Here is a 64,649-nt window from a genome sequence, read left to right on the forward strand (position 1 = left end):
TTCTGTCAACCATCCTCTTTAATTGCTTCATAAGTCCAAGCAGCATTGTTATGCGACACCATGATGCAGATGATGTCATTTCAGATTAGAAAGCACTGAGATCCACTGATGCAGGCTGACCGATTGACTCTCCGTGGCTTTTACACCCCATGGCTTTTGGAAACTTTACCTCTGAAATGGTCATTATTATTTACCATGCTTATGTTGCACTCTGAAACTTCATATTAGTCACGGTAATGTCCTTGGTAGGAAAATTAGAAAGTGTTGATTACATCATATATCACTACACTTGACCCGGACAAAACAATTTGACAGACTTCATCTGGTAAATCCCTACCTCACAATTACAAGATGTTGCATATTACAGTAAACAATTGTAAAATGGAATGGAGGTCACTCATATGGAATTGTTGTAATTTTTATTATAAATATAGAATTGATTTATTATGATTAAGTTCTGTTTGAACAAAAAGGCCCATGATAATGTAGTTATTACACTATGATAATGATGGAAGACTCTTATAGGAAATTGCTACACCATCACGTTTTAAGAGTATGACAAAACTTTGTTATGGGTAGGGTTGAAATACATTCCCTGGTTTTCCGGATGATTCCTGAAATTAAGAGGGAATAAGCAGGAAATGGAATCCGCCTTCCTGGATTTCTAGAAAACCTGGACATTTCTAGAAAGTTACAAGAATTTTGCAGCCCTAGTCTCGGGTAATTGCACTTCTCAATATGTCTACCGAATCACATTGCATTCATGCCATTAACAAAATAGACCTATGGGGTAACATTCCAGAAGAGAATACGTTTGAACATTGATATAGGCCTAAACCCGAATGGCTGGAGCAGTGAGAGTTCCAACAGACTCTGACACCTTCTTATGGGCTGAAGGGAATGTGGAGGATTCTCTCTGAGTACTTCAGCTCACTGTCATAAACATCTAGTTCAATCATGCTGAATTTATGAGGCCCACCACAATGCTAGCTGGTACAGTAGATAGAAATGTGGCGGTGCTGGGGCTGTGGGGGGACAAGCTCTTAACCTAACAGAGTTATGGAGCCCTGTGCTCATGACGGAGTATTGAGAGGCAGGCCTTGGTGCATCAATCAGTTTGTCAGAGTTTCCATCACATTTACCTTACTGTCAAAGATAATTTGGGTGCGTGCTTATGAACTAATTTACACTCAGCTTGCCATTATATAAAACCATATAGAAATGAATAGCTTGTGTGAAAATGATTTATCTTCCATGTACTTTAATAAATATTGGCCCCCTCCAGGTCTCCCTTGTGAAAGAGATCTTTCAACCTCAATTGGTCAACCTGGTTTTTCAAGTTTACACTGCTCCCCATACAGAAATGTAAAAAGCAGATGATGTCCTTTACCCCTCTGATGTTCTCCTAAAACTCAAGGAGAATTTGTTTGGTTGGCATCATATGCTCCTGCCCTTAGTTGATATAGATGTGTTTTGACATTATTTGGCCTGGTAGGTTGCCCTACAAGCAAACCCTTCGAGGCTTAGTTCCAAAATAGAGGTACCACTTTGTTTCAAAAGTTGGGGAAGTTTCCAAAATGATAACATGAAGAGCAGAGAAGGGCAACATTAAAACATTTAGAGAACATTTGACATATTTTACAGCTTGATTCTGCTGTATGTGAGTAAGATTGTACAATTCCTTCACACAATAGTAACATGTCTGTGTTTCCTGACACCAGTTCCAGCCAGGACGTTGTATGCACTGGCATGGCCATTTTCTGCCTGGTTACCGTTGACAAGATCAGGAATCTGGTAAACAAAAGCAAAACATAGTTTACAGTGTATACTCTTCCCTAAATGTGTCCCAAATGATACATGTGGTTTACAGTTTATGTTTAACTTCTCCCATTTAGGTAATGAAAGAGCATAGTAACACTTTACAGCTCTCTCGCACTCTCTCTTTTAGGGTTGTTGGTTCAATTCCCACGCGGGACCAGTACGAAAAAGTACATATGCACTCACTATTGTAAATCGCTTTGGATAAGACTGTCTGCTAAATTACTAAAATGTAAAATAACTAATAATCTTCAGCTGAAAATGCAATCACCCTGAAATTCTTAGGTTATGACTTATTACAGTTGACTTTAATATTATATTACTGTAATGAAAACTAATCAATTACACTGTAAATAAATCATACAGAATAAATTGGCATCTGAACAAATTAAGAAATCCACATCTAAATCTAGAGGCCACCTTATGTCTCAATGTATTATTACGTACCTCAAAATGTTTTGTATAGCTAGTCTGGATGTAACCACTGTCGTTGAATTCACTGTGGGTGACACCTGCTGTAAGAAAGATACATCTCAGTATTTTACCATTGGAGTGTTTTCAGGGATAGAAGAATGTGTGAACACGTGACAGCGTGGCTGTGAACACGTGACAGCGTGGCTGTGAACACGTGACAGCGTGTCTGTGAACACGTGACAGCGTGTCTGTGAACACGTGACAGCGTGGCTGTGAACACGTGACAGCGTGGCTGTGAACACGTGACAGCGTGGCTGTGAACACGTGACAGCAAGAGGCTGATATAAACATACCACGGCATAACTTAAAGAATTTTGTTAACATTAAAAATGTGTTCTGTTAATCGAAAATGTCATTCTAATCTGTGTGTAGGCATAAGTGCCTATGCGGGCGCATGTGTGTGTGTTGGTGTGTGTGTGTAAAGACAGAAATGATAGCTCCTACTTGTTTGGCCGTCTATCACGTATGCAGGGTTTTCCTTGCCCTGTCTCTGTCCCACTGCACCACCACTCATCTCGATCTGGGACCTCGTTCTCCTGGGATACATCAAACACTTCACTGCAACAATCACACTATAAACCTCACATAATGATCAAGGTAACTGATCTGGTAATTGGGGACAAAATGGTAGCAGAACTCTTACCCCATTTCCTTCTGGTAGCTGGATTCTGAAAGGAACCCCGAGAGAAAATAATAATGAATCAGGTATAGACGTGTTGCTTTTGGTGATGGTAATTATGCCATGATGAATGTAGTAGGCCAAACTTTATTTGGATAGTCCATCTGTAGATGCTATCTACAGAATATCAGTAACATTTCAACTAACTATCTACTAACCCTAACACTAGCTCTAACCCTAACCTTAACCTTACCCTAACCCTTATTCTAAACCTAACCCTAACCTTAGCAAGCACTTGCTTATCAACAGATAGTTTGTTGATAGTATGACCATCAGTAGAGCATCTACAGATGGAAAATCCGTAATTTCTAAATCAAGTGTGACCGAATGAATTCTCCAACATTTGTCTCTAGACATATAGGCCTATAGGTGTTATATACCTATAGTCAGAGTTTTGATATTAGACCTCATGTGTACCCTTTCAGACAGTGAGTAATCTACATCCACAAATGATCATAAACCTTTATACTCATTAGAAGATTTACTGCAAGTCAACCTCTTTGTTAGCATCTCCTTGAAGTCTGTTGCTTGTTGAGCTTTCCTGTATGCATCGGACATATGAGAGGCAAGCAGCGGGAGCCAAACAGTCCTAAAGTTACTATGTTTTCTGACTGGTGTGTCCTGTATTTAGATGAAGGCCTCTGCATATATCTCACCCTGGCATTGTCCTAATAGAGGACCTCAGTGAGACCTGTCCTGACTCAGTCTACTTGTTTTCTACTTTCTTCAGTGAAACAGAGCAAGAGGCTCGATTTGGGCATGACTCCTGCTCCTTGGACTACAGGAGGTTTGACCTTGATACAAGCTAAAGAAAGGCTTCTTACTTGCTTCTTTTCTGCGTTTGCAGCAGAAGACGATTCCAAGGATGAGCAGCACCAGCAGAGCGAAGCCACCGATGGAACAAACGACAGCGATGAGCACAGTCCAGTCTTGGGGCTCTGGTGAAACAGTGGTCTCGAGATAAGTAAGAGTTAGTGAGTTAGTATGTATGGTTAGTAAATATCACAATGTAGACTGACATCTTAGCCTTCAACTCAGTTGGCTATTGAGACAGTAGGTTCTATTGTAAGTCCAACCTGCCACTAGTTGTTAATGTACTAAACTAATCAAATGTGTGACGGAGCTACAGAAAATGATACATGGCAATGTATGGGAGTTTTTCATATACATATAATATGGAGCCTCTGTGCTCTTGGAAGAAATGCACAACTTGTATCATGTAAGTATCTACCTGCATAAACAATGAATTCATTCACTTATTTATTAATGTAATAAGTAATTATGGAAAAATAATCACAGTCCCACAGAACAGTACAAAGGCATATGTTAAGGGAGGTAGCTCTTATCCTTTCAGAGGATTTTCTCATATTTTTTATTGCTCTAAAAATTGCAAGTCCAGCCAGGATCATCAACTTTTAATTGTGATTTTTGGCAGCACCTCAACTTGGCCAGGAACCCATAAAATCCCTTTCCTGACTCAGCAAGGGTTCCCATTTCTAACAGTGTAAGCAGACCTCACTAAATCCTATCCATGGCCGGCACTATAGGCTGGCCATAGGGGGAATGGCCCGCCCTACCTTACCTCGTTGCCTGTCCAAACATTTCAACATTGATAATTTATTTGATCGAGAAGCAAACAGAAAGACTGATTAATCTAAGATAGGTTACCTTTGCACGTATCTCACCAGAGAAAGAATCAGAGCGATCAAAACGTATCTGATGCTGCCTGGCCAAAAAGAGTATTGCATATCATACTCTTTTTGGCCAGACAGCATCAGATACATGGGCTACACACAGTAAGACAGAAAAACACTATTTCGCACGCTCGGATGCTTTCTCTGGTGAGATAGTTTCAGTCACTTGCGAATTGAAGGAAAGTTGGCGGGTGCACAGTGTACTGTTTGGATCCTGGAATTATTTTGGACAAACATGCGAAGGTAACCTACTTTTGAAGTGATTTGTTTGACAATCAGATTAAAACATTAGACTGGTTGTGTTCATGCACATTAAAATGTAAGATCATCAAGAACAACAACCACCCGAGCCACTGCCTGTTCACCCCAATACCATCCAGAAGGCGAGGTCAATACAGGTGCATCAAAGCTGGGACCGAGAGACTGAAAAACAACTTATATCTCAAGGCCATCAGACTGTTAAACAGCCATCACCAACACAGAGAGGCTGCTTCCTACATACAGACTCGAATCCTTGGCCACTTTAATAAATGGATTACTATTCACTTTAAATAATGCCACATTAATAATGTTTACATTACTCATCTCATATGTATATACAGTTGAAATCAGAAGTTTTCATACATTTAGGTTGGAGTCATTACAAATCGTTTTTCAGCCACTCCACAAATTTCTTCTTAACAAACTATAGTTTTGGCATGTCGGTTAGGACATCTACTTTGTTTATGACCCAAGTCATTTTTCCAACAATTGTTTACAGACAGAATATTTCACTTCTAATTCAATGTATCACAATTCCAGTGGGTCAGAAGTTTACATACACTAAATTGACTGTGCCTTGAACAGCTTGGAAAATTCCTGAAAATGATGTCATGGGTTTAGAAGCTTCTGATAGGCTAATTGACATAATTTGAGTCAATTGGAGATGTACCTGTGGATGTATTTCAAAGCCTACCTTCAAACTACCCCTTTGCTTGACATCATGGGAAAATCAAAAGAAATCAGCCAAGACCTCAGAAAACAAATTGTAGACCACCACACATCTGGTTCCTCCTTGGGAGCAATTTCCAAACACCTGAAGGTACCACGTTCATCTGTACAAACAATAGTATGCAAGCATAAACACCATGGGACCACGCAGCCATCATACCGCTCAGGAAGGAGATGCGTTCTGTCTCCTAGAGATGAACGTACTTTGGTGAGAAATGTGCAAATCAATCCCAGAACAAGACCCTGTGAAGATGCTGGAGGAAACAGGTACAAAAGTATCTATATCCACAGTAAAACGAGTTCTATAACGACATAACCTGTAAGTCCGCTCAGCAAGGAAGTAGCCACTGCTCCAAAACCGCCATAAAAAAGCCAGACTACGGTTTTCAACTGCACATGGGGACAAAGATCGTACTTTTTGGAGAAATGTCCTTTGGTCTGATGAAACAAAACTATTTTTTTTATGGCCAAATAGTTCTAACTATAGAACTATTTGGCAATAACGACCATTGTTATGTTTGGAGGAAAAAGGGGGAGGCTTGCAAGCCGAAGAACACCATCCCAACCGTAAAGCACGGGGGTGGCAGCATCATGTTGTGGGGGTGCTTTGCTGCAGGAGGGACTGGTGCACTTAGATGATGGAACCATTAGGAAGTAAAATTATGTGGACATATTGAAGCAACATCTCAAGACATCAGTCAGGAAGTTAAAGCTTGGTCGCAAATGGGTCTTCCAAATGGACAATGACCTAAAGCATACTTCCAAAGTTGTGGCAAAATGGCTTAAGGACAACAAAGTCAAGGTATTGGAGTGGCCATCACAAAGCCCAAAGACCTCAATCCTATAGAAAATGTGTTGGCATAACTGAAAAAGCGTGTGCGAGCAAGGAGGCCTACAAACCTGACTCATTTACACCAGCTTTGTCAGGAGGAATGGGACAAAATTAACCCAACTTATTGTGGGAAGCTTGTGGAAGGCTACCCCGAAACGTTTGACCCAAGTTAAACAATTTAAAGGCAATGCTCCCAAATACTAACTGAGTGTATGCAAACTCCTGACCCACTGGGAATGTGATGAAATAAATAAAAGCTGAAATAAATCACTCTCTGCTATTATTCTGACGTTTTACATTCTTAAAATAAAGTGGTGATCCTAACAGACCTAAGACAGGGAATTTTTACTAGGTTTAAAGGTCAGGAATTGTGAAAAACTGAGTTTAAATGTATTTGGCTAAGGTGTATGAAAACTTCCGACTTCAACTGTACTGTATTTTATACCACGTATTGCATCTTGCCTATGCTGCTCGGTCATCCATATATTCATCCATATATTTATATGGACATATTTTTTTATTCCACCCCGTTAGATTTGTATGTATTAGGTAGTTGTTGTGGAATTGTTCAATTATTTATTGGATATAACTGCACTGTCGGAACTAGAAGCACAAGCATTTCTCTACACTTGCATTAACGTCTGCTAACCATGTGTATGTGACCAATAACATTTGATTTGATACATTTCTACAGTTATATTACATGTATTTCCTATAAAAACGCATTTTAAAATGTGTGCATGCCCTTGTCCCGTGAACAAAACGTGCCCCCCTATGGAAATCAAATGCCTGTCTAACTCAAGAGTCAGAAGAGTTCTTACCAACCACCAGGTAGATGGAGCTGGACAGTGGGGTGGTCAGGGCAGATACGCTGGCCAGGCACTTCACTTGGACACTGTTGACCCCCCGGACAGTGAGGAAGCTGATGGAGTTATACAGACTGTCCAGGGCCTCACTGCTACTGTTGTAGCTGTTCTGGTCCACCATGACCCCATCCACCACCCAGCTCACTGTGGGCTTAGGGAACCAACCAGAGGCCTCACATTGGACGATGGCCTGGTGGCCCTGGGCCACTGTTATGTTACCTCCCACAATCCTCACTGTGCCGCTCTCTGTGGAGACAGAAGAGAACAGTCAGCAACCGTGAGGGATGACATCTTATATGAAACACAATGAATATACTGTAGTGTTATTGTTGGACCACCTACAGAGTGGATAATTCTATAGATGCTGGAACTTAATTTGAGCCAGTTTGCTTCAGCAGGAAAATAATCCTGCAACTATGTTCTAGTATGGTAAATGCTTCCTGAATGTCCTGACTTAACAATGGTCCCAGCTGAGGGTTGGCCACAATGTAAACAATCAATGTAATATCAACATCCATTCAGTTGGATATTACTACTGCCTGCCTAGGAGTATTGATACATGGAGGGGAATATGTTTGTAATCAGGTAGGTCCAAATCAGGGGAATGAGAAGTCCATCCATGCACCATACTCTATATCAGGTGTGAAGGTACAACCCAGATGCAGACCACGTCGAATAAACAATAGTTTAATATTCCAACGGGGGCAGACAATGGACAGGTCATGGCAGGCAGGGCTCAGTAAACCAGAGGTGGGGCAACGGTACCGGGCAGCAGACAGGCTAAGGGAGACAAAGGGCTGTGAGACATGGGTTTGACTCTGGAGACATGAAAGGTGGGATGAATACGAAGGGTAAGGGGCAACAGAAGATGAACAGCAGAGGGGCTAATGATCTTGGAGATGGGTAACTGGTCGATAAACCGGGGGGAGAGATTGCGGGATTCCACCCGGAAGGGCAGATCCCGGGTAGATAGCCATACCTTCTGCCCGAGACGAAACCGGGGAGCCGGGGTCCGATGGCGATCCACTTGTTGTCGATACCTGGAGGTGGTCTTGAGGAGTGCTCTCTTCCAGGTACGACGACAGTGGTAGACAAACATCTGGGCAGAAGGTATGCCGACCTCCTCTTCCTGCTCAGGGAAGAGTGGGGGATGATACCCGAGGGAACATTCAAATGGTGATAGGCCTGTGGCAGATCAGGGAAGGGTGTTGCGGGCGTAATCTACCCACACCAGCTGCTGGCTCCAGGTGGTGGGGTTGGCGGTGACCTGGCAGCGCAGGGTGGTCTCGAGGTCATGGTTGGCTCGCTCCGACTGGCCATTAGACTGGGGGTGGAACCCAGAGGACAGGCTGGCTGACGACCCAATGAGGGTGCAGAACACCTTCCAGAACCGGGATGAGAACTGAGGGCTGTGGTCAGAAGCCATGTCCACGGGCAGTCCATGGATCCGGAAGACGTACTGCACCATGAGCTGGGCCGTCTCCTTGGCAGAGGATAACTTGGGGAGAGGAATGAAGTGGGCGGCCTTGGAAAAGTGATCCACCACGGTCAGGATGGCGGTGTTGCCATCAGACGGGGGAGACCCGTGATGAAGTCCAGGGAGATTGGTCCCACTCCAGGACCACGGAGTGGACAGCGTCAGGCACGAACATCCGGTTATCTGGGACCCCCTAGGGTTCGGCTGGGACCGCTGTGCCTCCCGAACCTGTTTCCTGACCGATACCCCAGCTGAGTGCCGTCGCCAGGCACGAGATGGGAAGGAGCTCCGGGGTCGGGCTCCGGGGTGGTAGCTGAGTGGTTATAGCGGTGAGACAGGGCATCCGGCTTGACATTCTTGGAACCCGGCCTGGTAGGAGAGGGAAAAGTTTAACCGGGTAAACAGCAGGGCCCATCTCACCTGCCTGGAGTTGAGGCTCTTGGTGGTGCGGAGATACTCCAGGTTTTTGTCGTCGGTCCACACAATGAACGGATGTTCCGCCCCTTCGAGCCAGTGCCTCCATTCCTCCAATGCCATCATCACCGCGAGAAGCTCCCGATTCCCCACATCGTAATTCCTCTCCGTGGAGGTGAGGTGGTGGGAGAAGAAGGCGCAGGGATGTAGCTTAAAACGTCTTTGGGATAGGTGGGAAGGTAGCGTCCCACCTGGCCAACATCCGGTGAAATGGCGGAGCGCCAAATTCAAATTAAATAACTATAAATATTAAACTTTCATGAAATCACAAGGGCAATACATCAAAATAAATCTTAACTTGTTGTTAATCCAGCCAACGTGTCAGATTTCAAAAAGGCTTTAAGGCGAAAACAAACCATGCGATTATCTGAGGACAGCATCCAGCACACAAATGCATAAAAAATCATTTTCAACCAGGGAGTTGCGACACGAAAGTCAGAAATAGCGATAGTGATCTTCTTCTGTTGGCACTCCAAAAGGTTTCAGTTACATTACAAATGGTCCTTTTGTTCGATAGATTTCTTCTTTATATCCATAAAATCTCAGTTTAGCTGGTGCGCTTCAGTCAATAATTCACTCGGTTTCTATCAGTCAAAATGCAAACAAAATTAATCCTAAACGTTACCAATAAACTTATCCAAACAAGTCAATCAACGTTTATAATCAAGCCTTAGGTACCCTAAAATGCAAACAAACAATAAAATTTAAGACGGAGAATCGTTATTGTCTTTACCGGAGATAAACAAAAATAATGCGCTCTCGGCCATGCGCATGGAAACACTACAGACAAAATGGGAGCCCTTAGAAAAACTACTTCTTCTCCCACATTTTTCCAAAAATGTAACGGCTTTCTAATGGTGAAGGAGAGTCGGACCAAACTGCAGCGTGTCTATTGTGATTCATCTTTAATAAACAAACGTAACACACAACAAAACACTAACACTACAAAACGAAAACCGAAAACAGCCTATACAAGTGTCTACTAACCTCTAACCAGGACATCAAGACACACAGGACAATCACCCACAATACAACCAAAGAATATGGCTGCCTAAATATGGTTCCCAATCAGAGACAACGGTAAACACCTGCCTCTGATTGAGAACCACTTCAGACAGCCATAGACTCTCCTAGAACACCCCACTAAGCTACAATCCCACTATACACACATTCCAAAATCCCAAGACAAAACACACCACAATACAAAAACTCTATGCCACACCCTGGCCTGACCCAATACATGAAGAAAACACAAAATACTTAGACCAGGGCGTGACAGAACCTCCCCCCCTAAGGTGCGGACTCCCGAACGCACCTCAAAACAAATAGGGAGGGTCCGGGTGGGCGTCTGTCCATGGTGGCGGTTCCGGCGCGGGACGTGGACCCCACTCAATTAATGTCTTAGTCCCCTCTCCTCGCGTCCCTGGATAGTCCACCCTCGCCGCCGACCATGGCCTAGTAGTCCTCACCCAGAAACCCACTGGATTGAGGAGCAGATCGGGACTGAGGGGCAGCTCGGGACTGAGGCAGCTCGGGACTGAGGGGAAGCTCAGGAGTGAGAGGAAGCTCGGGAGTGAGAGAAAGCTCGGGAGTGAGAGAAAGCTCGGGAGTGAGAGGAAGCTCAGGAGTGAGAGGAAGCTCAGGAGTGAGAGGAATCTCAGGCAGGTTAATGGATCTACCAGATCCTGGCTGGCTGGTGGTTCCGACAGATCCTGGCTGACTGGCAGATCCTGGCTGACTGGCGGATCCTGGCTGACTGGCGGATCCTGGCTGACTAGCGGATCTGGCAGATCCTGGCTGACTGGCGGATCTGGCAGATCCTGGCTGACTGGCGGATCCTGGCTGACTGGCGGATCCTGGCTGACTAGCGGATCTGGCAGATCCTGGCTGACTGGCAGATCCTGGCTGACTGACGTATCCTGGCTGACAAGCGGATCTGGCAGATCCTGGCTGACTGGCGGATCCTGGCTGACTAGCGGTTCTGGCAGATCCTGGCCGACTGGCGGATCCTGGCTGACTAGCGGATCTGGCAGATCCTGGCTGACTGGCGGATCCTGGCTGACTAGCGGATCTGGCAGATCCTGGCTGACTGGCACTTCTGGCGGATCCTGGCAGACTGGCGGATCCTTGCTGACTGGCGGATCCTGGCACACTGGCGGATCCTGGCTGAATGGCGGATCTAACTGATCCTGGCAGACTGGCGGCACTGGTGGCGCTGGGCAGACTGGCGGCGCTGGGCAGACTGGTAGCTCAGGCGGCGCTGGGCAGACTGGCGGCACAGACGGCGCTGGGCAGACTGGCGGCGCTGGGCAGACTGGCGACGCTGGGCAGACTGGCGGCGCTGGGCAGACTGGCGGCGCTGGGCAGACTGGGAGCACTGGCGGCGCTGGGCAGACTGGCGATGCTGGGCAGACTGGCGGTGCTGGGCAGACTGGTAGCTCAGGCGGCGCTGGGCAGACTGGCGGCACTGGCGGCGCTGGGCAGACTGGCGGCGCTGGGCAGACTGGTAGCTCAGGCGGCGCTGGGCAGACTGGCGGCACTGGCGGCGCTGGGCAGACGGGTGGCTCAGACGGCGCTGGGCAGACGGGTAGCTCAGACGGCGCTGGGCAGACGGGTAGCTCAGACGGCGCTGGGCAGACTAACAGCTCTGGATGCTTCATGCAGGCTGACAGCTCTGGCTGCGCTGAACAGAGGAGTACTGGTGCCTCTGGAATGAGGGGCTCTGGCGCCTCTGGCATGAGGGGCGGTAGCTCTGACAGCGCCGGACAGGCGGGAAGCTCCGGCAGCGGCGCCGGACAGGCGGGACGCTCCGGCAGCGGCGCCGGACAGGCGGGACGCTCCGGCAGCGGCGCCGGACAGGCGGGAGGCTCCGGCAGCGGCGCCGGACAGGCGGGACGCTCCGGCAGCGGCGCGGACAGGCGGGACGCTCCGGCAGCGCGCCGGACAGGCGGGAGGCTCCGGCAGCGGCGCCGGACAGGCGGGACGCTCCGGCAGCGGCGCCGGACGGGCGGGAGGCTCCGGCAGCGGCGCCGGACGGGCGGGACGCTCCGGCAGCGGCGCCGGACAGGCGGGAGGCTCCGGCAGCGGCGCCGGACAGGCGGGACGCTCCGGCAGCGGCGCCGGACAGGCGGGACGCTCCGGCAGCGACGCCGGACAGGCGGGAGGCTCCGGCAGCGACGCCGGACAGGCGGGAGGCTCCGGCAGCGGCGCCGGACAGGCGAGCTCCGGCAGCGGCGCCGGACAGGCGGGACGCTCCGGCAGCGCTGGACAGGCAGGACACACTGTAGGCCTGATGCGTGGTGCTGGCACTGGTGGTAATGAACCGAGGACACGCACAGGAAGCCTGGTGCGGGGAGCTGCTACCGGAGGGCTGGGGTGTGGAGGTGGTACTGGATAGACCGGACCGTGCAGGCGCACTGGAGCTCTTGAGCACCGAGCCTGCCCAACCTTACCTGGCTCGATGCCCACTCTAGCCCGGCCGATACGAGGAGCTGGAATATACCGCACCGGGCTATGCACCCGCACTGGGGACACCGTGCGCACCACTGCATAACAAGGTGCCTGCCCGGTCTCTCTAGCCCCCCGGTAACCACAGGAAGTTAGCGTAGGTCTCCTACCTAGCGTAGCCATACTCCCTGTGAGCCTCCCCCCAAGAAATTTTTGGGTCTGACTCTCAGGCTTCCATCCGCTCTGCCGTGCTAGCTCCTCATAATGCCGCCTCTCTGCTTTTGCTGCCTCCAGCTCGGTTTTGGGGCGACAATAATCTCCAGGCTGATCCCAGGGTCCTTTACCGTCCAGTACCTCCTCCCATGTCCATTTCTCCAGGTAGTGCAATCTCTCCCACTGTAGATGCTGCTCTGGCATGAGGGGCGGTAGCTCTGACAGCGCCGGACAGGCGGGAAGCTCCGGCAGCGGCGCCGGACAGGCGGGACGCTCCGGCAGCGGCGCCGGACAGGCGGGACGCTCCGGCAGCGGCGCCGGACAGGCGGGAGGCTCCGGCAGCGGCGCCGGACAGGCGGGACGCTCCGGCAGCGGCGCCGGACAGGCGGGAGGCTCCGGCAGCGGCGCCGGACAGGCGGGAGGCTCCGGCAGCGGCGCCGGACAGGCGGGACGCTCCGGCAGCGGCGCCGGACAGGCGGGAGGCTCCGGCAGCGGCGCCGGACAGGCGGGAGGCTCCGGCAGCGCTGGACAGGCGGGACGCACTGTAGGCCTAATGCGTGGTGCTGGCACTGGTATGCCGTGCATACTATGCCACGCCAACAGCTTTCTTTCTACTCTGTCCACTACATCCTCCACACTCTCAGACTCAGCACTCTGCTTCGCCGACAGCTCCAATTCCATCCATGGCTCTGCCCAGGGTCCTTTTCCGTCAAGGATCTCCTCCCAAGTCCATTTATCCAAAGAGTGCAGCCTCTCCCACTGCTGCTGCTGCCTCTGTTGCTTCTCCTGCTGCTGCCTTTGCTGCTGCTGCTGTTGCTCCTGCTGCACCTGTCGCTTCTCCTGTGGCTCCTGCCTGTTGACACGCTGCTTGGTCCTGTGGTGGGTGATTCTGTAACGGCTTTCTAATGGTGAAGGAGAGTCGGACCAAACTGCAGCGTGTCTATTGTGATTCATCTTTAATAAACAAACGTAACACACAACAAAACACTAACACTACAAAACGAAAACCGAAAACAGCCTATACAAGTGTCTACTAACCTCTAACCAGGACATCAAGACACACAGGACAATCACCCACAATACAACCAAAGAATATGGCTGCCTAAATATGGTTCCCAATCAGAGACAACGGTAAACACCTGCCTCTGATTGAGAACCACTTCAGACAGCCATAGACTCTCCTAGAACACCCCACTAAGCTACAATCCCACTATACACACATTCCAAAATCCCAAGACAAAACACACCACAATACAAAAACTCTATGCCACACCCTGGCCTGACCCAATACATGAAGAAAACACAAAATACTTAGACCAGGGCGTGACACAAAAACCAGCCTGAAACTCTTTCTAAAGACTGTTGACATCTAGTGGAAGCCCTAGGAACTGCAATCGGGCATGATTTCACCCTATTATAAAAGTGCCAGCCATTGAAATCAGTGGTAGGATGAAAAAACATTTCTTGGGATGGTTTGTCCTCGTGGTTTCATCTGCCATTTCAGTTCTGTTATACTCACAGACATTCTTTTAACAGTTGTAGAAACTTTGGAGTATTTTCTACCCAATTCTACCAATTATATGCATATCCTACCTTCTGGGCCTGAGTAGCAGGCAGTTTACTTTGGGCACGCTTTTCACCGGAAGTCAAAATACCGCCCCCTATCCCAAAGTGTTAAGGTCCAGGGCATTGGCCACCACAAACTGGAGGTGAACTCCAGTAAGCGTTGCAGCTGCACCCTGGATGTAAGCTGAAGTCAATCCACCACCGCTTTCACCTTCTTGGGATCCATCTTGACGCTCCCAGCAGAGATGATGTAGCTCAGAAAGGGCATGGTGGAGCGATGGAACTCACACTTTTCCGCCTTAACAAACAACTGATCCTCCAGAAGGAGCTGGAGAACCTGCCGGACATGGAGCACGTGTTCTTGGGGGCAGCGGGAGAAGATGAGGATGTCATCAATGTAGACGAAGACGAACTGGTTCAGCATATCGCGGAGAACGTCATTCACCGGAGCTTGGAACACGGCAGGGGCGTAGGTGAGGCCAAAGAGCATGACCAGATATTCATAGTGGCCGCTGGCTGTGTTGAAGGCGGTCTTCCACTCGTCCCCCTCTCGTATCCGCAACAGGTGGTAGGCATTACTTAGATCCAGCTTGGAGTACACAGTGGCCCCCTGGAGCGGCTCGAAGGCTGCGGAAATGAGTGGAGTGGATGACTGTTCTTTACAGTGATGTCATTGAGTCCCTGGTAGTCAATGCACGGGCGCAGGATCTTGTCCATCTTCTCCACGAAGAAGAACCCTGCGCCAGTGGAAGAGGAAGAGGGACAGATAAATCCAGTATCTAGGGAGTCCCCAATGTAGTCCTCCATAGCCTTGGTTTCCGGTCCCGACGGCGAGTACAGACTCCCCCGGCGAAGCGTGGTGCTAGGGAAAAGGTCAATCTCGCAGTCATAGGGACGGTGTGGTGTAAGGGAAGTTGCCCAGGACTTGCTGTGACACCTCCCGGAGATCCTGGTATTCAGCGGGAATGGTGGAGAGATCCGGAACCACCTCCAAGGACCCAGGAAGACATCCCGGGGCAGGTTATGCCGACTTCAGACAATGGGTGTGACAGAACAAATTCAAGCCCATGATGGCACCCGTAGACCAGTTGATGAGTGGATTGTGTCGCTGGAGCCAGGAGAATCCCAAAAACACGAGGATCTGGGGGGACTTGATGAGCAGGAACTGAACGGTCTTGCTGTGATTCCCTGACACACGTATGTTGATAGGAGTGGTATTATAGCTGACCCGACCAATAGAGCGCCCATCCAATGCTCTAACATCCATGGGAATGGAGAGAGGCTGAGTGGGGATATTCAGCTCAGAAGCCAGTGTGCCATCCAAAAAGCTCTCAGCGGCCCCAGAGTCAAGGAGGACCCAAAGAGATTTGGACTGGTTTCCCCACAGCAGAATGACATATAAAGGGTTGTGAGTAAGGAAAGGAGAAAAGTCCCCCTAATAGCCCAGAGTACTCGCTCCTACCGGTGAGCCTGCACTTTTACCGAGCACGAGGACACAAAATGACCCGCAATACAGACAGCTCCTTGTGCTGACACTGTGTTGCCATTCCGCTGGCGACAGCCCAGCCCTGACTAGCTGCATGGGCTTGGGAAACAGTGCCTTGGCCCTCCTCGGTGACTCTTGAGAAATGTAGGGAAATCTCGGGTGCTCCCGGCCACGGGACCGTCGGGGACTTCTGGGAGGACTCAGAGGCAAGGTGGAGTCCCTGGACGTGCGAGTGAAATCGAATTTCCTCTCGATCTGTCATTCCCGCAATCGCCCATCGATGTGGATGGTCAAAGCGATGAGGGGGTCAAACTCTGTGGGTAACTCCCGAGCCGCAAGCTCCTCCTTAACCTCCTCCGAGTTGCTGTGCAGGAACATGTCGAACAGTGGTTCCGGGTTCCACGCACTCTTAGCTGTCAACGTACGGAATTCCACTGCATAGTCGGCCACAGTGCGGGCATCCTGTCGGAGCTGGATTAGCTTCCGGGCAGCTTCTCTCCAGGAGAAAGGGGCATCAAGGACCTTCCTCACCTCTCCCACGAACCCCTCCAGGCTCTCGCATATGGCCGGCTGCTGTTCCCATACAGCGGTAGCCCAGGTGAGAGCCCTTCCAGACATCAGCGTGATGAGGTAGGCTATTTTGGAGCAATCCGAGGGGAAGGAGGAGGGCTGAAGCTCGAAAATGAGGGCACACTGAGCTAGAAACACCTGACAGGTGCTCGGCTCTCCATTAAAGCGTTGCGCAGGAGGTAAACGGGGGAGGTGGAGTGGCCGGTGGGGCGGCATTGCTAACCGCCGAATTGCTGAGGCTCGGTGGGGTTACCAGCAGCATGTCCAACGCCCGGTCATGGTGCTCAGCCAACGTTTGGACCCCCTCCATCAGCCCATGAAGCAATTCCTCATGCCTACCCATGGAGGCTCCTTGGGAGGAGATGGCGTTGCGCAGCTGGCCCGGGTCTGCTGGGTCAGTCATGGCCTGTTTGTACAATCAGGTGTGAAGGTACGACCCAGATGCAGACCACGTAGAATAAACAATAGTTTAATATTCCAACAGGGGCAGGCAATAGACAGGTCAAGGCAGGCAGGGTCAGTAAACTAGAGGTGTTAAACCAGAGGTATAATTACACAGGGGATAATGGAGAAGATGGGCGACACCTGGACGGACGGGGGTGGAGACAATCACAAAGACAGGTGAAACAGATCAGGGTGTGACACCATAGAAACAAGACCAAATCAATATCCAACAAAGGTAATCAAATAGAGCCAGCAGGAGCCGCAATAAGATGAACAGTAAATTGTAACCGTGAATGTGTAAATGGCATACCATCACCCAAGCCACTAGAGCAAGGAGTACAAAACAGAGTCAACCAAGGACGACCACACTCGCATGATGAGTGCCCTTGCCTGAGATTTGAAGACTTGCATTAGCTCCCTAAGCTAATGCATAGGCTTTAGCTCAGCAGGCTAGCAGGATAGTAGTCTTAGGACAAGAGACCAGGGTTCAAATTCTAGGTCAATCACACATTTTGCTGAAGTGCTAATAAAAACAGATGTCAGCTCTATAAAACAAAAAATGTCAAAAGAGTGTTCAGTAAAGATCAACTGAATTGAGAATATTCATTCCCGTTGCGATTTATAATCAAATACCAAAATGTTTTTCAACATCTTGTCTCCAGGCTGGAATCTTTGTCTCAGAACATCTGATGCCAAACTTTATTCCTCTCTTTTTTGTGTGAACTCTACCATGTGGAAATAGGCAAATTTTGCAAATAATGAGCCTCCCCCTATGCATGGTGCAACTCTTCAAAATAGTCCATAAATGCTGAGCCCTACAAGGCATTTGCATATCCACAGTGTGTTTCCCCTATGCTTGGTTGGTTTTTCTATCATTTTGGGGATAGAAAAGTCATCATAAGGATAGTAAAAAACAGGAAAATTCTCCCTCATGGGGACATTTCCAGCATGCCCATGAGGACAACGGCTATTCTAAGCTCAGAGGTTTGGTTTAGGGTTAGGGTTACAATGAGGATTAGGGTCAGAATTTGGGTTAGGGCAAGGGGTTAGTGGTTAGGTTTAGATTTAGGGTTAAGGTTAGGAATTAGGTTTAGGTTAGGGTTACGGGTTAGGTTAAGGGATTACGGAACATATTCATTGTAGTTCCACACGAGGATAGAAGAACATCACGTGTGTGTGTGTGTGTGTGTGTGTGTGGGATGCAAGAGAAACTCGCTGCTCTGAACTAAGCTGACCACTCTGTCTCCCATTCCATGTACCAAAATGCTGCCGTTGGTGAGGACATTCTCACCTTCACTGTTAAGGCGAGGTTGAAAGTTCTACCAACAAAATATTATCTGCCACTCTGGTACCCTGCAAATCATGACCAAATCAGTATTCTACATGAGTCAAATATAATGGAGTCTATTGTCCATGTTGTTAATGCACACAAGCATAAACATTCTTGTGTAAGGGGAAGCTGGTTTGATGTTGATGCCTTTGCTGAGAAGCTGCTTAAGTACCAGCCCATCGGGGAGATGCTTGGACAGCCTTCGGGTGTAGGTGCAAGATGGTGGTGCTGATATTTGTCAGTCTCGGCCACTTACACAGGATTGCAGTGCATGGCCTCCAGATTGCTGGCCTGACAAAAACAAGAGCAAAGCAGTTGGCTAGGTACTGCTCTCTTTTCGCTGTCATGTAAAAATCTTCCCAGCGTGAAATAGTTCCCAATCATTCTGATTGTGACATCATGTTGTAACTTTCCCAGTCAATAATTGCACACGCGGCTGAGCTCCTTTAGATGTTTCTCTCACACCCCCTCGCCCTTGATTTAGCTAGCTAGCTAACTAAGTAACAAATATATGCAGTGTCAATTGAAAAAGTAGCGCCCAAGTCTTTGCAAACGCAAAAAATCTCTCCTCATGTCAATCCTCAGCACTTTGACGAGAGAGTCCGGGTATTTATATGCAGACCTCACGCCTCAACAAGCGTCTGATTGGTCCCTGGCCACCATTGATTTGCAGACATGTGAAGCAAATTTTTATGCTGGGAGAGATATTACAGAATGACGTCACAATCAGAACACAATAAGAATGATCAGAACTATTGAGAACTATTTCAAGCTGGGAAGATTTTTAAATGACAGTGGACAGAAGGAGGTGCTTTCTGTACCCTTGAGTGCCATTCCTACAGGGACCTTTGAAATGTTTGGATACTTTTTTAATGTAAACTTGATAGGTGAATTCAAATAAAGTATATAAAGTGTGTGTGTGTGTGTGTGTGTGTGTGTGTGTGTGTGAGCACTTGTGTGCGTGACTTGAGGAGATTGCGCTTCAAAGAAATGCTTACCATCAAAGTAAGCAGTAGAGTACAATTAGCCTTAATGCAAATCCTACAGCTCCCATCCACATTGTGTTTTATCTTACCCTTGTCTAGGAGCCAAAGCATACTTGCTGATTGGAAACAACGGATGCAAGGGTGGTGTACAAAGTATTGTGGTGTACAATGTTTCTCTGAGATCCATAGACCAGCACTGTATTTTCTCTGCACAATTGCTAATGTATAGATCAGACCAGTAAGAATTTTGGCTACAGCAAAAATACTTACTTTACATGAACTTGGTTCATTGGTTATTTATTACACTAATCACTTTTGGCAACTGTGGCAAATTAGCTAGACAGAGAAAACTTGCCTTACCCACTGGGCACAGACGTCAGTTCAACATCTGGTTTTGATTTACATTTGGTTGTGCTGACAATTAACGTGAACTCAATGTGAAATCCACCAAAAATGTCACCCTGCCCCAGTTACTCTGCAGTTTATTAATTCATTTAATTTAATCTCCTCAACAATGGTACTCTATCATTTCAGTAAAGGGGATTATTTAAATGAACTCCATATTCTAACCTTGGATTATATAGAAGCTCATCAAAAGTATTTTAAATAGTTATTTCTGTCTGAATCAGACTGTTCCATCTGCCTAATACATGGATCCTTATTCCTGTGTTGATGATTAACCAGGACCTGCTGAGAGAACAGATTATTATCCCTTTCTATGCTCAGAGTTTAAAGTGTGCTACCACTTCTCTACTCTCTGATCTTACAGTGTATACTACTGCTCTCCAGAGCATAGGTCGGTCATTACACTACTGTCATCTATAGTGATACTGTATGTGCACAGCCTATACAGTGCAGGATGAGATGGGGAAAAATACATTATTTTACTACTCTGCACATTTTGATTCCAGTAAAGAGGCCAGTCTTCACTTCTAAGGATGAAATATTGAGGAATAGTTCCCAACCTTGGACAAAGAGCTGAGCGGTCTGGGTCGGCTTTTCCTGGACGCCACAGCTGACGGTACCAGAGTCGTTCCTCCAGACGTCCCGGATGATGAACTCCCAGCAGTATATGTCGGCGCTGGAGTAGTTTTTAACGGAGAAACGACGGTTGTGCTCAGACTCACCGGTGCCACTGTTGATGGTGAGGACCAAAACACTTTTAAGCATCCATGACATGGAGTACCAGGCCTCAGACAGGCTGATGTTAAACCGAGCCTCTGAGCCCCGTAGCACAGTCACATTCAGGGGCTCCAGCTGAGGGACTCCTGAGACTCCTGGAGAGGAGAGGAGAGGAGAGCATCATGGTGTGGTTAGGGTGTGGTTGGGGGTGAGAGGAGATAATGATTATCTATTTGTCATTTGTTATATTTGAGATCATTAAGTTTGCTGACGACACAACAGTTGTAGGCCTGATCACCGACAACAATGAGACGGCCTATAAGGAAGAAGTCAGAGAACTGTCCGTGTGGTGCCAGGACAACAACCTCTCCCTCAATGTGAGCAAGACAAAGGAGCTGATCGTGGACTACAGGAAAAGGCCGGCCGAACAGGCCCCCATTAACATCAACAGGGCTGTAGTGGAGCGGGTCGAAAGTTTCAAGTTTCTTGGTTCCCACATCACCAACTAACTATCACGGTCCAACCATACTAAGACGGTCGTGGGGAGGGTACGACAAAACCTTTTCACCCCCAGGAGATTGAAAAGATTTGGCATTGGTCCCCAGATCCTCAAAAGGTTCTACAGCTACACCATCCTGACAGGTTGCATCCCAGCCTGGTATGGCAACTGCTCGGCATCGGACCGTAAGGCACTACAGAGGGTAGTGAGAACGGCCCAATACATCACTGGGGCCAAGCTTCCTGCCATCCAGGACCTATATAATAGGCGGTGTCAGAGGAAAGCTTATAAAATTGTCAGAGACTCCAGTCACCCAAGTGTTTATAGACTGTTTTCTCTGCTACTGCACGGCAAGCGGTACTGGAGCGCCAAGTATAGCACCAAAAGGCTCCTCAACAGCTTCCACCCACAAGCCATAAGACTGCTGAACAATTCATAAAAACACCACCGGACAATTTACATTGACCTCTCCTCCCTTTTGTACACTCACTGTTTGTTTGTTATCTATGCATGTACAGATTACCTCAACTAGCTTGTACCCCTGCACACTGACTCGGTACCGGTGCCCCCTGTATATAGCCTCGTTATTGTTATTCTTATTGTGTTACTTTTATTATTACTTTTTATTTTAGTCTACTTGGTAAACATTTTGTTAATGGTTAATGTCTTGTAAGTAATCATTTCACGGTAAAGTCTACACTTGTTGTATTCGGTGCATATGACAAATAAATTTGATTTATTTTTTATTTAATTTGATATATTTGTGAGTTGTTAGGTACAGTTTGCAAGATAAGCACAGATATGATAAGCTTTTGTTGAAGAACATTCACTACAGAGTGAAGTTGAAATAGCTATGAAAGGGCCAGCATGACGATTGTTGTTTATGGCCCTATGTGGGGGGGAATGGACTTAGAAACAATAAACTCATTCTGTTCACAAGTTTGATCCTTGTTGTTGAGTGTAGCCAACTTGGCTGGTCTCCTTGGAGATTCCCCTGAACTTATACATTTGTAATGATTCTGAGCCACTGCACCGCTCAAAAGGAGAGCTCAGAGCCACTTCCACTATTGCTACTACTGGGGTTGGACTGCTGCCGCTACGACTTCTGCCGCTGCTACTTCCTGGTCCAAGAGGGTGGAGTGGAGCTGAACCGAACCGATGGTGCTCCAATGCCCAGATGACTGATGCAACGCATGCTATTTCCCAGAAATGGACTTTCCTAACCCTTGTGAGTGATTTGAGTGACTTGAGTGAGTGATTTGCCTTGGGGCCTTAGTACCTGTATTCTTGTCTTTGCTGCAAGTGCCACACCTTTAGAACAGTAAACCTCGAGAACCCTCTTGACTCATTATTCTGTCGATAGAACAAGTTCCTAAAACAGTCTCAGGTGTTTGGAATGTAGGGCCTGTTTACACTCTGAGGTGCTCATTCATTACATAATAATAGATGCATTTTACAAAGCTCTTTTCATACAGAAAAAATGCATCTAAAAAAAATGCATCTAAGGAGCCCCATGGAGCTCCAATGAGACATGGATAGGCTTTCAGCAAAGTGACTTTCACTTTTACTTGAGTCATTTTCTATTAAGGTATCTTTACTTTTACTCAAGTATGACTATTGGGTACTTTTTCCACAATTGCTTGTAATGACAGAGTTGTGGGTTTGATTCCAACGAGGGACCAATGTGAATGAAAATGTATGCACTCACTACTGTAAGTCACTCGATAAGAGCATCTGCTAAATGACAAAAAAATTGATGAGGCTACTTGTGGCTACTTTGAAGAATCTAAAATGTAAGATATATTTTGATTTATTGCACACTTTTTTGGTTACTACATGATTCCATATGTGTTATTTCATAGTTTTGATGTCTTCACTATTATTCTACAACGTACAAAATAGTAAAATAAAGAAACACCATTGAATGAGTGGGTGCGTCCAACCTAGAAATGTCCTCTCACTGTCAGCTGTGTTTATGTTCAGCACAATTAACATGTGTAAATATTTGTATGAACACAATATTCAACAACTGAGACATAAACTGAACAAGTTCCACAGACATGTGACTAACAGAAATGGAATAATGTGTCCCTGAACATAGGAGGGGTCAAAATCAAAAGTAACAGTCAGTATCTGGTGTGGCCACCAGCTGCATAAAGTACTACAGAGCATCTCCTCCTCATGGACTGCACGAGATTTGCAGATTTCCAGATTTGCAGATTTCCTCATGGACTGCCAGTTCTTGCTGTGAGATGTTACCCCACTCTTTCACCAAGGCACCTGCAAGTTCCCTGACATTTCTGGGGGTAATGGCTCTACTCCTCACCCTCCGATCCAACAGGTCCCAGACGTGCTCAATGGGATTGAGATCCGGGCTCTTCGCTGGCCATGGCATAACACTTCCTGCTGATTGCAGGAAATCATGCACAGAACGAGCAGTATGGCTGGTGGCATTTTCAAGCTGGAGGGTCATGTCAGGATGAGCCTGCAGAAAGGGTACCACATGAGGGAGGAGAATGTCTTCTTTGTAACGCACAGCGTTGAGATTGCCTGCAATGACAACAAGCTCAGTCCGATGATGCTGTGACACACCGACCCAGACCATGACCAACCCTAAACCTCAAAATCGATCCCGCTCCAGAGTACAGGCCTCGGTGTAAAGCTAATTCTTTCGACTATAAACGTGAATCTGACCTTCACCCCTGGTGAAACAAAACCGCAACTCGTCAGTGAAGAGCACTTTTTGTTTTGCCAGTCCTGTATGGTCCAGTGACGGTGGGTTTGTGCCCATAGGCGATGTGGTTGCCGGTGATGTCTGGTGAGGGCCTGCCTTACAACAGGTCTACAAACCCTCAGTCCAGCCTCTCTCAGCCAATTGCGGACAGTCTGAGCACTGATGGAGGGATTGTGCATTCCTGGTGTAACTTGGGCAGGTGTTGTTACCATCCTGTACATGTCCCTCAGGTGTGATGTTCAGATGTATCAATCCTGTGCAGGTGTTGTTACACGTGATCTGCCACTGCGAGGATGATCAGCTGTCCGTCCTGTCTCCCTGTAGCACTGTCTTAGGCATCTCACAGTACGGACATTGCAATTTATTGCCCTGGCCACATATGCATTCCTCATGCCTCCTTGCAGCATGCCTAAGGCACATTCACGCAGATGAGCAGGGACCCTGGGCATTGTTCTTTGGTGTTTTTCAAAGTCAGTAGAAAGGCCTCTTTAGTATCCTACATTTTCATAACTGTGACCTTAATTGCCTGCCGTCTGTAAACTGTTAGTGTCTTAACGACCGTTCCACAGGTGCATGTTCATTAATTATTAATGGTTCATTGAACAAGCATAAGAAACAATGGTTAAACCCTTTACAATGAAGATCTGTGAAGTTATTTGGATTTTTACGAATTATCTTTGAAAGACAGGGTCCTGAAAAAGGGACGTTTCTTTTTTTGCTGAGTTTATATTTAAATATTTCCAATTTCATAAAATGTTGTTACATGTAGTCTTTTGGTTCAACCATAATGCATAATAAACATGATCAACAGAGGGAACATATTGGGTGTACTCTGATAAGGTGAAGAAAGAATACATTAATTTACAAGACCTGTTCACAGAAAATATAATTGGTCATAAGATGGGCTTGAGATCAAAGTCAATATTCAGACCACTAGGGGTAAATGTGTTTAAAATAGGACATCCAGTAGGCCTCCCTCTAGTAGTTGGATCTCCATGTTACCTCCTCTCCTTGGTAGAGCAACATGCTCAATGCCTGTGTATTTGAGGGAGGAGATGGGATGGTTAGCTTCAACAAAGTAAGCTGCTATTGGATTGTTAGTGTTCTTACACCTGATAGAGCTGCGGTGTTCAGCTATGCATTATTTTAATTGTCTTTTTGTTTGTCCTACCTGGCTTTCCCACATGTACAGGTGATGAGATAGATTACCCCCGTTGTCTTGCATGAGATGATCCCCCTAACAGGAATTTTTCAACCTCTATGTGGGAGTCTGAAGAAGGATGTTGTTCTAGTGCTATTGCGCTGTGCACATGAGCCACATTTGTAGTTCCCATTTGGAATGGGTGTCAAGAGTGTCTGAGTGAGCTCAAGGGGCAGGTCAGATCTCACAAAGTTATCTACATTATTGTGACCATGCTTATAGACCACCAGTGGAGGCTCCTTAAAGAGGTGTGCAATTTTTTGGTCTGATTGCAAAATATGCCAGTGCTTTTTCAGGATTGCTTTCATTTTCTCAGAACACTTGGTGTACTTAGTGCAAAACACCATTGTTTTTTGTCTTTGATTTAGTTGTTAGCAATTCCTCTCTTGGTTTTTGAGATATTTTCATCATTGCAGCATTAAGAGTTTTGTCCTTGTAGCCTCTCATTTTGAATGTATCTGTCATTGTCTTGACACCAGGCCATCCTCCAAAAATCTTAGCTTCACTGTGCGTGCAGATGCATTCACACCTGCCTGCTGCCATTCCTGAGCAAGCTCTGTACTGGTGGTGCCCCGACCCCACAGCTGAATCAACCTTAGGAGACGGCCCTGGCGCTTGCTGGACTTTCTTGGGCACACTGAAGCCTTCTTCACAACATTTGAACCGCTCTCCTTGAAGTTCTTGATGATCCGATAAATGTTTTTTAGGTGCAATCTTACTGGCAGAAATATCCTTGCCTGTGAAGCCCTTTTTGTGCAAAGCAATGATGGCGGCACATGATGTCAGTTGGTCCTTTTGTGGCAGGGCTGAAATGCAGTGGAAATGTTTTTGGGGGATTCAGTTCATTTGCATGGCAAAGAGGGACTTTGCAATTGATTGCAATTAATCTGATAACTCTTCATAACATTCTGGAGTATTTGCAAATTGCCATCATACAAACTGAGGCAGCAGACTGTGAAAATTCATGTTTGTGTCATTCTCAAAACTTTTGGCCACGACTGTACATAACCTGGTTCAAGCATTTATGACATTACCCTGAAGAAGGCACAGTGATGCCGAAACGTTGGTGGGTTTTTTTAAATACTGGGAGGTTATACATATGGAGTGTGCGACTCTCTTTGTTATTATAGTAAAGTACTTAAGTAGAAATACTTTAAAGTACTACTTAAGTGTTTTTTGATGTATCTTTACTTCACTTTACTATTTATATTTTTGACTACTTTTACTTCACTACATTACTTAAGAAAATAATGCACCTTTTACTCCATACATTTTCCCTGACACCCAAAAGTATTCGTCACATTTTAAACGCTTAGCCGAACAGGAAAATGGTCCAATTTACGTACTTACCAACAGAAAATCATTGATCATCCATACTGCCTCTGATCTGACGGACTCATTAAACACACATGCTTAGTTTGTAAATTATGTCCAAATGTTGGTGTGCCCCTGGCTATCCGTAAAAATAAAAAAATAAAAACTGGTGCCGTCTGATTTGCATAAAATAAGTCATTTTGATACTTAAATATATTTTATTAATTACATTTACTTTTGTTACTTAAGTATATTTAAAACCAAATCATTTTAGACTTTTACTCAAGTAGTTTTTACTGGGTGACACACTTTTACTATATATTTTTTATTTTTCTATTTTTTCCTTTATTTAACTAGGCAAGTCAGTTAAGAACAAATTCTTATTTTCAATGACGGCCTAAGAACAGTGGGTTAACTGTTCAGGAGCAGAACGACAGATTTGTACCTTGTCAGCTCGGGGATTTGAACTTGCAACCTTCCGGTTACTAGTCCAACGCTCTAACCACTAGGCTACCCTGCCGCCTATTAAGGTACATTTTGTTACATTACAGCCTTTTTCTAAAATGTATTAAATAGTTTTTTTCCCTCATCAATCTACACACAATACCCCATAATGACAAAGAAATGTAAATATCACATTTACATACTGTAAGTATTCAGACCCTTTACTCAGTACTTTGTTGAAGCACCTTTGGCAGCGAATACAGCCTCGAGTCTTCTTGAGTATGACACTACAAGCTCGTCACACATGTACTTGGGGAGTTTCCCCCATTCTTCTCTGTAGATACTCTTCAAGCTCTGTCAGGTTGGAAGGGGAGCGTAGTTGCAAAGCTATTTTCAGGTCTCTCCAGACATGTTCGATCGGGTTCAAGTCCGGGCTCTGGCTGGGCACTCAAGGACATTCAGAGATTTGTCCTGAAGCCACTCATGCGTTGTCTTGGCTGTGTACTTAGGGTTGTGAACTTTCGCACCAGGCTGAGGTCCAGAGCGCTCTGGAGCAGGTTTTCATCAAGGATCTCTCTCTGTACTTTGATCTGTTCATCTTTCCCTCGATCCGGACTAGTCTCCCAGTCCCTGCCGCTAAAAAATATCCCTACAGCATGATGCTGCCACCACCATGCTTCACCGTAGGAATGGTGCCAGGTTTCCTCCAGAAGTGACACTTGGCATTCAGGTCAAATAGTCTTGGTTTCATCAGACCAGAGAATCTTGTTTCTCGTGGTCGGAGACCTTAAGGTGCCCCATGCACAGTATCATCAGCATACAGCGAGTGTATCAATGAAATTCAGATAATGAGTGGAATATATTTGCATATATAACCAAAGTATTTCAGCAGTGAATTGTACACTGCACTCCAAATGGTAGCACACAAGAGTGAAGCACACTGGCTGATGGAGAATGATGTACAATATTTACAACCACATCCATATATGATTTGGTTTTACCTTCTAACATAAATTGATGTCAAATTGATACATTTATGAGGTACAAATATATAAATGTACTCAATCAATCAAACATGTGCTTCGAGTTTTGAAACATGAGCCATTTTGATGATCTGTTTAGATTTCTGTGCTTAGAGTTGTGAAAATGTACCACATACTTGGGGAAATTGCACCAAAGTGATTGGAGAAAAAAACTGCACTATCCTGATGAGACCTGACTCATAAAGTTTCCTTAAGAAGGAAGCAATATTATAGCCTGGTGTAGTCAACGTAAAGCCGTATCCATTAGGCATGTTAAATCAGAGACCTGTATTTCTCTGCATGGCTGTGATAAACACGAGAAGGCCTCCATGTGAAATTAACAGTTTTAATCACTCCCAAACGAGACCAGTCTAACTAGGGCAAGATGAAGCCAGGGATAAATGATATGCTGAGCTGGGTTCTAATGCTCGTTCAGTGAAATAGAGTTTGATGTTTATTCACTATTATCTATTCTCATGAACAGGGAAATGTTTGGGTAATCCCAATTGCGACGTCAACTATGGATTTTGTCCCCATCCTATCATATTCAGTAGATTTGTTTCAATTGTGAGTATATGCGATGTAGTGTGTCAAATGTGTATATGTGTGCATCAAATATTGAGGTCTGCTCACCTGTTGCATAGAGTAAAAGCAACGTGAAGAAAACACTGGCCATGTTGCCCAGGTAACAGTCATGCTAATATTCCCTGCCTGTAATATAAATACAAAAAAGACAATGGCATGGAAACAACACAGTGGGCAGCAAAATAGTGTACACATTCAAATAGACCTGAGCTCTGAACGCTAAATTTTTCACCAAGGAATGTTGTGCGAGGAACTCCCCTGTTCACAAAAACACATACATTCTCTGACTGATCGCTGATCAAAGACTCACTACAGCCCAACCACAGAAACATTATATCTTAATAACTTATCTTCTCGAACAAACATTAATCAAACAAAATATATTATTGAAACAAAATATATTTCAATAATTGCAGTCTCATAGATCCGTCCATTCAGAGTACCGACAGAATCATACTTCCTCCCTAAGTCTTTCCCTCAACAACAACAAACAAGATCATTCTGAAATTGCATTTTTATTTAGGAAATATTCCTACTAAGATCCAATGTACATCGACATACATCATTCTAATAACTTACTTGTTGAAGACTCTTAGAGCGATGACTAAAATGGATCCAAGGTTAATTTCCTGTTGAATCAGACCTAGTAAATAGAGGGACTCCACCTTCAGGTGAAAACAAATGTAGCTTCACTCCCCCATATACATCTACCTCTACAGAGAGCAAGGTCCACCCATGTAACAGTTCCCTTATCAGTCACACTTGCATGAGTGAGTGCTTAAGCGTTTGTTTGAGTGTGTGTCACAGTTTCACCTTCTTGCATAGTGATTATTGGCATAGTTAAGCTTGCTGGTAGAGCAGAAGGTTACCAGAGAGTCAACTGAGGTAGGTTGTCTACCCAACAGATTACCTTAGGGGGCTTTGATCCCTACATGACACATCTGGGATGTCGTCTGGGGTGAATAATACCACAGAGCGGTTGTGACACAAAGAAACAACAGCCTTTAAGCAGACACACCCATGTGTTGCATTTGCTGCCATGTTTTAGTGTAAGTACAGCAATTTCAATCTGAGGTTTTTCAACATGGGGCCACATAATTCTGACCCAGATACAGTGTCTTTGGAAAGTATTCACACCCCTTGACTTTTTCCACATTTAGTTACCTTACATCCTTATTCTAAAATTGATTAAATAAATACAAATCCTCAGCAATCTACACAAAATACTGCATAATGACAAAGCAAAAAAAAGGTTGTTAGCTATTTCTGCAAAACACATTTAAAACAAAAATTGAGCTCAGGTATATCCTGTTTCCATTGATCAATCTTGAGATGTTTCTACAACTTGATTGGAGTCCACCTGTGGTAAATACAATTGATTGGACATGAGTTGGAAAGGCACATGCCTGTCTATATAAGGTCCCACAGTTGACAGTGTATGTCAGAGCAAAAACCAAGCCATGAGGTGGCGAATCGCATCTCTGCATGTCTGGCAGACATCAGTGTGGATGACGGATCACCACCTCAAGCTGAACCTCGGCAAGACGGAGCTGCTCTTCCTCCCGGGGAAGGACTGCCCGTTCCATGATCTCGCCATCACGGTTGACAACTCCATTGTGTCCTCCTCCCAGAGCGCTAAGAACCTTGGCGTGATCCTGGACAACACCCTGTCGTTCTCAACTAACATCAAGGCGGTGGCCCGTTCCTGTAGGTTCATGCTCTACAACATCTGCAGAGTACGACCCTGCCTCACACAGGAAGCGGCGCAGGTCCTAATCCAGGCACTTGTCATCTCCCGTCTGGATTACTGCAACTCGCTGTTGGCTGGGCTCCCTGCCTGTGCCATTAAACCCCTACAACTCATCCAGAACGCCGCAGCCCGTCTGGTGTTCAACCTTCCCAAGTTCTCTCACGTCACGCCGCTCCTCCGCTCTCTCCACTGGCTTCCAGTTGAAGCTCGCATCCGCTACAAGACCATGGTGCTTGCCTACGGAGCTGTGAGGGGAACGGCACCTCAGTACCTCCAGGCTCTGATCAGGCCCTACACCCAAACAAGGGCACTGCGTTCATCCACCTCTGGCCTGCTCGCCTCCCTACCACTGAGGAAGTACAGTTCCCGCTCAGCCCAGTCAAAACTGTTCGCTGCTCTGGCCCCCCAATGGTGGAACAAACTCCCTCACGACGCCAGGACAGCGGAGTCAATCACCACCTTCCGGAGACACCTGAAACCCCACCTCTTTAAGGAATACCTAGGATAGGATAAAGTAATCCCTCTCACCCCCTTAGAAGATTTAGATGCACTACTGTTCCACTGGATGTCATAAGGTGAATGCACCAATTTGTAAGTCGCTCTGGATAAGAGCGTCTGCTAAATTACTTAAATGTAATGTAAATGTCGGAGGAATTCTCTGTAGAGCTCCGAGACAGGATTGTGTCAAGGCACAGATCTGGGGAAGGGTACCAAAACATTTCTGCAGCATTGAAGGTGCCCAAGAACACAGTGGTCTCCATCATTCTTAAATGGAAGAAGTTTTGAACCACCAAGACTCTTCCTAGACCTGGCCGCCTGGCCAAATTGAGCAATCGGGGGAGAAGGGCCTTGGTCAGGGAGGTGACCAAGAAGCCGATGGTCACACTGAGAGAGCTCTAGGGAACCTTCGAGAAGGACAACCATCTCTGCAGAACTCAAAACAATCAGGCCCTTATGGTAGAGTTGCCAGACGGAAGCCACTCTTCAGTAAAAGGCACATGACAGCCTGCTTGGTGTTTGTCAAAAGGTACCTAAAGACTCTCAGACGATGAGGAACAAGATTCTCTGGTCTGATGAAACCAAGATTGAACTGAATGCCAAGCGTCACATCTGGAGGAAACCTGGCACCATCCCTACGGTGAAGCATGGTGGTGGCAGCATCATACTGTGGGGATGTTTTTTCAGTGACAGGGACTGGGAAACTACTGAACAATGGTTAGAATACAAAAACAACATATCTGATAATTACATATTATACAACGGGTGGTTCTAATCCTGAATGCTGATTGGTTAAAACTGCATTCCAGCCAGTGTCTATTCCTCAAGTTACCACTGGCTAAATCTATGACCTTAAAATGCCTATTTACTCTGTTCCACCTGTCTGCGCAATCCACTGTCTCATCAGCCCAGCCAGGCAATGTATAAACTTGATCTCCACTATAAAAAACATCTGGACATTATCTCACATTTCTTTTATATTAACATTTCGTTTTCAACTGCGGAGATTTGGATATACCATGCTGTCTGTCTCTCTGACATTTGCAACATTGTTTACATTTTCAAATTCGATCACCAGCTGTCTCATAGTAATGAACATGTCGGGAGTCGGGATGAGACACAGTCAGGCAGAGTTTCTCAGCCAGTGAAATCATGAATCAGCTGGCATAATTTTTATGGATATATACAAAGAAATGTCAATTGAAAAGGTCAAACAAATTTGCAGTCTTTCCAACTTCAGTTTGAAGTGATTGTGTTAGCTGTGTTGTTGACTAGATCTTCTGAACAACAGTGTCCTGACGAGAGAGCACATTTTCTATGCCAGGAGAAATTGCGCCTCATTAGCTCATTGTTATGGATGTATCCAAATAAATGTCACTAGAAAACAGCTTAAACAAATGCAAATGCAGCTACTGTTGTTATTCTTCTGCACTGTTTTACTGTGACTGTAAATTAGCCTGTTTTACTGTGACTGTAAATTAGCCATAGTTGGCTAGCTAGCAAGCGAATGAGGGATAAGAACGTTGTTTTACTGTGACTGTAAATTAGCCAGTTGGCTATGGCAATGGAAGCCAGTATGGCAATGGAACGTTTCGAACGAATGACTGGGTCATCTCCATAGACACAGAACAAGAAGACTGAACGACTGGGTCGTTCAGTCTTGCCTGTGGCAACCGACCCGATAGAACGAATGACCAGCCGGCTTGGGTAGCAATCATTGTGGAAGGTTGAAATAGTATGAATAAAGTAATAAAAATGAAAATGAAAATATGTCAGTCATTATTTGAATATGTTGGTAACCCATTGTGTAAAAGTGATAATGCCCTCGAAGCCGGTGTTTGACAGGGTCTCGGGCCTAACAACACTTTTCGGGCATTATCACTTAACCATATGTGGTCAAGTATTTTGGCACAGACAAACAATAATATCAGCAAATACAGTAGAACCAATCAATTATATATTTAACCTACAGCAAACAACATGTATTGTAAAACAACAAGTGAAAAGGCCACGTAGGTCAATATCACACTGGACAGGTGGTTCCGCAGTGCAGGTGTCATCATCACCAGAGTCCAACTGAAGAGTTCACACTCTTACTAGGGTGGCATGTGGTGCACTGACGCACATTTGATGAGTGTGATGGGTGGGATCTGGTCATGTTCAAAGACAAGGTCAAGTGGAGACTGTTTTATGGCTCAGGAGCTGTGTCCATTACTATGGGGTCATTACACAGCAAAGTAGCACACTATTTATTCATTGATAAATTACCCAATGATGTCTGTCCATGTTCTGGCTGTTACAAATGGAAAGGTTCACACACACAATTAGTTTTTTGAATCCCTAATTGCTGTTCACAATTATAACATGTCTGGGGAAGCTAACCATATCCTAATAATTATGATAGATCACACAGTATTTCCATCTAAATGAAAGGAAACACCAATGTTGAAGAGTCAAGTTTCAGTCAGAAATCTCTGAGATTCATTTCTCTCCCTCTACCACTAGAATGATCTGTAATATCCTAAATTGGAAAACACTATTTGCTCCTTTTGCTCATGTCTCTCAATTTCTTTTAGGAGTATCCTTATGTATTTTTGGTAATAAATGTGTTTATGTAGTATCTTCATTTAATTATGAAAAGAGACAGAATAGCTTCTCCATTTAAAATGATAGCAAACTACAACCCTGCAAAGGGTAAATGGACAACATATCCTTGCCTTTTTGTACAATGAAGTATAGAGACCATATCTGAACATACTAGGGCGACATCTGGTGGATCCTACCTCCCCTGTGGGTAGGAGAAGCAAGAACCCCATATGTCTGTCATTGTTCATCTGTGGCTCCAAGCTTTGGCAGGAAAGTGTACTACAACAGAGTTTACATATAGAAACATAGCGCCCATCAAAATGGGACAAAATGATAGATTTTCTGCAGATGTAGAATACTTCAATTTCATAAATTGAGTATTAATAACCACATGATGGTGCTAAAACTAGTCACATGTTTTTGTCTAGTCACATATTTTAGCTGAGCTTGCAGCATGTAATACAACATAAATGTGATTAATCTGTTTCAAATTAGATAATTGTTCCACATAAAGCTTAGTTTCTTTGGTAATGAAATACCCATACATTGTTATCAAGTATATGTTTTTGCTGAATAGGCCTCTACAGCATATTGAAACTGACAGTGCATCGCACTATGATGTCAATGGCCCAATACCATTAAAATAAATAAAACAGGAATTGCATGGAGGTGGCAGCCAAAATGGAGTCCAGACAGGCTTTTATATCTGTGACAAGACATAAAGGGCAGGGTGACTCCAGACACAGCTGATATTGTATGGAAAGGAAAGCAGACAAGCATGAAAACAGAAAATAGATAGTGGCGTGAGGGAGGGGCGGTAGGTCATGCCCTGGAAGTCTGCTGAATCTGGCTGTATGTTGGTTCTGAGGATCATTACAGCCCTCTTCTCCATTAAAGGTCCTCCTGCTCCGATGTTATCTAGATCATAAGTTGTAACCCTTCAACATTTATCCATTGTCTCTGATGGTTTGACTTCTCCTTAAATATCTTCCTACCATTCTGCTTCTGGCCTCTTTTGCAAGTTTGTCACTGCAGATTGGTTAAGCTCAATTATCCCCCATTGTATTTCACCGATAACAAGAATCGAGACTGGGTTGTGACTAGGAGTTATTTTTCGTAGCAGGTGAGGATAGCCTTTTAGCTAACCCTAACATTTTCCTTACCTATAGGCGGTGGCCTATAGAAGCCTATTGTCCCATACTAATTGTCTTGTAGTGTATCTACTAAAAATGTACACTTTAAACTCCAGACAAAGGCTAGAGCAAGTTTGTAAAATATTTCATTTGAATGAAATGGCTCATTTGTGGCAAAAAAGATCAGCCAGAGACAAAACAGCTGATAAATGCCTAGGTTAATACCTAGGTGTCTGGTTAGACTGTAAACTCTCCTTCCAGATTCACAAGCATCTCCATCTCCAATCAAAAATACATCTAGAATTGGCTTCCTATTTCGCAACAAAGCATCCTTCACTCATGCTGCCAAACATATCCTCATAAAACTGACTATGTTACGGATCCTTGACTTCAGTGATGTAATTTACAAAATAGCCTCCAACACTCTACTCAGCAAATTGGATGTAATCTATCCCCGTGCCATCCGTTTTGTCACCAAAGCCCCATATACCACCCACCACTGCAAACTGTATGCTCTCGTTGGCTGGCCCTCGCTTCATATTCGTCGCCAAACCCACTAGTTCCAGGTCATCTATAAGTCTTTGCTAGGTAAAGCCCCACCTTATCTTAGCTCACTGGTCACCATAGAAGCACCAACCCGTAGCACACGCTCCAGCAGGTATATTTCACTGGTCATCCCCAAAGCCAACTCCTACTTTGGCCGCCTTTCCTTCCAGTTCTCTGCTGCCAAATACTGGAAGGAATTGTAAAAATCACTAAAGCTGGAGTCATATCTCCCTCACTAACTTTAAGCATCAGCTGTCAGAGCATCTTAAATCAAATCAAATCCAATGTATTTATATAGCCCCTCGTACATCAGCTGATATCTCAAAGTGCTGTACAGAAACCCAGCCTAAAACCCCAAACAGCAAGCAATGCAGGTGTAGAAGCATGGTGGCTAGGAAAAACTCCCTAGAAAGGCCAAAACCTAGGAAGAAACCTAGAGAGGAACCAGGCTATGAGGGGTGGCCAGTCCTCTTCTGACTATGACGGTGGAGATTATAACAGAACATGGCCAAGATGTTCAAATGTTCATAAATGACCAGCATGGTCAAATAATAATAATCACAGGCAGAACAGTTGAAACTGGAGCAGCAGCACGGCCAGGTGGACTGGGGACAGCAAGGAGTCATCATGACAGGTAGTCCTGAGGCATGGTCCTAGGGCTCAGGTCCTCCGAGAGAGAGAAAGAAAGAGAGAATTAGAGAGAGCCTACTTAAATTAAGCCATAGCATCACCCCCCTGTAGCACGCGCTCCAGCAGATATATCTCTCTGGTCACCCCCAAAACCAATTCTTTCTTTGGCCGCCTCTCCTTCCAGTTCTCTGCTGCCAATGACTGGAACGAACTACAAAAATCTCTCAAACTGGAAACACTTATCTCCCTCACTAGCTTTAAGCACCAACTGTCAGAGCAGCTCACAGATTACTGCACCTGTACATAGCCCACCTATAATTTAGCCCAAACAACTACCTCTTTCCCTACTGTATTTATTTTATTTATTTATTTTGCTCCTTGGCACCCCATTATTTTTATTTCTACTTTGCACATTCTTCCACTGCAAATCTACCATTCCAGTGTTTTACTTGCTATAATGTATTTACTTTGCCACCATTGCCTTTTTTTGCCTTTACCTCCCTTATCTCACCTCATTTGCTCACATCGTATATAGACTTGTTTATACTGTATTATTGACTGTATGTTTGTTTTACTCCATGTGTAACTCTGTGTCGTTGTATGTGTTGAACTGCTTTGCTTTATCTTGGCCAGGTCGCAATTGTAAATGAGAACTTGTTCTCAACTTGCCTACCTGGTTAAATAAAGGTGAAATAAATCAAATAAAAAATACAATTCACACAGGACACCAGATAGGACAGGAGAAGTACTCCAGATATACCAAACTGACCCTAGCCCCCCGACACATAAACTACTGCAGCATAAATACTGGAGGCTGAGACAGGAGGGGTCAGGAGACACTGTGGCCCCATCCAATGACACCCCCGGACAGGGACAAACAGGAAGGATATAACCCCACCCACTTTGCCAAAGAACAGCCCCCACACCACTAGAGGGATATCTTCAACCACCAACTTACCATCCTGAGACAAGGCCGAGTATAGCCCACAAAGATCTCTGCCACGGCACAACCCAAGCTTACCGATCATTGCACCTGTACACAGCCCATCTGTAAAAAGCCCACCCAACTCCCTCATCCCCATACTGTTATTTATTTTGTTTGCTCCTTTGCACCCCAGTATCTCTACTTGCATATTCATCTTCTGCACATCTATCACTTCAGTGTTAGTGCTAAATTGTAATTATTTCACCACTTTGGCCTATTTATTGCCTTACCTCCCTAATCTTACTACATTTGCATACACTGTATATAATTTATTTTTATTGTGTTACTGACTGCACGTTTGTTTACTCCATGTGTAACTCTGTGTTGTTTGTGTCGCACTGCTTTGCTTTAACTTGGCCAGGTCGCAGTTGTAGATGAGTACTTGTTCTCAACTGTCCAACCTGGTTAAATAAAGGAGAAATAAAGAAGAAAAAATATGAAATATTGCCCTAGTTGTGTCTGTTCTTTTGGCATCTCTCCCCATTGAATAGAATTTATTACCTTCTTGTTCGTCTCGGTCACCACTACGTTGATCCACACAGAGTACAAAACACTGTGGCTGTACAGTAACATGCTAGACAGTAGGTCCTACATGATGTCAGAGCTCAGGTTCTCCGCTTCACAGCGATGTATGGGTTTTGACTGACAGCCAATAAAAACTTGAGCACCGCACGCAACAAAAAGATGCCCTCATCCCTCCCACTAATTGGGATACTTTTGCACATTTGTTGTTGTCTGAGTGAGGGAAATGAGTTCTGAAAGATGAGACATTGAGGATTGTAATATCAAATAAACAAAAACAAGTGTGCTTGCTTCAGTTCCTTAATGGCAAAGCTAGGAGAGCTCAAAACAGCACCTTATAGTTGAAGGCTCTTTCCTTGAGTCATAAAAGCACATTGAAATTATTTTGGAACTGCGCACAGTTTGGAGGTGTGTGGCCACTTGGAGACACCAGTTAGACCTCTCCCTCAAACCCTTGTAATTTCAATGAATATTCTAATCATATTACTGAATGTATCCAGAGTATCAACAGTAATGTTTGGATTCAGTCTTGTGTCAGGTGAACTGTTATGCCTTTGGTCTGATCATTTCCACATAATCTCCAAAGCCTTCTGTTCAATTGATACCATGGTCATACGTGTGTTTTTAAAGTTCTTCTGTTAGAAACATTTCAATTTGGCCCTATTCAAATAGGCCAATTTCAACGAGTGTAAGGGGTTAAAAAAAATTCTGCCCACTGGGACGGCAGGTAGCCTAGTGGTTAGACCAGTGGACCAGAAACGGAAAGGTTGCTGGATTAAATCCCTGAGCTGACAAGGTAAATAAATCTGTAGTTCTGCCCCTGAGCAAGGCAGTTAGCCCACTGTTCCCCAGGCACAGAAGACGTGGATGTCAATTGATTCAGGAGGGGTCTTGTTAAATGCGGAATACACATTTCAGTTGAAGGCATTCAGTTGTACAACTGACTAGGTATCCCCCAATCAGACTTTATGGTAGAGTGGCCAGACGGAAGCCACTCTTCAGTAAAAAGGCACATAACAAGCCCGCCTAAAGTTTGCCAAAAGGCACCCAAAGGACTCTCAGACCATGAGAAACAATATTCTCTGGTCTAATGAAATTAAGATTGAACTTTTTGGCCTGAATGTCAAGCGGCACGTCTGAAGGAAAACTGGCACCATCCCTATGGTGGTGAGTAGGATGTCTTCCCTGTAACACACAGCGTTGAGATTGCCTGCAATGACAACAAGCGCAGTCCGATGATGCTGTGACACACCGCCCAAGACCATGACGGACCCTCCACCTCCAAATCGATCCCGCTAAAGAGTGCAGGCCTCAGTGTAACGCTCATTCCTTCGACGATAAACGTGAATCCAACCATCACCTCTGGTGAGACAAAACCACGACTCGTCAGTGAAGAGCACTTTTTGCCAGTCCTGTCTGGTCCAGCGATGGTGGGTTTGTGCCCATAGTCAATGTTGTTGCCGGTGTTGTCTGGTGAGGACCTGCCTTACAACAGGCCTACAAGCCCTCAGTCCAGCCTCTCTCAGCCTATTGCAGACAGTCTGAGCACTGATGGAAGGATTGTGCATTCCTGGTGTAAACATGGGCATTTGTTGTTGCCATCCTGTACCTGTCCCACGGGTGTGATTTTCAAATGTAGAAAGGCCTCTTTAGTGTCCTAAGTTTTCATAACTGTGACCTTAATTGCCTAGCGTCTGTAAGCTGTTAGTGTCTTAACGACCGTTCCACAGGTGCATGTTCATTAATTGTTTATGGTTCATTGAACAAGCATGGGAAACAGTGTTTAAACCCTTTACAATGAAGATCTGTGAAGTTATTAGGATTTTTACAAATTATCTTTGAAAGACAGGGTCCTGAAAAAGGGACGTTTATTTTATTTTTTTAAATTTATGAACTGTAACTCAGGCAAATCTTTGAAATTGTTGCATTTATATTTTTGTTCAGTGTCGAAGCGTTCTTTTTAAAAAGTATATTTCGTGTAGGCCTACTGCATGAGTTTTGATTCACTTTCCGATCGGCATCTAATTTAGAATAGACTAGCTAGAGGTTGACCTTGCACTTTCTATAACAGCCTTAACCTTCCGTGACATTTATCCTTGAAAGGTAGTGTATGTCTTAACTTATAAATCCAGGCACAAATAATGTTTGGCATGGTTTTATTGATATGTCAACCACAAGAATAATTCTGGAAGAGGGTTAGAAAAGTAGGCAACCGACAAACACAAATGGAAAGCAGAACACTGTCATGTAGGTAAAATAATGATATGGCTTGAATCCTTCAGAATACGAACAAATTGTAACCAAAGTATTAAGCCACAATTGTTCACACTAGTTTCATGAAGAGGAATGGATTTGGAAAGAAAGAAAATGCAACAAAACAACCCTGCTGGTTTATCAAAAAGCAGTGAAACAAAAAAAAAGAAACAGTCTCAACACAAAACATTTAAATATCAAGGCCAGTGTATGAAAAATATTTACAAATCTTCTCATTAAATTGAACTAAATAGCAACAACAATTGCATAATTTGGTCTCAAAGTAGACAGTCAAGTTTAGGCTGTCAAGCCACCGCTTGGAGAATTATAGCCACTACCTTGTTACAAACAACGAGCCAGCATGTGATTCCAACACCACCTGAAACACAGGCACAAGAGCAGGTGAATGAATAATCATTATATTACCATTTAGATCCAGATCCAGAGACCAGATCAATGTCATCTAACCTCATTTAAAATTGTAAACGATAAAGATTCTCAATCACAGATCAAGCCAAACAATTTAAATCATAAAAATGTGACAAATCCACAGGCAGGGATTTAGAAGTGATCCATAGGTATTACTGTTCTTAGAGAAACATACTTTTGGGTTTAAATAGAGCTGAGGAAACATCTGCTCAAAAATTACTCTTTAAAGAGGAGGGAACTGGTATTCATTCTGCTCACTTTGAGCTTTAAAACAAAACAGACATTGAGTTGAATGGATTGAGTTGAATGGATTGAATAGCACTAATACAATCCTCATTTACCTCCATTACTGTTCATTTATATAAACAGTAGAGCTATCTGCATACCTAAAGGAAGCTACAGGTGCAAAGTACTGTAGGCTATACACTGTACAGTAAGTTCTGTTATCCTGAAATATCACTGTGTGTCTGAAATAGCACTCTATTCCTATCTAATGCACTACTTTGAAGAGTGTCCTTTGGTTAAAAGTAGTGCACAATATAGGGAATAGGGTGGCATTTGAGCCGCAACCCCTACTGGTGTTAGAGCCCCTCTCAGGGCAGGCGCTGTAATCTGTTTTACCTGCTAATCCAGATGGGAAGGCCACCATTCGCTCTAGAGGAGAAATCCACTTACTGGGCAAGACCGTCACTGGGTCAGCATAGTATTTCCAGATCAGAGAGATCATCAGCACAGCCTTGGAGAGACGGAAAGGGGGGGGGGGGGGGGGGGTCAGTCATCATCCCCAGTCCCAAATCTCGATTAAATATTTGCATAGTTTCCTATTGCAAGATTGTGAAATAATCTGAGCTACTATGAAAATATACCAATAAATGTAAATAATAATAAATCTGCTCTACTTCACTTACCTGCAGAATATAATACACTATGTTGACGACCCATTTGATTTTGGTCTGCTGACCAGTTCTGGATTTAACTGAGGGAAGAAAGGAAAATGCAAACTTCAGACAACAAACTGACGACTGGGTGTGGTTTCCCCACAGAGACAATTTGTCACAATGGGACTGTAAAGGTGTCCGCAGGCTTCCCATCCGAAACAGTTTGGAACAGTTTGTGCATATATTATGATGGCATTATGTGACGTTTTGGTCTTCGGCAAGGGTTTCTTCAGCTGTTCGTGCACACAAAAGCATTTCTTGAGGTAAAGCGAAGTCGGTGAAACCGATTTGTCTCTCGATGAATGACCACAAACACTTCATTGAAGAATCCCTACTGTTGACCAATCACCGACGAAGGGGCATAGACTTCGGCTACAAACTTTGGCTTGCCACTAGAAACATTTGTGTGCACGAACAGCTGAGAAAACCCTTGACGAAGACCAAAACAAAAAAAACTATAGTCATAATATATATACACAAACTGTTCCAAACTGTCTTTAAGGCTAGCAGGTGAGACTGTACAACAGCTGGTTAGGAGTTGAGCGAGACAGTGACAGAGAGGTCAGCAGAAGTGTTGCCCCTCCCCAAAGAAGCTTTGGTCAAGCCACTGGAAGTGTCTGACGTCAAGGTCACCTTTATCTTCATTCATCCTCCACCAGCTCTACCCTGAGGATTATGGGAGATTTATAATTCAAAACCCTCCATGGATTCATACCGATAGCTGCATTCACTTAATCACTTTAGCCAACTACCCTAAAGATATGAACATTTCTACCAAGCATTATTTCCCTGTGCCATTGTCCTTGGATTATGAATTTTAAATGATAGGTGGTGTGGTAGAGTTACTGTGACTCCAGTGAGAACAGGAATATGCAGCCAATACAGCACATTCTACCCTTAAACTAAATGTCAACGGAGTGTAGTACGAACTACTTAAAAAGGCCTCTACAAGTATATACAGTGCCTTCAAAAAGTATTTACACCCCTAGGCTTTTTTCCCACATTTATGTGTTACAGCCTGAATTTAGAATAGATTACATTTAGATGTTATGTCACTGATCTACAAACAATACTCCATTATGTCAAAGTGGAATGATATTTTTAGAAATGTTTACAAATTAATTAAAAAATGAAACGCTGAAATGTCTTGAGTTAATAATAATAAGTATTCAACCCCTTTGTTATGGCATGCATAAATAACTTCGGGAGTACAAATGTGCTTAACAAGTCACATAATAAATTGCATGTACTAACTGTGTGCAATAAAGGTGTTTAACATTAATGACTACCGCATCTCTATTAATTACATTTTGGATGGTGTATCAATACACCCAGTCATTACAAAGATTCAGGCATCCTTCCTAACTCAGTTGACAAAGGAAGGAAACTGCACAGGGATTTCATCATGAGGCCAATGGTGATTTTAAACCAGTTAGAGTTGAATGGCTGTGACAGGAGAAAACTGAGGATGGATCAACAACATAGTAGTTAGTACACAATAATAACCTAAATCACAGTGTGAAAAGAATTCCAATATTCCAAAACATGCATCCTGTTTGCAATATCGCACGACAGGGCTCCTGAGTGGCGCAGCGGTCTAAGGCACACCATACTCGTTGCAAGAAGCATCACTGCAGTACTGGTTCGAATCCAGGCTGAATTACATCTGGCCGTGATTGGGAGTCCCATAGTGCGGCGCGCAATTGGCCCAGCATTGTCCAGGTTTGGCCAGGGTAGACTGTCATTGTAAATAAGAATTTGATCTTAACTGACTTGCCTAGTTAAATAAAAGGTTACACATACTGCAAAAAAATGTGGGAAATAAATTAACTTTTTGTCCTGAATACAAAGCATTATGCTTGGGGCAGATCCAACAAAACGCATCACTGAATACCACTCTTCATATTTTCAAGCATGGTGGTGGCTGCATCATTTTATGTGCTTGTCATTGGCAAAGACTATGGAGTTTTTTAGGATAAAAAGAAAAGGAACAGAGCTAAGCACAGACAAAGTCCTGAAACAAAACCTGGTTCAGTCTGCTTTTCAACAAGCACTGAGAGACAAATCCACCTTTCAGAAGGACAATAACCTAAAACGCAAAGCCAAATATACACTGGAGTTACTTACTAAGACAACATCGAATGTTCCTGGCTTAGTTACAGTTTTGACTTTAAAAGCGTCATGAAAATCTATGGCAAAACATGAAAATGACTGTCTAGCAATGATCAACAACCAACTTGACAGAGCTTGAATTTTACAAAGAACAATGAGCAAATATTGTACAATCCAGGTTTGCAAAGCTCTTAGACTTACCAAAAACAGCTTAGCTGCAATTGATGCCAATAGGTGATTCTAACATGTATTGACTCAGAGTTGAATACTTATCTAATGAAAATATATTAGTATTTTATTTTTGCATTATTTATTTTTGTGACTTGTGGAAGTGGTGTGCTTCTGAATGGTATTTTGTGTAGATCGTTGACAATAAATAACAATTAAATCCACTTTGTAACAACAAAATGAGGAAAAAGTCAAGGATTTTTAAGCCTTGAGACACGGATTGTGTATGTCAAATCAAATTTTATTGATCACATACACATATTTAGCAGATATTGCGGGTGTAGCGAATTGCTTGTTATCCTAGCTCCAACAGTGCAGTAATATCTAACAACTCACAACAATACACACAAATCTGAAAGTAAAAGAATGCAGTTAAGAAATATATAAATATTAGGACGAGCAATGTCAGAGTGGCATTGACTAAAATACATTACAAACTGGGTGCTTCGAGCCCTGTATGCTGATTGGCTGACAACTGTGGTATATCAGACGGTATACCATGGGTATGACAACAAAAAAATATTTTTACTGCTCCAATTACATTGGTAACCCATTTATAATTGGAATAAGGCACCTCCAGGGTTTGTGGTGCATGGCCAATATACCACGGCTAAAGGCTGTGTCCAGGCACTCCTCGATGCATCGGGCATAAGAACAGCCCTTAGCAGTGGTGTATTGGCCATATACCACACCCCCTCGTGCCTTACTGTTTTATTGGAATACAGTATATACATATGAAATGAGTAAAAGAGTATGTAAAAATTATTAAAAAGTGACTAGTGTTCCATTATTAAAGTGACCAGTGATTCCATTTATAGGGAAGCAGCCTCTAAGGTGCAGGGTTGAGTGACCGTGATAGTAGCCGGCTAGTGATGGCTATTTAACATTCGGATGGCCTTGAGATAGATGCTGTTTTTTAGTCTCTCGGTCCCAGCTTTGATATATACTTGTTCTGACCTCGCCTTCTGGATGAAAGCGGGTTGAACAGGCAGTGGCTCGGGTGGTTTATGTCCTTGATTATCTTTTTGGCATTCCTGTGACATTGGTTGCTGTAGGTCTCCTGGAGGGCAGGCAGTGTGACCCCGGTGATGCGTTGGGCAGACCGCACCACCCTCTAGACAGCCCTGCGGTTGCGGGCGGTGTAGTTGCCGTACCAGGCGGTGATACAGCCCGACAGGATGCTCTCAATTGTGCATCTGTAAAGTTTGTGAGGGTTTTAGGGGCCAAGCCGAATTACTTCAGCCTCCTGGGGGTTGAAGAGGCGCTTTTGTGTCCTCTTCACCACACTGTCTGTGTGGGTGGACCATTTCAGAAGCTTTTTGCCATCTCTACTGCGGTCCCGTCGATGTGGATAGGAGCGTGCTCCCTCTGCTGTCTCCTGAAGTCTACGATCAGCTCCTTCATTTTGTTGACGTTGAGGGAGAGGTTATTTTCCCGGCACCACTCCGCCAGGGCCCTCACCTCCTCCCTGTAAGCTGTCTAGTCATTGTTAGTAACCAGGCCTAATACTGTTCTGTCGTCTACAAACTGGATGATTGAGTTGGAGGCATGCGTGGCCACACAGTCATGGGTGAACAGGGAGTCCATGAGGGGGCTGAGCACGCACCCTTATGGGGCTCCTGTGTTGAGGATCAGCTTAGTGGAGGTGTTGTTTCCTACCTTCACCACCTGGGGGTGGCCAGTCAGGAAGTCCAGGACCCAGTTGCACAGGGCGGGGTTCAGACCCAGGGGCCCGAGCTGAATGATTAGCGTGGAGGGTATGCTGAGTTGTAGTCAATGAACAGCATTCTTACATAGGTATTACTCTTGTCCAGATGGGATAGAGCAGTGTGCAAAGCAATGGCGATTGCATCGTCTGTGGATCTATTGGGGCGGTATGCAAATTTAAGTGGGCCTAGGGTGTCAGGTAAGGTGGAGGTGATAGGCTAGTTAAGGAGGCTAGTTAAGGATCCTATCAAAACACTTCATGATGGCAGAAGTGAGTGCTACAGGGCGAGTCATTTAGTTCAGTTAATTTGCTTTCTTGGAACAATGGTGGACATCTTGAAGGAAGTGGGGAATACAGACTGGGATAGGGAGAGAATGAATATGTCCATAAACACTCCAGCCAGCTGGTCTGCGCATGCTCTGAGGATGTGGCTAGGGATGCTGTCGGGCCGGGAGCCTTGCGAAGGATGACATGCTTAAATGTCTTACTCACGTCGGCCACGGAGAATGAGAGCCCACAGTCCTTGGGAGCGGGTCGCGTCAGTGACACTGTGTTATCATCAAAGCGAGAAAAGGTGTTTAGCTTGTCCGGGAGCAAGACGGTGTTCCCTATGTAATCCGTGATTGTCTGTAGACCCTGCCACATACCTCTCGTGTCTGAGCCGTTGCCTTGTGACTCCACTTTGTCCTGACGTTTTGCCTGTTTGATTGCCTTACGGAGGGAATAACTGCACTGTTTATATTCAACCATATTCCCAGTCACCTTTCCGTGGTTAAATGCAGTGGGTTTTAATAGTCACAGTCGGAACAACATCCCCTATAAACTTCCTGATGAACTCAATGTTATTCTCAGAGGCAACCCGGAACATATCACAGTCCGCGTGATCAAAACAATCTTGAAGCATGGATTCCGATTGGTCAGACCAACATTGTATAGACCTTAGCACGGGTACTTCCTGTTTGAGTTTCTGCCTATAGGAAGGGAGGAGCAGAATGGAGTCGTGATCTGATTTGCCAAAGGAAGGGCAGGGGGTGCCTTGTAGCCATCCTGGAAGGGAGAGCAACAATGGTTGAGAGTTTTTGAAGCGCGATTACTACAGGCAATGTGTTGATAGAACTTCAGTAGCATTTTTCTCAAATTTGCTTTGTTAAAATCCCCAGCTACAATAAATACGGCCTCAGGGTATGTGGTTTCCAGTATGTTACAGTCCCTGTTGCCTCTCTGGAAGGAGATCCTCGTTCTGAGCTCGTCTACTTTATTGTCCAGGGAGTGAACATTACCGAGTAATATACTCGGAAGCGGAGGATGGTGTACACACCTCCTGAGATGGACTAGAAGTCCACTCCGAATACCTCTTCTCCGCCAGCGGTGTCTTGGAGCAGCCTCTGGAATAAGTTCAATTGACCTGGGGGGTATGATCAAAGGATGCAATTCGAGAAAGTAATATTTCTGGTCGCAATGCTGGTGAGTTACCGCCGCTTTGATATCCAAAAGTTATTTCTGGCTGTAAGTAATAACACAAAAAAACATTCTGGGCTTATAATGTAAGAAATATCACACAAAACAAATTAAATACTGGAAAGTTGCTGAGATGCTAGCATAGCTTCCATATCTGTTGGCGCCATTCAGAGGGGGCTAGACTAAATGAACGGGGTATTGTAGTAGGTGCCAGGCGCACCGGTTTGTGTCAAGCACCGCAACTTGACACAACTGTGGGAAGCATTGGAGTCATCATCCCTATGGAATGCTTGACAGCTTGTAGAGTCCATGTCACGACAAATTGAGGCTGTTCTGAGGGCAACTCAATATTAGGTTGAGGCTGTTCTGAGGGCAACTCAATATTAGGAAGGTGTTGTTCATGTTTTGTTCACTCAGTGTACATGTGCCTAGTCCCCAATAGAGACATGGACCAAATTGGTTATTAAAGAGTTTTCCCATCTACTAAATCAGCTGAGAGGGAAGAGAAACAATTGGTGATACCTCCGCCATGTCTCATTATTTTAATAGTGTTGAATTTTGTGAAAATCTAAAAGTTTGGGGAACAATGCATACTTATCTGTGTTGACTTTAGATAATAAACTATATTGGTTATGTTGAATAAGGTGTTGTGTGAGGCCTTTTGGTGTGAAATTTCTAGAACATGTACATAAACGATCATAGCGTTGAGGGGTAGAGACAGAGATATAATGCTGTCCGCTTATTACCATAAGTCTTCAACTTGTCCGTCATCTTGTTGATCTTGCGCTCGAGCCGTGCGTACCTGGCGAACTCGTCCATCATGTTGATGGAAGAAAGCTCCTTCTTCATGGTCTGAATCGCTGCCCTGATCTCTATCTCATCTTCCACATTCTTCTGGAAAACTTTGGACAGCTTCAATAGAAGAAAATACAGCCAAAAAGATCAATCTAATGGTTTCTAAGCATGTTATTCACGAGTTGCATTTTGATTCACTTAACTACTGGGCAGTGACTGGCTGGGGTAGCCTGCTTAAAAGTGAACTATGCAGTAAGGTATCATCACAGATAATTGTGTTATCAAACTGCAGGGTGTTAGCACAAAATAAACACAGGAATTAGCACTAATCAATGGCCGATTAAGAGGGATTCATGTGTTTTCTCCAGTTATTGATTTGATGGCAACATACTTGTGTATTGACAGTATTCTATTTGCTATTAGTGTTGCATGATATATCGAAACATATGTAGTTTTTTTAATACTAGACCATGACAAACGGTTCATACTAGAATTGTTGTTACTTTCAGTACTTCTGTAAAAAGCCTGCACTGGGAGTCTGTGCTGCATTCTGTTCCCCAATCATGTTGCACCGAAGTTAACACACTTGAATATTGTGACACAGCATGTAGAAATTTTTTAACAATGTCCATACAGGCTAGAACACTTTACAATGCAAGAAGATACCAGTAGCTTCCAGCTTTGAAGGCTAACTTTCCTTGCTAGCTGACAGCTAAAGCTAACATCGATTCACTTCCCTAGTACTTTGTGATATTATGCAAACCATAACACAAAATATGCTGATTTAAAAGCAGATTGCCTCCAAAAAATGAATTCACTTATTTGGTCTTGGTCTCTCTCTCAAATCTCTCCCAAAGATTATCTATAGCCTCTGTTGCTCTGATGGGCCGCTCCCCTCTTTCCTTTTGAATGACGTCATTAATGATTAAAGCAACAGAGCACATTTTTATCAAATAAGCTACTTCTAAGTAAATGTTGTTGATCAGTACAACAAATAAGTCCCAAATGTAAGGGAAACATATTGTATGTTACCTGTAGCCCCATGAAATCAGCCAAAACAAGCTCAATAACTTAATGCATGCACACACTCCTACTGAATATGCATTAACTTGTATTGTGGATAGGCCATGAACTACACCTTATTTCACCCAGTTTATCAGGAGATGTACAATTCAAATACCATTATATTGTTATGTATTTATATTGGTAAAAACAAAGTCAAACGTATTGTATAATGTATTAATGAATGCATGCATACATGGCTGTCTCAGAAAAACTTTGAAGTAAAACAATTCTAACATAATGATTTCAAGCATTTCACTACACCCGCAATAGCATCTGCTAAATATGTGTACGTGACCAATACAAGTTGATTTGATATTGAGCTCAATATATCCCTAATAATTGAACAGAGTAGTAGTTGAATGTATCTGTCTGGATCAAGCGCCATTCGATTACTTTAGCTCATAAGCATTCTTGTTTTGTTGTTAAGGTATCGAGTGTCAAGTATATATTAAACTTGGAAGACAAAATGCTGGTATCATGACAACATTATCTGCTACTGTGGCCTATGTGGCCAACACGGGATTTGGTGTTTAAGGATCTGACAACATTTTACATTAGTTTAAATGTTGCTTATGGAAGAAAAAAAACACTCATTTGAATCAATATCACTTTGCCATAGCACTAAACCAATGAGATATGCACAGCTAGACTCCATTATACACGTGATGTTATTTTCCAGATTTCAAACTCAAATGTACTACATACCCAAATCTGGCATTTACCCTTGTATCACGGAAATGTCTTAGACTAAAAACACCTATGGTGCTAAAAAGAGCAAGGGAGGATCAAGTCAAATAAATTCATAGGGAAGATTACATCGTTTTGGTGAGAGGGAGATGAACAGTCACAACCAGCCATTAACTGCCGGCGGGTCTTTGTCAATCCCGCCCAGTAGAACGAACGTCATGTCATGTTTCTGTGCTAAAATGTTACAGATAAACATGCCGGCGCAATTTAAAAGTTTGAACACACATTTACCGGTACAACTGGGCTACAATTTCTACACAATGTTACCACATGAATGGCATACTCACATAGGAGGAAATTGAAGGTAACAACATTTTGACGAGGTTGCATAAGACCACAGACCCTAAGACCAGCAACCAGACGTACACAGTCGCCATTTTCCTTTGATTATTTACAATAGCCGTCGCTAGGGAAGCACACCCCCTTGTCTTTCTACCCCGTGTAGATAAAAAAAAAACTGATAATTTTGTATTTTTGCCTAGTAACGTTGGCCTGTTTGATTTATTTCCCCCCAAAATCCTACGTGTATGAAAATACTGCATTGTTACTTTGTATTCTGATAATATTGGGTATTGTGTGTAGGGAATCTCTCCATATGTGGAGTTTAAACGTTTTAACCAATATTTTGCCATAAAGGGTATGAGCAAGTATAAGGAGTGGGTGTCGTGGTTTCCCACCCCTCGTCGAAAGGCAAATAAATATAGATCTGATTGGCATGTAAAGATATCCACACAGGTATCTCGCTATGATTTGAAAATGTGTTGACGACTCCTAAAGCCAATCAATGGCCAGGGGCGGAGAGTGGTTTGTCCGTCAGGTTAGCGCTGTAATGAATTGAATAGGGGGGGTGGAATCCAATCCGGTTTGAGCTAGTTTTGTTCCAATGGAACATTAACGTCTCGCTACGCTGTAATAGAACGTACTGTTTGAATCTTATACCGAACAGTATTTTTCTTGCTCCGTTTTGGAACATTGCCCTCTTTTTTTCTTTTAACAAATACGCAAAACAGCCATGCCTAAAAGGAGCAAAGTAAGTAGAATATTTTTGTATTGATTTTGTGTCATTTGAGAGATAAAACACAATTGCATGAAATGCATGTATTTTTGCACGTACAATTGTTGAAATGCAAGTTGTTTTGGTCCTCTTCGCTGCAACATTGTTACACTGCTGTTGTGTGCAGTCAGGAGTTTTAAAATGTATCACTCTGTTTTGATTTGCAAAGTGGCGGGTTTTCTTCGTCTTATCTTTTCACGCTGTGATTTTACTCTTCGGAAATTAAAACTGGTGAAATACTTGGTGCTTTATATTTACCTTATCCAGTCTTGTAACTTGGGGGGTTTGTCACTTTTTTTTTTTCATGGTGGTTGTTTAAAAATGTAATTTACTTAAAGCCAGACAAAGAGAAGTAGGAGTTAGCCATGTCGTGAGATGGCTATTCTGCAGAAATAAAGTTGGTGACATCAATCTTTTTTTTAAGCAAATATGACTGCACTTATTGTATAACATTGAATTTTAATTTAATTCCGTGTATCCATATCCTTCAGTGCAATATCATTCAAATAACTTAATTTGTTGGGATATGTTCAACGCTCGGTGGGCGGTATGGTATGCAGAAGACTGCTTCTAGGGTTCTTCAAAAAAGGGCACAAAGTCGTGTGTCATGGCTGCCCTTGTGAGGAAGACAAACATTTACGTTTTTCTTGCTTTGCAATATCAAAATGTATAGTTACAACGTAATCTGCTTAAAAGTTGACGCATGTCACCCTACATCGTGTAGAATGTTTGCTTGTGTGATTTTATTTTATTTTCGTGTGCCCTTCATTTTGTTGTTTGCTCGAGACAATTCTGAGTTATGCAATGGCGATTCGTCGACATCACAGCGCCGCTCTTGTTGCTGGGGATTTTAGTAGATTCTGTAACCATTGAGTCGCTGAGGATCTCGGAGAGTTCGAAATTCGAATGAATGGCGGGAACGCAGAGTAGACGGGCTGGTCTGCGAAGAGGACAGTAAATGTTGCTTGGCAAATGTCCATTTATCACGAATGAATGCGTTGGGGGGAGGAGTCGGATTCCCCTCTGTAAGCGAGTACAAGCAGCATGGAGAAAATATAAACTGCATACTCCTTGCGTCCGGTCTCCTTTCTCAAAACCCATTGGAGGAAAAGGTCAGAAGGGCTTTTTCCATCCAATGGTGTTTGAGAAGGAGACCAGGGGCACGCAATTGAGTTCTTCCCAGGGTACTAATTATTGGCAAGTTAATTGGTTCATTACTTAATGACTGAAGGAAGTTGACATGTACTGTATTTGTATTAAATAGTTTATGTATGATGTAAGTGGAACAAACAAGCAGATATGGCAGTGACCATAACACTGTTGCCTCCTTAGGCCCACTTTTGATTACACAATTTCAATTCACAGGGCTTTATTTGCATAGAAGTATATGTTAACATTGCCAATGCAAGTGAGGTAGATATTATACAATTTCTCTAATACTAATGGCATTTAAACTGCCCCTCCCCCAGTACAACCCACCTAACACGGTTGCCCTGCTGAGTTGTCACTAACATTCCTCTCTCCTTTTATCACAGGCAAACGCTGATGCTGAGGCAGCAGAGGTGAGTAACATATTACTCAAATATAATTTTATTTGTTTATCAAGGCACTGGTTCTTAACAAGTATGTAAATGTTGAGTACAATTCTGTTGCTTTGCCACCAGGGGCCAGCATCAACCATGTTGTCAAAATCTGCTCCTGTTTTTATTAAACAATTGTTTTTTTCTTTTGAAATATTTTGCAGCCCAAGAGGAGATCTGAGAGATTGGTAAATGTGAGTATATTACACACCTTTGTAGACACATTTCATTTGCACCCAAAAACAGACAATTTCAGCTAAGAATCACATGCTAAAATGCCTTTAATTGCAGAAACCAGCCCCTCCAAAGGCAGAGCCCAAGCCAAAGGTGAGGAAGTGCTGACATTAACCACGTTGAATGTACATTTAATAGTAAATTAAGTGCAGTTAAGGACTTAAGGTATTGTGTGTGTGTGTACATACACACAGAAGGAGAAGGCAGTACCCAAGCCCAAGAAGGCTAAGGAGGTGAAGAAGGCTGCACCTGAGGAGAAGGAGGCGCCTGCAGAGAATGGCGAAGCCAAAGCTGAGGAAGAGGTAAGGGGCTGATGGGATATGTAGGTATTTCTTCTTACAGATAAATGAAAAAACAATCCATCTATCTTTATTTAACTAGGCAAGTCGGTTAAGAACAAATTCTTATTTTCAATGACAGCCTAGGAACAGTGGGTTTAACTGCCTGTTCAGGGGCAGAATGACAGATTTGTACCTTGTCAGCTCGGGGTTTTAAACTTGCAACCTTTCGGTTACTAGTCCAACGCTCTAACCACTAGGCTACCCTGCCGCCCCATGATATGGTGCTCTTTTTTTCTCTCTTTTTTTAATATACATTTTTGTTTGATTTTCAGGAACCAGCCACAGAAGAACCTGAACAGAAAGAAGATGCGGCAGAATAACATCTCTCAAACCACATCTTTTATCACTGCCCCCTATTCCTCTTTCTTGTACAATTCAGGGGAATATTTTTATTGACTTTTCTAAATGCAAGTTTTTTAGTAGTTTGATTGTAGAAACACATTTTTTTTATGGAACAAATACATTTGGAGACGGATTTCATCACATCCCACATTTTTACGTCTCCGGAACAATTACGGTTATTGTAAATGTCAAAGGTTTTTAATTTTGCCGTGGGGTGGGAATGGGCCAGGTTGCTGCATCAAGAACATGCAAGCACGTTGTTTACAGGATCCGGTCAAAACGGAGAGCTTGCCTGAGAGACTAACATTCCATAGGCTATATGAGGGATGGTATTTGTAACCTGTATTGTGGGGATGAATTCCTCAAGGGGCAACACAGTTTTATTGTTTATAATGAGAAATGTTTTAGAATGTTGTAAGCCGTGTTCCGTATGTTAACTATTGTACTCATGCCATTTTTTTTCTTAACCATTCTGCTTAATAAACCTATTCCCTAGCACTGGAGTTCCTCCCTATCAGGCCTGTGCATTGCGTGTAATTGGTTTTGTCTCTGTTCTGTGATAGCATTGCAATAAACGTGTACAGCTGCTGTTTAAAAGGGTTTTCAAACTTTCTATATGCAGTGTGTAATGGTACATTGTAAATTGAATTCTTTGTTCTTAGCCAAGCTAATGACATAAGTGTGAAACATACTGTTGACTATGGTTCCTTTTGATGCTGAGAAACTGTACATCCACTTGAGCTGTCAAATACACAAACCAGCAATATTCATGTGGGTTTTAGGTATCAAGTACAAGTGTACAGTTCTTGTATTCTTTGTTTATAGATGTGTCATGATTGGTATAAACAAACCAATAAAAATGTGGTTGTAATCGTTTGATCTTTTCTCATTGTGTGCTAAATAGACTGATGTGTGAATCCATACAATCATGTCAATACTACACAGTATTTTAGATATGATAGTTCTGGTTGTCCACCAATGCATATTGCATTAGCTAAAGAAAAACATGCCAGTTTTGAGACTCCCATGACAACAGCCAGTATCTGTCCTCGATGTGAAAAATATAAATACATTTAAAGTGCATCTGCCTCTAAAAACAATTTATTGCTGTGGGGCTAGTGAGGGACCATCAGTAAATTGTCAATGGCTTCACATTTCAATGACAAGAAACCGACTATAAATTGTAGAAATGTATAATTAAATATTGAAAGCATTTAATGAGAACTAAAGAATGTGCAACATGAAAATATTGTCCTATTTACATTTGTAATTTATTGACAGCTCACAACTAGCCCCAGGTAGCCTAGTGGTTTGAGCATAGGACTAGTAACTCAAATGTTGCAAGATCAAATCCCCGGTAAAAGGTTAAAAAAATCTGTTCTGCACCTGAATAAGGCAGTTAACCAACTGTTCCTAGCCTGTCATTGAAAATATGAATTTGTTCTTAACTGACTTGATCTGGTTAGACTGTTTCACGTTATCTAGAAGGGTGTGTCTGTACTGTTTTGGCAGAGTGAATGTAGCTACGAAATTTACATAAGAGAAATGTGAATACTATGCGGCTGTTGACCTTAGGATGTTTAGATGAGCCAAATTATAACTGCGCAATATATTTCTACCAATCAAAGTTTAGAAGATTAACAAAATGGTAATAAACAAAAACTAAATCAAACTCAGTTCAGAATTATAGCCTTTTTGAATTAACTTTGGAGATGGCGGCCCTGTGGAAGTCCTTCATCCAAAGGTTGTTGAATGCATGCACTGAAACGACCCGAAAAACAAAAACAGGATACTGAATTTTTTTATTTTGGCATCTTAAAAAGGTAGAAATTGAGTTTTGCCTAATACGGCAATTCATATTATTTTTCCAATATACATTTTTACAGTGAGTCAATATTGGTCAAACACCATGCCCCTTGGGTTAAGCGCTTGACCCAGCTGCTGGTAAATTAGTCTATATAGCTGGGTTAAAACAACCCAGCACATTGGGTTGAGGGATTGATCAAGCAGCTGGGTAATTTAACTAATCCTTAGATTACATTCAGTGTAATCCTAATTTCAATTTTGCTTATACAGTGCCTTCGGAAAGTATTCAGACCCCTTCACTTTTTCAACATTGTTAGGTTACAGCCTTATTCTAAAATTGATTCAATAAATGTTTGTCCTTTAATCTACACACAATACCCCCTAATGACAAAGCAAACAGATTTGTAGGAATTTTTGCAAATGTATTAATAATAAAACACCTGAAATATCACGTAGGTGTTCAGACCCTTAACTCAGTACTTTGTTGAAGCACCTTTGGCAGCGATTACAGCCTTGAGTCTTCTTGGGTATGACGCTACAAGCTTGGCACACCTGTATTTGGGGAGTTTCTCCCATTGTTCTCTGCAGATCCTCTCAATTTACACGTCTCTCCAGAGATATTCAATCGGGTTCAAGTCTTGGCTCTGGCTGGGCCACTCAAGGACATTTAGAGACTTGTCCTGAAGCCACTCCTGCGTTGCCTTGGCTGTGTGCTTAGGGTCGTTGTTCTGTTGGAAGGTGAACCTTTGCCCCAGTCTTGAGGTCCTCAGGGCTCTGGATTAGGCTTTCATTAAGGATCTCTCTGTACTTTGCTCCGTTAATCTTTCCCTCGATCCTGACTAGTCTCCCAGTCCCTGCCATTGGAAAAACCTAGAGAGTTATAGAGTTGGTTGAGAGCGGTGTTAGTGCCAGCTTCGTTCTATGGTGTTAAATAGACAGCTACAAATAATATAGATGAGAACTCTCTTGGTAGATAGTGTGGTCTACAGCTTATCCTAAGGTACTCTACCTCAGGCAAGCAATACCTCAAGGCTTTTTTAATATTAGACATTGCACACCAGCTGTTAATGACAAATAGACACACACCCCCACCCCTCGTCTTACCAGAGGTAGCATCTCTGTTCTGCCAGTTCATGGACAATCCCGCTAGCTCTATACTGTCCATATCGTCGTTCAGCAACATCTCGGTGAAACATAAGATGTTAGTTTTTTTATATCCCGTTGGTAGGATAATCTTAATCGTAGGTTATCAATATTATTTTCCAATGATTGCATATTAGCAAGAAGAACGGATGGTAAATGGAGTTTACTCGCTTGCCTACGGATTCTCAGAAGGCTGCCCGATCTGCGGCCCCTTTTCCTGCTTCTTTTCTTCATGCAAAAATGTGTGGATCTGGGCCTGTTCCAGTGAAAGCAGGATATCCTTCACTATTCTCATGTCCAGAAGTTATTTTCAGGTCATAAGAGACGGTAGCAGTAACATTATGTACACAAGTAAAAAAACAAGTTAAACAAAATGCAAAAAAAATAAAAAAATAGCACAACTGAGCTCAATTTCGAGTCTCATAGCAGGGTCTGAATACTTATGTAAATAAGGTATCTGTTTTTTATTTTTAATACATTTGCAAAAATGTCTACAAACCTGTTCTCGGTTTATCATTGTGGGGTATTGTGTGTAGATTGCTAAAGATCCTTTTTTTTAAAGAATATGCCTGTAAAGTAACAAAATTTGGAAAAAGTCAACGGGCCTGAATACTTTCCAAAGGCACTGTATATTTGTGCCTTCTCTACCATCCCACCCCCTCCTTTTCTGACACAGTCAAGATACAATGTTAAATGTCAAATCATTTGCATTTCAGAACAAACATCACATCCAATGTAGAATATACAAATATATACAAAATATATAAAATAGCAAATGGAATCAAAGCCCGATTGTCTAAATATGTGTTATTTCATAAAATAAGATTTCATAAGATAGGACTATTTGTTAAAATTTAATTGAATTATATTTCAGAAACCAAACAGTTCAATCAGACTAAAGCCTCAGTTGAACTTGATGTGCACACTCAGATTGCAATCTGAGAAAAACAACGCATGCATGTTTGAGAGTCTGTTTAAGTAGTATTAACACAGATCTGTCGATCAGACAGTGCCACAGCTAATCAATAGATTAGCACATTCATTGACACACTTCAGCTATTTTAGGCGACAGCACAAACACACACGAGCTGTGTTCGAATACCCATACTAAATACTACACACTTAATGAGTATATACTACACCATTAGTTCATTTCAGCATACTGTAAACCAACGGTATCCTTTCAGTTGAGTGTACAAGCGCTTCACCTGTCTACCAGAAGTTGATGCTGTTGCTATGCAACCTCTTGCTAGCATAAGAAATTACTATCTAGACATTTTACGATTTGGGGTGTGTTCGTAAATTCAATCTGGAGTGCCAGAGTGCACTCTGGGCGTTTGTAAATCCAGAGCATTGTCCGTTTGTAAATTCAGAGCGTTCTGTGTCCGGAGCGTTCAGAGTACACACTGGACGCTCTGGCTTAGGGTGTGATCCGAGGGTTCTGACCTCAGAACGGCAGTTAAGCACCCAAGCTAACTGGCGAACGTTGGCTAGCTTGCCAGCTACTCCCAGACAAAAATGAGGGAACACTTTTTTATTTCACCTTTATTTAACCAGGTAGGCTAGTTGAGAACAAGTTCTCATTTACAACTGCGACCTGGCCAAGATAAAGCAAAGCAACAAACAACACAGAGTTAGTTACACATGAAATAAACAAACGTACAGTCAATAATAATAGAAAAGTCTATATAGTGTGTGCAAATGAGGTAAGATTAGGGAGGTAAGGCAATAAATAGGCAGTAGTGGCGAAGTAATTACAATTTAGCAATTAAAACACTGGACTGATAGATGTGCAAACCTCACTCTGACCATTTTACTCACCCTACCAGAGCTGGTTAGGCTGTTTTCATGTTATCCAGAAAATTGGTGACTAACTGTGCTGCTGGCAACCATTTAATTACGGGGGTTTTTGCCGGCCTTTACTGACACTGTCCATATTCAACGGGTGTTGAGCATTCGTACATTCATCAGTTATTCTGTACTCTGCCACACTTAGTGGCACGTTCGTTGAAAGCATGCTCGGACCAACGTGCAGGGTGATCTGGGTTCCACATCTTTATTTAGTGAAACGCACAAAACAATAAAGCAAGAACGAAACGTGACGACAATGAAGTGCTGAACTATAACTACCCATAAACAATATCCCACAAAACACAGGTGGAAAGATGCTACTTAAATATGATCCCCAATTAGAGACAACGATAGCCAGCTGCTTCTAATTGGGAATCATACCAAACACCAACATAGAAAACAAAACTAGAACCCCAAATTGAAAATATAAACTAGACTAACCACCCAGTCACACCCTGACCTACTCCACAATAGACAATAGAAAATAAGGACTCTCTATGGTCAGGACGTGACACTCAGACAAGAGTGCTCTGAAATCAGAGTAGACAGAATTAGAATTAGCTAATGTTAGCTAACATACTGCTGTAATGATATGCCATGCGTTTCATAAGGATAGCGTAGCTAATCAATTGTCATCCAACATAACGTGTAACCTAACTTATTTGAAAAGTCATTACTTTATTACATTGCTCAACATTTTCTTAACATTTGTCATAATTAGTAAAGCAATGAATTTGTATCTGCTCTCGTTGGACTTCGGCTGCTTATTTTCTGCCATTTTCTTCAAATCTGAAAACCACTCCCATTTTCTGAAGAACTGCATAATGAGCACTTAATGCACGGATATAGTGTCCACTGCTTGTATACTTTGTATTTTGGCAAAATTAATACGACATCCGGGAACTTTTGGCATACTAACTATATCTATACTATGACCAATAAGCAGACTACATTACTCAAATTACTTTACAAATAGTACGGTTGGCGTGGTTAGTATAAGTATTCAAACACAGCTAAGCTGTTTTGCCATACAATAATGGTCAACATTTGGGTCGAATCAAAACACTGTTACAAGTGTAAAATGTTACGTTTGAAGGTCACTACTAAGGACATGGACTAATGACTCATAAAGCAATTTTCATAATCACCAAAATGTAACATTTGTATATTAAATACATTGTTGTGATAGAATGAAAGTACCAGAATGCACTTCAGCCCAGCTTGAACAAAAAAAGTAATTATATATTAGTCATACAAATATATGAAGATTTGTGCAACAGTAGTTGAACTCAAGGCAAACAAGCACATACCATATAGTAAAGAAAAATGCATTAAAACAAACAAAAAGTAAATTTAACAGAGCTATGCCTTAAGAGCATATTAGCATTGGAATATGAAGGGGAAAGGACATACCTAGTTAGTTGCACAACTGAATGCATTCAACTGAAATGTGTCTTCCGCATTTAACCCAAACCCTTCTGAATCAGAAGGTCACTCATGGCTCATATATACATTGATCTATTCATTCACAAGAACACAAACACATGTGCTTTCTCCTGTCACTACTCACACTATATACAAGAGTAGATACTTTCCCACTATTGTTCAGTGGAAAAAAGGCATGCTCGCAACAGTCTTACTGAGGGGGATTCTGTTCCTGGCAGCTGATACACTGTGGTTTGTAGGAATTACCATGCTGGGGCACACAGTCTGGGAAAGTTGATATCAAACGCATAATAGGATTTGAAGCACACATCCAGTGCCTCAAGCAATGTACCTTGCTCCAATGCCTGTCCACTAACGACTAAACACCTGTGAGCCAACACAAATGGGTAGGGTCTGGTCACCTCCGACTGGCACATGTGCTCAACCATGTTAGATAGAAATCATTACATTTTAGAATATGAGGACTTGTGCAAAGGATGGAGGCACACTGCCAATGCCATCACACACAATTTATTTTGTATACCATATAGCCATTTACACATAAATAAATAAATAATTGTTTGATGCCTACATCTTCCATTCTTTTGGGGCTGATGATAATCGATTCATTTACACAACAATGTCTTGGAGAGTGCAGTTATGCATAACAGATTTTGGAATGCTGTTCCTTTCATTCAAGGTTTACAAATGCTATCATCTACTCAATCTCCCTATGCCTATCCACTATTTAAACTTACAGGCTGCAAGTCAATTAAGGACCTTTTGGTTTTGGTCTCTTCGAAGCTGGGTCGGAATGTCTTCCTGCCAATCTTGTAGACTGGTGTTGGGAGGACCACTGGCAGAAGTCTTAAAACAATGTCACCTTGTGTATCTGGAGAGAAGAATGTTTTGTGAATAACTTGATTGTTTCAGGCTAAACATTTATGAGCATCTGAAGCACCACCAGCAGGGCCATTTCAAACTATACCTGCACTTCAAAGAGAAGATCTTGGGCCTGCTTCTCTCGGCCGGCGAAACAAAGGTTTTTTGTCCTTGAAGACCACGATCCAGTTTTCAGAGTATCTCCGAGCAGTCCGGGTTTAAAATGCTTCTGAGCAATCTGTAGTAAAGCAGACAATTCATTTTCCATTGCAGTTAATCATTAGTGTGGCTAACATTTGACTCTCAATGGCCTCCTGACCTCAGTCAGGAATCTCTCTTTGATGTTTTCGGTACGATGCATCGATAATAGGGCTGCACCTGACCCCCCAAAAAATCTTGGTCGACCGAGAGTCATCTGTTCTTCCGACCAATCGATTGGTAGAAATGTTAAAACGTATATTTTACCATATATTTAAATACAATCAAGTATATGTAGGCTACTGAGCTTGTCTGATGCTTTAATAGTGGTGGCAGCATCATGCTGTGGGGATGTTTTTCAACGGCAGGGACTGGGAGACTAGTCAGGATCGAGGGAAAGACTGGGGCCTCAGACTGGGGCAAAAGTTCACCTTTCAACAGGACAACAACCCTAAGCACACAGCCAACACAACGCAGTGGTGGCTTCAGGACAAGTCTCTGCATGTCCTTGAGTGGCCCAGCCAGAGCCCGGACTTGAACCCAATCAAACATCTCTGGAGAGACCTGCAAATAGCTGTGCAGCGACGCTCCCCATCCAACTTGACAGGGCTTGAGAGGATCCCCAGAGAAAAATGGGAGAAACTCCAAATACAGGTGTACCAAGCTTGTCAAATCATACACAAGAAGACTCGAGGCTGTAATTGCTGCCAAAACGTGCTTCAACAAAGTACTGAGAAAAGGGTCTGAATACTTATGTAAATATGATTTCTGTTTTTTATTTTTAATACATTTGCAAAAATTCTAAAAACCTGTTTTTGCCTTTTCATTGTGGGGTACTGTGTGTAGATTGATGAGGAATAAAAACAATTTAATCAATTTTAAAATAAGTCTGTAATGTAACAAAATGTGGATAAAGTGAAGGGGTCTGAATACTTTCCGAATGCACTGTATGCTGCCTTTATTTATCCTACAGTTCTGCCCATGTTCTGAATTCTGTCACTGTACATTTCAAAAGTGCTGAACAAATATTATATTGACTGCGTCCGTCCTAGCTCGCTCATTAACGTATTTATCGAAATTACGGATTGCCTCTTATCTGCTCATCGTTCCCTCATGCCATAATTTGTACATCTCAATTGTCAGTATTCACCACATTTGTTTAAGCTAGTCAGCCATATCAGCTATGTTCATTTAAAGGCACTGAGGCTGAATGAACTGTTTTGCTGCCAGACAAGGCTCTGCTGATAGCCAAGTGTAGCGGTTGTAAGGATTCACTCCATGGTGCTAAAAAGAAAGCTCTGTTGTTGGGACAGCTTTATGTAGGACGAAACAGTTTGTGGGCACAGTTTGTCACAGTTGTAGTGCAATTAATGTATTGTTTAGTGTTGTTTTGTGCAGTGGCTTTGCTGGCATACATCTAACAATTTCGGGGGGAGTTTGCCCCACCAAGATTTACATGCTAAAATCGTCCCTGCACACGCACTGCCACACACAGCCCCGCCACACACAGCCCCTAAGCGCCGCCCACTTCTATTACAAAAGTTGGATTTTTAAATCCCAAAAATTAGAGGTCTCAACTCAATTTCTTTTCTAATTTGAGAGAACCAATCAAACCCTTTTGCACAATTTATGAGTGAATATTGCATTAACAAACAGCCTCCTTCGCAGTCCAGTGTGGTTTACAGCTCTCCCTGAGCGGTGAGTCAGCCAGGCTAGCAAACAGAATCAAATTCAAGTCTTATGTTTTTGTAAAAATAATTATCCACCATGCCTGGAGTAACCAGCAGACACGGATACTCTGACTATCTCGACTGTCTTGGCCCCATTCTGTCTTGTCCAATGAGCCCCCTGGATCGCAATCTCCTTCATGTACTCTGCAACATGATTTGCCGGCCAGATGTTATCTGGGCTGCCCTATCACATTTGACTGTTGTGAGCACGAAGTACTCAATTAATTTTAAATTCCTTTTAACAATCAGTTTTCAATATACACAATAAATATTTCAACATATACCTGGAAAGACCTAGCTACTACTCAAGCTTGGTGTGTCTAGTTGTTGTGTTTAACTGCCTCGCTCATGGGCAGAACGGCAGATTTCAGTTACTGGCCCAACACTTAACCGCTAGGCTTAACCGCTAGGGGGGAGACTTTAAGGGATAGTTTCACCCACATTTCTAAATTACATAATTTGAGGGGGGAAGGATTGATAAGCCAGGGAATGCGGAAAGAGCTAAATTAATAGGGGTGGCAGTAGCTTCGAGGTTAGAAAGGCAGGCCAGGCCTCCCGAATGGCACAGTGGTCTAAGGCACTGCATCGCAGTGGTAGCTGTGCCACTAGAGATCCTGGTGCGAGTCCAGGCTCTGTCGCAGCCGACTGCGACCGGAACACCCATGGGGGGGAGCACAATTGGCCCAGCGTCGTCTAGGTTAGGCGAGCGTTTGGCCGGCAGGGATGTTTTTGTCCCATCGCGCTCTAGCGACTCCTGTGGTGGGCCGGGCGCAATGCACGCTGACACGGTTGCCAGGTGTGTGGTGTATCCTCTGATACATTGGTGCGGCTAAATTCTGGGTTAACTTCTTGACGCTACCCATCCCTTAAGCGGGATAATTGTCATCAGCAACCGCTGAATAGCATAGCGCCCCAGTCAAATAATATTACTAAAAATATTCATATTCATGAAATCACAAGTGCAATATTGCAAAACACAGCTTCGGTGGATTAACAAAAGGCTGTCGTCTCAGATTTTGAAATGATGCTTTACAGCGAAAGCAATCCAAGCGTTTGTGTAAATTTATTGATCGCATGATAAAATATTAAGTACACTTTAATCGTTTACCTTTGATGATCTTCGGATGTTTTCACTCACAAGACTCCCAGTTACACAACAAATGTTCCTTTTGTTCGATAAAGATTATTGTTATATCCAAAATACCTGCGTTTGTTTGTCGCGTTATGTTCAGAAATCCACAGGAAAGAGCGGTCACGACAACGAAGAAGAAAATTCCAAATAATATCCATAATGTCCACAGAAACAAGTCAAACGTTTTTTATAATCAATCCTCAGGTTGTTTTTAAAATATATATTCGATAATATATCAACCGGGAGTGTAGGTTTTTCAATAGGACAAGGAGAAACAATGGCCGCTTTACTCTGTTGAGCAAAATTCACTCTGAGAGCCCCCACCTATCCACCTATCTTTCTTGCTCATTTTTCAAAATAAAAGCCTGAAACTATGTCTAAAGACTGTTGACACCTTAGGGAAGCCATAGAAAAAGGAATCTGGTTGATATCCCTTTAAATGGAGGATAGGCATGCATAGGAACAGAGAGGTTTCAAAATAAGAGGCACTTCCTGATTGGATTATCCTCAGGTTTTCACCTGCAATATCAGTTATGTTATACACAGACAATATTTTGACAGTTTTGGAAACTTTAGAGTGTTTTCTATCCTAATCTGACAATTATATGCATATTCTAGTTTCTGGGGCTGAGAAATAGGCAGTTTCAAATGGGTACGTTTTTTAGCCAAAAACGAAAATACTGCCCCCTACACGCAAAAGGTTAAGCGGGCATTGTGTCAAAAAACAGTGCGGCTTGGCTGGGTTGTGTTTCAGAGGATGCATGGCTCTCAACCTTCGCCTCTCCCGAGTCCTTACAGGAGTTGCATCGATGAGACAGGACTAACTACCAATTGGATACCACGAAATTGGGTAGAAAAAAAACCAGGCAGGCCGATTCCAGAAAGGCAGGTCGATTCCAGCGAGTTATCGGTTTGAACCCCTAGCTTCCTGCAGGGAGATCTGCAGCAAGTGATCCGGCAGTCAGAGGGTTACCAGTTACAATATCTCTGTATACAACATTCTGCTGTTGTGCCCTTGAGCAAGGCACTTTACCCCTAAGTGCCCATGAGCTGCTCCCAGACGGTGATATGTGTGTTGTATGTCAGGTTGGTCAATGTGACAGAATATCTGTAATAAAGCAAGTATGGTAAAATGAATTTCTTAGTTTTACTTACCCTCAAACTTTGGAATCAAAGAGGCCAGGTTCCACTCATTCCTCATATCCTTTTCAAAGCTGTCCATTGGCCTTGACCTTTGCATTTCATTACAGATATTAATTAAAATGTTAGAAACATAGTTAGTTAGCTAGTTATACTAACTTGACTACATCAAACATAAGGTAAACTCTAACGTCAGCAAACAGAATTTGCATCCATCCTCAACTTCACACGTCTGACTAAAGCTGCCACTGTCAGAAACCATTGAAAACCCATACAGTAACACTAGCTAACTCACTCAATCATATTAGGTAGCCATATTCCTTGGGTAGTTTGTGGGTTCTTATTCTATGTTTAGTTGCCTTTAGTTGCCTGTTCTGCACTTCTCATATTAGCTTCACGTTTCATTTTGTTGTTTTGTGTAGTTTGTTCAGTGTTCTTTCTTTAATTAAAGAAGTATGCACGTTTACCACGCTGCGCCTTGTTCTCCTCCATACAACGTCCCTTACAGAAGAACCCACCATAATAGGACCAAGCAGCGTGAAAAGGAGGAGCAGCGTTTAATGGGGAAATGGACATGGGAGGAGATACTAGATGGAGCAGGACCCTGGACGCAGCCGGGGGAGTATCGCCGTCCTAAGGAGGAGATAGAGGCAGCGGAACGGCGATACTATGAGGAGAAATACCGTAGAATAGAGGAATAGCGACGATATGAGGCTAGCACGGAAGCCCGAGAGGCAGCCCCAATAAAAAAAAATTGGGGGGCATTGTGATGGCCACTCCAATACCTTGACTTTGTTGTTGTTAAGCCATTTGGCCACAACTTTGGAAGTATGCTTGTGGTCATTGTCCATTTGAAGCCCCATTTGCGACCAAGCTTTAACTTCCTGACTGATGTCTTGAGATTTTGCTTCAACATATCCACATAATTTTTCTTCCTCATGAAGCTATCTATTTTGTGAAGTGCACCAGTCCCTCCTGCAGCAAAGCAACACCACAACAGGATGCTGCCACTCCCGTGCTTCACGGTTGGGATGGTGTTCTTGTCACGACTTCTGCCGAAGTCGTTGCCTCTCCTTGTTCGGGCGGTGCTCGGCATTCGACGTCACCGGTCTTCTAGCCATCATTGATCCATTTTTCATTT

The 64,649-nt window shown here is 43.5% G+C and overlaps 3 protein-coding genes and 1 long non-coding RNA gene across 12 annotated transcripts; 1 reads left to right on the top strand and 3 right to left on the bottom strand.

Annotated features, from left to right (window-relative positions):
- Positions 1–402: 402 nt before the first annotated feature.
- igsf5a (immunoglobulin superfamily, member 5a) lies at positions 403–30,279 on the bottom strand. Of its 7 annotated transcripts, none has more exons than XM_029627784.2 (9): positions 28,847–29,655; positions 28,316–28,393; positions 20,312–20,623; positions 7,309–7,599; positions 3,796–3,909; positions 2,936–2,960; positions 2,737–2,825; positions 2,266–2,333; positions 403–1,791 (listed from the first exon to the last, which is right to left on the bottom strand). In XM_029627784.2, exons 2-9 carry the CDS (start codon positions 28,356–28,358, stop codon positions 1,684–1,686), a joined length of 1,050 nt encoding a protein of 349 aa, XP_029483644.1. In that variant the 5' UTR covers positions 28,359–28,393; positions 28,847–29,655; the 3' UTR covers positions 403–1,683. The 7 variants fall into 7 exon arrangements, with proteins under 7 accessions (XP_029483644.1, XP_029483649.1, XP_029483643.1 ...); XM_029627789.2 differs by having other exon boundaries at positions 2,737–2,828; positions 20,474–20,623; positions 28,847–29,652; XM_029627783.2 differs by having other exon boundaries at positions 2,266–2,330; positions 2,737–2,828; positions 28,847–29,649.
- Positions 30,280–39,056: 8,777 nt separating this feature from the next.
- LOC115105588 (guided entry of tail-anchored proteins factor 1-like) lies at positions 39,057–49,047 on the bottom strand. Of its 3 annotated transcripts, none has more exons than XM_029627791.2 (5): positions 48,938–49,047; positions 46,790–46,955; positions 40,508–40,575; positions 40,275–40,335; positions 39,057–39,549 (listed from the first exon to the last, which is right to left on the bottom strand). In XM_029627791.2, exons 1-5 carry the CDS (start codon positions 49,025–49,027, stop codon positions 39,476–39,478), a joined length of 459 nt encoding a protein of 152 aa, XP_029483651.1. In that variant the 5' UTR covers positions 49,028–49,047; the 3' UTR covers positions 39,057–39,475. The 3 variants fall into 3 exon arrangements, with proteins under 3 accessions (XP_029483651.1, XP_029483650.1, XP_029483652.1); XM_029627790.2 differs by having other exon boundaries at positions 40,221–40,335; positions 48,938–49,046; XM_029627792.2 differs by lacking the exon at positions 48,938–49,047 and adding an exon at positions 48,720–48,790 and having other exon boundaries at positions 40,221–40,335.
- A 469-nt stretch (positions 49,048–49,516) lies between these two features.
- On the top strand, positions 49,517–53,077 carry LOC115105589 (non-histone chromosomal protein HMG-14-like). The gene is made up of 6 exons (XM_029627793.2): positions 49,517–49,680; positions 51,240–51,266; positions 51,449–51,478; positions 51,576–51,611; positions 51,713–51,820; positions 52,132–53,077. Exons 1-6 carry the CDS (start codon positions 49,663–49,665, stop codon positions 52,177–52,179), a joined length of 267 nt encoding a protein of 88 aa, XP_029483653.1. The 5' UTR covers positions 49,517–49,662; the 3' UTR covers positions 52,180–53,077.
- Positions 53,078–53,986: 909 nt separating this feature from the next.
- On the bottom strand, positions 53,987–55,362 carry LOC135563815 (uncharacterized). Its single transcript, XR_010460552.1, has 2 exons — positions 55,112–55,362; positions 53,987–54,877 (listed from the first exon to the last, which is right to left on the bottom strand). It is a non-coding gene; the product is annotated as an uncharacterized LOC135563815 (long non-coding RNA).
- Between the last annotated feature and the right edge of the window lie 9,287 nt (positions 55,363–64,649).

The sequence above is a fragment of the Oncorhynchus nerka genome, linkage group LG22, assembly GCF_034236695.1.
Source record: "Oncorhynchus nerka isolate Pitt River linkage group LG22, Oner_Uvic_2.0, whole genome shotgun sequence".
Lineage (NCBI taxonomy): Eukaryota > Metazoa > Chordata > Actinopteri > Salmoniformes > Salmonidae > Oncorhynchus > Oncorhynchus nerka.

What these genes read in the sequence shown, in the direction of transcription:
- LOC115105589 (XM_029627793.2), top strand. An exon ending in AGGCAGAGCCCAAGCCAAAG is followed by an intron (nt 51,612 to 51,712) that starts GTGAGGAAGTGC and finishes ACATACACACAG; the next exon opens with AAGGAGAAGGCAGTACCCAA. An exon ending in AAGCCAAAGCTGAGGAAGAG is followed by an intron (nt 51,821 to 52,131) that starts GTAAGGGGCTGA and finishes TTTGATTTTCAG; the next exon opens with GAACCAGCCACAGAAGAACC.
- igsf5a (XM_029627782.2), bottom strand. Translation starts at nt 28,358, where the DNA reads ATGGCCAGTGTTTTCTTCACGTTGCTTTTACTCTATGCAACAG. An exon ending in GCTTTTACTCTATGCAACAG is followed by an intron (nt 20,624 to 28,315) that starts GTGAGCAGACCT and finishes TCTCCTCTCCAG; the next exon opens with GAGTCTCAGGAGTCCCTCAG. An exon ending in CAAACGCAGAAAAGAAGCAA is followed by an intron (nt 2,961 to 3,795) that starts GTAAGAAGCCTT and finishes GGTTCCTTTCAG; the next exon opens with AATCCAGCTACCAGAAGGAA.
- LOC115105588 (XM_029627790.2), bottom strand. Translation starts at nt 49,027, where the DNA reads ATGGCGACTGTGTACGTCTGGTTGCTGGTCTTAGGGTCTGTGGTCTTA. An exon ending in GGACAAGTTGAAGACTTATG is followed by an intron (nt 40,576 to 46,789) that starts GTAATAAGCGGA and finishes TTCTTCCCTCAG; the next exon opens with TTAAATCCAGAACTGGTCAG. An exon ending in CTTCCCATCTGGATTAGCAG is followed by an intron (nt 39,550 to 40,220) that starts GTAAAACAGATT and finishes CCTGTGTTTCAG; the next exon opens with GTGGTGTTGGAATCACATGC.